The 65510-nt window shown below is 39.9% G+C and overlaps 2 protein-coding genes across 2 annotated transcripts in view; both read left to right on the top strand.

Moving 5' to 3' along the window:
• Nucleotides 1-5332: 5332 nt before the first annotated feature.
• IP6K3 (inositol hexakisphosphate kinase 3) lies at nucleotides 5333-40767 on the top strand. The gene is made up of 6 exons (XM_044674085.1): nucleotides 5333-5448; nucleotides 19280-19681; nucleotides 32321-32531; nucleotides 34878-35044; nucleotides 36996-37171; nucleotides 39929-40767. The coding sequence occupies exons 2-6, from the start codon at nucleotides 19483-19485 to the stop codon at nucleotides 40391-40393; spliced, it is 1218 nt and encodes a 405-aa protein (XP_044530020.1). The 5' UTR covers nucleotides 5333-5448; nucleotides 19280-19482; the 3' UTR covers nucleotides 40394-40767.
• An 18631-nt stretch (nucleotides 40768-59398) lies between these two features.
• The window catches only part of LOC123245265 (ubiquinol-cytochrome-c reductase complex assembly factor 2), a 39201-nt gene continuing 33089 nt past the window's right edge, over nucleotides 59399-65510 (top strand). Inside the window, exon 1 of the mRNA XM_044674083.1 lies at nucleotides 59399-59682. Coding sequence (XP_044530018.1) covers nucleotides 59545-59682 — 138 coding nt within the window. The 5' untranslated portion in view covers nucleotides 59399-59544. The remainder of the gene's footprint in view (nucleotides 59683-65510) is intronic.

The following is a 65510-nucleotide window of genomic DNA, read 5'->3' as shown; positions in this document are numbered from 1 at the left end:
GGAAGGAAGGAAGGAAGGAAGGAAGGAAGGAAGGAAAGAAGGAAGGAAAGAAGGAAGGAAGGAAGGAAGGAAGGAAGAGAGAAAGAGAGAGAGAGGGATGGAGGGAGAGAGGGATGGAGGGAGAGAGAGGGAGGGAAGAAGAGAAAGGAGGGGAGAGGGAGGAAGGGAGGAAGGAAGGAAGGAAGGAAGAATGAGCATAAGAACCTATCTCCTTATTCCTAACCCACTGTTCTGTCCATTATACTATCCTGCCTCCAATTAAAAAAATTCTCTACCTAAAAAAAAAAAAATCCCATCTCCCTAGGCTCCTGTTCTGCTCTAGGTTAAACTGACAGCCTAATCTATGTTATAGACACATACATACACACACACACATACACATACACACACACACACACACAATCTACATAGCACATGCACTTCAATAGGGATCTTGCCTTAATCCAAAGGTATGATGCTGATAATATTAATCTCTAGCCCCCAGAGAACTGGTGAGAGAAAGATAAGGTGTTATATGGTATGAGAGGGCCTTCCTAGAATGCTCTTGTTCACATCATGTAGGTGTCTGTCTGTATGTTAGGCTGGCCTACTTCAAAACACCAGAAACCCAAGGAACTCTTTCTAGCAAATGGAGCTTGGAAGAGGCAGAGAAGATGCAAGGATTAGGGCATAGCTCAAAGAAAAGTCACGGAATTTTAGGTATGTATTTGGGGGGAGGGTTATAAATAGCTGTCTAAAACTGATACTTTGTGCAATGGGTATCTTTACTAGAAGGAACCCTATTCATCCATTTTGAGGAGATAGTAAACATGAGCCATATCTAAGTTTTGCTTTAAGGGTTTTTCCAGAGTTCTAGTTGGGGAATGAGCCAGAATATGAAAAAAAGCCTGGTTCCCCTCTTTTAGGGAGTCAAGCTCCCCAAGGATTGAATCCAAATTCTGTGAGTCCTAATTGCACAGGAGACCCTTGAGATAAGAGGCACTCCTTGGGCTGTAAGTAGTGGTTATAATTAAGTATAATCATTCAATTATACATATATATATATATATAAAAAATTAAAACATATAGATATATAATCAACAATTATAAACACATTTTGTTTCCATGTTGCATGCCTTAGGAATGTAAAACAAGTTAGCCCAAAGCAGCCCCTAACAGGTATAAAAGGGCCTATGACCATAGAAAACATCATATGCGGGAATGTTCTTAGCGGTGATTAGGGTTTGTGAACAGAAAGGCTTTAACTGCTTAGAAAGTTCCAGGAACATGACAAATATGGAAATATGTTTTGCATGACAGCACATGTATAACCTATATCAAATTGCTTTCCATCTCAGGAAGGAGGGAGAGGAGGGAGTGAGGAAAAGAATTTGGAATTTAAAATGTTAGAAAATGAAAGTTAAAATTGCTTTTACATGTAATCAGGGAAAATAAAATATTACTGAACAAAAAAAAAGATCTAAAACAAAAAAAATTTTTAAGCCCTGGGAACTGTCATAAGTGACTAGCCCTTTCAGGGTGTATATGGAACCAAAAGAGAGACAGAAGGATAGTGGTAGAATTCTGATGATACCAAGGATTAGGTTATGGACTTACTGTGAACCCTAAATTAAAAGACCAGTCACCCTTTCAAACCTTTCTGTCAGAAATGAAATTTTCAGAGAGATATGTATCACTGACAGTGCTCTATTCTGTAGCAAGTGGGATGGGAATATTTAAATAGCAAATCAAATACAAAATAATCCACATGGGCTGGATGCTCTTCAGATAAACAATATGGTGGGCACTAAAATGAGTGGCACCAATGCCAGATTGAACCCATCTAGAACTATATAGACATACATGACTGACAAATGGAAAATTTGAGAGAAAATTCTAATAAGGCCAAGGAGACCTAAAAAGCAAGTTCATTTTGGGGACAATGAATCTTCTCCAAACATCAACAAGTAACACCTCTGCTCAAAAACTTTCAGTGATTTTCTCTTCTCTATAGAATAAAGTACAAACTTCTCAGTCTAACATTCAAGACCCTCCATAATCATGTTCGAGTTTTCCTTTTCTGCTTTATCTCACACTGCTTTTATACATATACTACTTTGGTTAATCTAGTTTCCTCCTTGTTTCCTGTGTACACACACACACACCTCATAATTATATTTTCCTTGTTACCTGCACACAACACACACACACACATCCCATAATTATATTTTCCCTGACCACCCCAGCTCTTGTTCTCATGGTATTCAGCCTATCTTGCCTCATTCTCTAATTGTTTCATGAGTTACCAGTAACTTCTCAGGGTCAGAAAACATTGTCCCTACTCCTGTATTCTCCACTATGTCTAGCACGGGACTGGATCTATGATAGATACTTAAACATTTGTTGATTGATTAATTAACAAGAGGAGAGGGGGAATGAGCCTCAGCTGGTGGGAAGGGGGAATGGGGCTATCTCAGCCCCCTCCCATCTTTGGGGATTCACCTTTCCCCAGACTTAGCCCCTCCTCCAAATGATTTCTGGAGAGACGAAATTGACTGCAGATGGATACTAGTTCTTTTTCCTTCAAGCCTGACGCAGTCACACACATATGCTAATACCCTGCCCTAGTTGACCCTGCTCTTTGGTTCCCTGGCTGGCCACCTCTGCAGCATGCCACCTCCCTAGCAAAGCATGCTTCTGCTTTCCTATACCCACTCCCCTCCTCTGGAAGGAGATAGGAACAGTGGAGATCTGCTGCTTGTTGCCACAGAATGGTGAAGTACACATACGGGCAAAGTGTTATTGAAACCAGTGATGTTGAAAGATAAATATTTACAGCCTTTCTGACTACCCTCTAAGTAACAGAGTTCTTGGACTCCTTAATCAGTACCAATTGCTTAATGGGACCTGATTCCTGAAATTATGTCACTTCTTAGAGATGACCATTTACAGGATCATCTTGAGGTCAAGATGTGGACTTGTTATTCACTCAGAGAGTAAGATTTGAAGGAAAATGAAACAGAATTAAGGTCTAGCAATCCCACAAAGGTCCTTTTTACCTTTTGAAGACACGATGATGTTATTGTTTTAAAGATTTGTTAATAACCATTTATGAGTCTTTGTATTAGGCATTTCTTTTCATGTGCATTTATGAGTCTTTATATTTGACATTTCTTTTCTGATGAAGGAAATCAATAAATATATTATACTTTATATTGCTTTGTATAGTGAATACCTTTTCTAAAGGTCCCTGTTGGAGAGTCTCTAAACATGAGTCATACCCAAGCTTTTTTTTAGAATTTTCACCTGGACCTCCAGGGTAAGGGCATAATGAGCCTGAGATTTCACAAGAAGTCTGATCTTCCTTTGTAGGGTTAGTCCACCTCCAGGATGAATCCAGGACTCCTTCAGACCAAAGCAAATGTCCCTTTTCTTGGAGGATACTACCTCGTGCCTATTTGATTGGCTAAGATGACAGAAAAGGAAAATGACAAATGCTGGAGGGGTGTGGAAAAAATTGTCCCACTAATGCAGTTGGTGGAGTTGTGAATAGATTCAACCATTCTCGAGAGCATTTTGAAACTATATCCAAAGCTTTACTGCAGTGCACATACTAGGTCTGTATCCTTGCACACACTAGGTCTGTATCCCAAAGAGATCAAAGAAAAAGGAATTATTTGTATGAAAATAATTATAGCAGCTCTTTTTGTTGCAGCAAAGAATTGAGGGGGTGTCCATCAACTGGGGAAATGTCTGAACAAGTTGTGGTATATTATTGTGATTGAATACTATTGTGCTATAAGAAATGATGAGCAGGGTGGTTTCAGAAAAAAACTGGGAAGATTTATATGAACTGATGTAAAGTGAAATGAGCAGAACCAGGACAACTGGACATGGTAACAGCAATATTGTTTATTTATTTTATTTTTATTATCATACAAAACATAATTCCATATTGGCCCTTGTTGTAAGAGCACACTCGTACAAAACCAAAACCCCCAAATAAAACTGTAAATACAATGATGTGAAAGATAGTATGTTTTAATTTGTATCCATCCAACTCTAATAGTTCTTTCTCTGGAAATGGAATAACATTCCCTTGCATAATTTTTTTAGGATTTTCCCAGATCATTTATATTGCTGAAAGTAGCAAAGTTTTCACAGTGGATCATTGTACAATATTGCTGTTACTGTGTACAATGCTCTCCTAGTTCTCCTTATTTCATTGTAGGAATTGTAGGAATAATTAAATATGAAAGACTTAACTACTCTGAACTAGACAATTCCAAAAGTTCCATGATGAAAAATGCTATCCACCTCCAGAGAGAGAATAGATGAAATAGAAATACAGATTGAAGTCTACTTTTTTATTTTTTATTTTTCTTGATTTATTTTTGGTCTGTGTTTTCTTTTGCAACATGGCTAATATGGAAATGTTTTGGATGACTTCACATGTTGAACTGATATCAAATTGCTTGCCTTCTCAAGGAGAGAGGAGGGGCTTGAGGCAGGAAGAGAATTTAAAACTAAAAATGTTTTAAATGATTTTCTTTAAGTTTTACATGTAATTGGGAAATGTTTAAAGAAATAAAAATATTTTAAAAAGAAAATAATTCCAACCTTATTTCTAAGGGAACATGTTCGACTCCATGGAGAAGGAGGCCAAGAAAGACTATGCCTTTTTTTTAACCTTTACCTTCTGTCTTAGAATCAATACTGTGTATTGGTTCTAAGGCAGAAGAGCAGTAAGGGTGAGGCAATGGGGGTTAAATGCCTTGCCCAGTGTCACACAGCTAGGAAGTGTCTGAGGCCACATTTGAAGCCAGGACCTCCCCTCTCTGGGCCTGGTTCTCAATCCACTGAACCACCTAGCTGCCCCCAATCCCATGCTTTCTGCTGGGCCCACTTTCTTTGATTTTCCATAACAAAATGGCATAGCTATAGCCCTTCCAATTAACCATGTATATGTGTCTTTCTTCTTTGACAACCTCCATTACATCTCTCCTCCCTCCTCTCTCTTCTTCCCCCTCCCATCTCATTTTTCTTTTCTTGATTTCTCACTCTTCCTCTCAGCTTCTTCTTCCTCATTTTCTTCCTTTTAATCTTCCTTCACCTCAACCTCTTCTTTCTTTTTGCCTTATTATTCCCTTCCCTTCCCCCTCTTCTATCCTTCGCCCTTACTCAGTCCTCTCCACCCATCCACCCCACCCTGTGGTAGCCCCATTGCTAACAGCTGAGCATACCCCTAGTCCTGCCAACTATTCCTCTGAAGGTCAGGTGACACCCCCTCCCTTCCCCCAACCCCATTGGCTGCTTGACCACCAGGATTTTCCACTCCAGCAACCCAGCAGAGTAGAAGCAAGACTTTGCAGAGCATAAAATTCAGATAAAGCAGGGCACCAAGAAAGAAAGCACCAGCTTCCACAAGGGGCCTGGAACCTTCTCCTTCCTTCCTCTGATCTGCACCTGGTAAGTGCTGCCCAGGGCAGATAGGGTGGGAGATGGTACAGGAGGCAAATAAGTCTGGTGGGACAGCCCAAGGCGTCAGGGAGGAGATATTCTGCTCCTAGGAGCTGGGCCCACCATACCTCCGACCCACTACTGTCACTTACAAGGCCTATGTCATTCCCAGCTACTTGATCATTCAGCACTGTGTGGCAGGGAGTTTGGCATTTGTCAGATATTAAGGAAGGTCAGTCAGAAAGAAAATTTGTGTTCTGATTCTCCCTATAACCTTCAACCAATCCCCCAACTCATTATCACAGCTGGGATAGTCTAGCTTTGATAGGTGGGGAGATGTGAGGAAGAAAAGAGGAAAAATGGATGAGGGGAGAGAAGTAATGAGAAATTGAGAAAAAAGAAAATGAAATGAAGAATCCTGTACTGGTACAGAACCATTTAGGATAGGAGAAAAGGAAGCTAGAGGGACAAAATGCTCAAACTAAGGCTAACTCCAAATGATTCGCTGTGGGTCTGTATTGGACGCTTAATAAAGAGATGCCACTAACATCCAGGCTCAGCCAGGAAGGATGGTAGTATTGAGCTAGACAGCTGCCCCCTGGACCAGCTCCATGCTTGGGGAATCAGGAGATACCCCAGAGAGTAGATCCAGAGAGGAGAAGCTAAGGGAACAGCATGTTCCCGTACCTAGCAGCCCTCCTGTGCAGATGACATCAATGGCTGGGTCTGGGTTAAAGCTTCAGAAGACTCCAGATTTTCTGAAAATCTGTCTATGGAGAGAGGGCAGATTTCTAAATGCCTCTTTAAAAAAAAAAAAAAGCCCTTACTCTCCTCTCCATCTTAGTATCCATTTTAAGACAAAAGAGTAGCAAGGGCTAGGCAATTGAGGTTTAGTGACTTGTTCAGGGTCACACAACTAGGAAGTGTCTGAGGCCAGATTTGAACCCAGGAGCTCTAAACTCTAGGCCCGGCATTCCACCCCTGGATTTCTAAATGCTTTGACAAGCTTGGGGTTACTATTCCAGGCCCTATGGATAATAGAGAATTATAGTTAGAGCTCACTAAGAACTCTCCACTACCAAAAAGCCCAAACCCCTAGCCACTGTGCTACCTGTGAGTGAGAGGTACCCCTCTGTTTCCTATGAAAGCAGGCCTCCCAAAACAATTGATTTTCATCTTTCTTGAAACCATGCATGGTCTGACATTGGCCACAAGCACACCAACCCTCTCTTCAACTTTATGGAATTCTCAGGTAGAGATATAACAAATGGCCGGCCTACTCATTCTGTTCAGAGATTTTATTCCAGAGTATTTATTTCATATAGAGCTTTGAGGACCTTAGAGATTATTTATCCCAACACTCTCATTTTACAGATGAGAAAACTGAGACCCAGAGATGGGAAGCAATTCCTCCAAGATCACAGACTTGGGAGGCAGCAGAATTAAATCAGCTCCCTGGCTAAAATGTCAATATCTCAAGCAACTCCGCAGGGAAAGATTAGTGTCCTCAACATGGGTCAATCTCTTTGTTGAATGTCATATTCTCGGTGAGCCTCAGTGGAAGTACAGGTCCTGCCTGCTCAATCCATCACACTTAATGGAATTCCCATTTTCTCTATTTTTTTGGTCTTCCTATGAAGCAGGGTAACGGAATAAATCCTTCACATGCAGAAATCTGTATCGCTGGCATCTTGTTCACTGGGGGCTGCAAGGAAACAACAATAAACTTTATGATCATATTCTTTCAGGGAAGAAAATCCAAGTAGAGGCCAGGAGAGGCTTGTCGGAGGGGGAGGTGTAGAGGAAGGATCGAAGCTCCCAGGATTGATGGGAGGCTGTGTGGAGTACACCGAGTGTTTCATTTTGCGGTGCTTTGCCACGCGGCACAATTATTCTTTCCCCATCAAGCCAGGAGCTGGGGGATACACAGAAAAGGCACACTTTAAAATTCATGGAGAAGTAATGTAGCAACAGCTGACAGAGCAGGAAGCCGAAAGAGGTGAAAAATTAGGTGAAAGGCAGGGGCCAGCTGCCTTTATTAAGCCAGTCTCAAAAAGAGAGGGCCTCAGTCAGTTCAGATGAGAAATTCAGGAAGGGCCAAGGAGCACTGCCTGGAGTAAGAGCTGCCACCACCTTATCGCATGATCTTGCAGAAGTCATTCTCCTCTGGATCTCAGTTTCCCCATCTATATAAATGAAGAGGTTGAGCTAAATGGTCTAAGTGGTGCCACAGGCTGCCTTCATAAATAACAGGTTTGGGGGCAGCCAATGGCTCAATGGATTGAGATCCAGGCCTGGAGATGGGGGTCCTGAGTTCAGAACTGGCCTCAGATACTTCCTAGCTGTGTGGGCCTGGGCAAGTCCCTTAACCTTCATTGCCTGGCCCTTTTCACTCTTCTGCCTTGGAACCAATATACAGTCATGATCCTAAGAGGGAAAGGTTAAAAAAAATGTAACAGGTTCCCCTTAACTGGAAGTCCTCCAGTGGTGACTGAATAACCACTAATGAAATGCTTTACAAACTTAAGTGTAAAAATGCCATGATGCTCCTACTACTGTTGTTGGGGGTGAGATGGGGGCACACTGAGATTCTGGGACCACCCTTCCCCAGCCCTTGACAGTGTGTTATTACTCCACTGAATGAATCAGACTTGTTCAGGTTGGAGAATTCCCATGGGGCCAACCCTCAAGAATAAGCTGGATTTTGCCCTGGGCATATGCAGATAGGAAACGGGGATAGGTAGAGGGAAAAGATTTCTTCTTCTGAGAGATCTCCACCAGGTTTAAGAGAGCTACTGTATACTCAGTTTGGGATGTGCCTTCTTTCAGATGTTCTGGCTGTGTCACCTTTTCTGTGCCCCATCTCTAGGTTTGTTAGGCTATCTCCTTCTCCTTTCTGGATCCACTAAGATGGCTCTTTCACTCCTAAGCAGGCAACATACCTGCCTTCATTACATGGGGTAGGGAGGTAAGGGCCAACTAAATACTTCTAAGAGACTTCTAGTAAGGACCATGTCTTAGCTGCCCTCTGCTGGACAAAATCTTCCCTCTGGCCTTCCCAGGAATAAGTCTGATTTTAGTTAATGGCTTTTGAAGTCGGGGACTGGTATTTGAACACACACACACACACACACACACACACACACACACACACACATATTTGCATTCACCATCTCACTGATGCTTTTATTTCAACATTAAAAAGTCATTTCTCCCTGCAGCTGGCACATTCATGAAATTACCATCCCAACCACCAGCAAAATTCAACAAAACAGGTTGCAAATCACATTACTTGGAGGTACTCAAGGGGAAAGTGGAGATTAGAACTCATGCCCTAGCATTTACAATATAAGACACTCTAAGATATTTCTTTTCTTTTTTTAAAATATATAACTCTTGCCTTCTGTCTTAGAATCAATACTGTGTATTGGTTGGAAGGCAGCAATGGGAGTGAAGTGATTTACCCAGGGTCATACAGCTAGGAAGTATCTGAGGCCATATTTGAACCCAGAACTCCCATCTCTAGCCCTGGCTCTCAATCCAGTGAGCAACCTACCTACCTACCCTAAGATATTTCTTCAGGGCAATAAAGCTTTGGAGTCAGAAAACCTTGTTCCAAAGTTGGGGTTTTGCTATCTACTCAATGAGTATAATTCCATTCTCATTTTCCTCCTCTATACAGTAATAAAGTGCAGTTAGATGGTCTATAAGATCCCAAGCAACTCTAAATCCTGTGAGAGAAGTCCAAGCCTACCCAAGAAGACATCCTTTAGAACCATCAATCAATAGGTCCTAGTGGTCCAGCCCCACATTTGTTTATGAGGGCTGGATGTGATGAGGGGGAGGAGAGAAAGGATAATAGAAGCTTCCTCCTCTACCCAAGCAGCTATTGTTCAAGTGGTGTTCAGACTCTCCAGTCATCTTTTTCCCCTGTTTCTTCCATCCTGACAGCCTGATCAGAACATTGCTAGAGTCGTTAAGTACATTTGTCAGTGGCTGAAGGGCCTCTAAACTAATAATGGCTGTATTAAAATCACATTTGGTCCTCAAGCCTAGGAAATGTTTGGAGACTTTAAATGTTAAGAGAAAAGAGGGAAAAGGAAACAAAAATTCTCCCTTTCAAAGGATGAAAACAAACCCCAGAATAAGTTTCTGACATTGGGAGATATTAAGTGCCACTTTGTGGAGATCAGACCTTTCCAGGGAAATGAATGCATTCAAAGGGTATGTATTTCAGAGCATGGCTGGAGGCCATGTGTCAACACTGCTGAAAAGAACACTGGACGTGTATTACAGCTATTTGTGTGAATGTCTCAATCCCTACTCAATTGTAAGCTCCCTGAGGATAGAGATCATATCATTTTTTCATTTTTGTAATCTGATTGCTTTTTTCATCTTTTATACCTCCTGTGTCTGCACAAAGTAGGCACTCATGAATGTTTGTTTGAGAAATCAAACTAAATTGCCAGGAGACCTGGATTCAAGTCCTTCCTCTATCTTTGTGTAACTTCTGGCAAATCATTTATTCTCTCTGGACCCCAAACTCCCTCCCCACTAAAAATTTAAGATGGTTTCTAAGGTCCCTTTCAGGTTTCTTATTCATTTTGTCAAGATCTTGTGATTTCATCCACCCTTGTGAAATGAAAGGGTGACAATGTCTTAGGACTTTTGAAGAATCTTCAGAGCATTCTTTAAAAATTCCCTTTTCAAAAAATTCTTTTTCCTAGAAAATTGTCTTGTCTTCCCAGTCCAGATGACCCAGCATGATACATGACCCTCTGCTTCGTAAGACACTCTTAAACTCTCCTGCCCATTACGACCTAAGCGACTTTAAATGGTTTTCAGGTCCTCTCATCTCTAATAGATTAAAAAATGCTCCCTTGGGCATCACAAAGACATTGAATGGTATTTGTACAAAACCTCTAAACCCAGAGAAGCCTGTGAAATGTACATTAGAGGCTCCGTGGTGAGAGGGCAGGCCATAAACCATCCAGCTTTTGAATTTTGCAGCCTGACACATTTTTATATTACACTCCTCTTTCTGCTACAAGCTGTTTCTCAATAATTTTCCTTCCTCACACTTCCCTCCCCCCACACACATACCTTCGCTCATTGTTCAAGATTTATCAGAACATAGTCACAGAGGGTTTAGAGCCTCATTGCACTTAGAAGTCTCCATTCCACAACTGTGTTGGTAATACTGCCCAGTACCTGGATTCATTTACCCTGGTTTCCATTTTCTTCATAGCCTCAGTTGCTTGCTCCCTTGCAAGTTAGTCTTGCAACAGGACCAGGCAACCAGTATTTGGGATTGGAAGCTACAACAGGGTCCTACCCTTCCTGTCCATTCTGTTTGCCCTCTTCTTTCTAATGAGAACCAACAGCCAACCCCATATCCTTTCACAGGGCCTTCCATGTGCTAATTCTTGCATCTGCTCCTATATTTACACTATGCCCCTCTGCCTGAGAAGCCCTGGCCTGTCTTCTGCATCTATACATATTCTTGCTTCTGCAAGCATTGGACTTAATAACCTCAGGTCTCTTGCAAATTCTAGGAGTCCGTTTCTAGAATCAGTTCAAGTATCGCCATCTTCATAAACTTTGCCAATCCATCCTGAATTAGTCTCTCCCTTCCTAACTCCCCAAAGTACCTGACACATATTTTGGCATTTGATTATATTTAGTAGAGTTTCTTACAGATAATCTCTTATTTACTTCTCTAAATTTTCCTTATGTGTGGCCATTATTCATAAGATCACAAAACTGGATTGGATCTTAGATGTCACCTATTTCAACTTATTCTTTTTTATTTAAAAAAAAACTCATATTTTCCATCTTAGTAACAACTCTAAAACAGAATGGCAAGGGCTAGGCAATGGAGGGGGAGTGGTGGTCAGTGACTTGTCCAGGATCACACAACTAGTGTCTGAGGAAATGTATGAGGCCAGATTTGAACCTAGGTCTTCCTGACTCTAGGCCTGGCTCTCTATCTACTGAGCCACCTAGCTGCCCCCAACTTACTCATTTTGTAAAGTAGTTAACTTCTCCCAATAGAGGTTGCCACTTTCCTAAGATCACCCGAAAAGTAAAACAAAAAGCTAGAATTCAAACACACATCCTTTGTCTCCAAATATTGCATTCAATCCCCCTTCCTCACTGTAGTCTCCTTCTTACCTAGACTTTGCATTCTTCATCAGTGTCTCAATGATGCTAGCCACAAGACAAAATTCCAACTATGCAAAATTATTGTTCAGAGCTCTTTGGACAGAACCTGTAAATGGAATTTAGTTTTATGGACTGATAAAGGAAGTCTATATCTCAACTTGAGGGTGCAGAATTGTGCCCATCTGTTGATTAGTTTGGGGGGGAGTAATCAATTTTGATAAAATTTGATACATTGCTTAAACATATAAAAGGGAAGCCACATTATGGTTTGGGCTGCCATCTTGAAACAAATGGTGATAAAAGTTTTCTAGTAGGTATACCTTTTGATATTTTTAATGGAGTTAAGTGGAATTTGATAACTAAATATGAATTGCAGTCATATGCAAAAAGATGGCTCAGTTTGCCACTTTTTAAATTGGTCATATTGTCCAGAATACATATTAATTTCATTAAAGTTTTTCAAATTCTGCTTTCTGACACTTAATTGATTTGACTTTGAACAAGTTAGTGAACCTCTATGTGCCTCAGTTTCCTCAACTATAAAATTAAGGGATTGGTTTAGTTGGCCTCTCAGTTCCCTTCTAGATCTATAGCTACAGGTCAGAATCATTAAGTATGATTATTGTCATTTCCTAATGGCTCTTCTACCCATTTGCCCACCCAAGAAGATCCTCCTTTGCAACAAATTCATAACATTTACTCATCCTCTTATCTTGTTTGGTTTGTGAAGGGGTTGAAAGAGAAGAGTTCAGCGGAGCTAATAAGGCCTCTTCTAGATCCAAACCCTATGTATGTGTGGCCATTCTTCCTCAGTGAGGTCTAAAACCCGGAGAGCCACAAGCAGGGATGGCATCTAAATTTGGTTCACTCTATGGGAGGGAGAATGGGAAGGGGAGAAGGAAAGCTGATAGGGTCAAACAATAACAGATTTAGGGTTGGAATGAATGAATGGAGATGGAGGAATGGATGAAATAAAAAGCATTTATTAAGTTCCTGTTGTGTGCTATATACTGGGTCAGAAGAGAGACATATCTTTCCCTCAGACACTTAAATTCCAATGTGATAAAACAACAAATATATGGGAGTGATGGCTAAGAAAGGGAATTTCAGTCTGGAGAGTGGAATTATGGACACTACTTTTCTGAAGAAATGGTAGTAATCATTTGATTACAATTTCCAGAATAAGGGGTGGAAATGGTTGTTGGAATGTGGGGAAGGAGGGGATACTCAGAAGCTAGGTCAGCAGATGGTCACATAGCCAGAGTGCAGATTAGATGAATTTGCACCACTCACCAATTAGGATATGTCAATCCCAGGATGAGTGCCAAAAATGAGTGGCTTAAATCCCCCAAGCACTGAAGAGATGTTAAGAGACCATCCTATTCTCACTCCCCCTCATTTTGCAGATGACAGATAGAGGCTCAGATATTTGATGTCTTGCCTAAGGTCACACAGGCAGTAAGCCAGGATTGGGACCCAGGACTTTTGACTCCAAATCCCAGGGTCTCTCCACTATGCTGCTATGGCTCCTTCTGAGCCATTATATTTCTGTCTTCCTCAGAAACATGGAGCAGAGCCCAGGAACAAGTCAAGTGGGTCAGGCTAGAGGAATCAGGAACAATTCTCAGTCAGTGTCACTGGAATTGAACATAATAGATTAATGTTTGGGTTGATTCATTTTAAGAATGATAATGAACAGCTCACTTTGGAATTATTTTCTTCTACTTTCCAAAGCACTTGACATATATGATCTCATTTTGATCGTCATTAAAAACCCTGTGGATAGAGAATAGAGTAATATCTTCCTTTTAAAGATGAAAAAAACCAAACCCGAAAGAAATGAGGTGTCATAGGAGGATAAGCTGCAGGAAATATTTCCATACTCCTCTATCCTCTCACCCCAAAGTTTCATCTTAACTCCATCCAGCCCTTCCACTGTGCCCTCTGGAATGCCTGTTCCATAGGCAACAAACTTCCCTTCATCTTAAATTTATTCTTTTCCCACTCCTTCCATTTACTAGTAACTAATGAAACTTGGTTTTCCCCTGATGACAAAGCCTCCCTGGCCACCCTTTCTAGTACTGACTGCACCATCACTCATTCTCATTGGCTTACTGGTTAAGGTAGGAATAATTCTTACTTCCCATTGCCACTTATAGATACTCCCCCTTCTTCTATTACTCATTAAGTTCTCTTCATACTATTCATATCTACCACCTAATCAAAATCCTGGTAAGTCTACAGAGCCCCAAGTCACTCCCTTTCTTTCTTCAATGGATTCTGGCTTACAATTTTGTTCTCCTCCCTAAGTCATTAGCTCATTCAACATACATACTGATTCTTCCTCAATACCCTAGTCATTCCATTCCTTAACCTACTCACCTCCCATGAGCTACTATTCTTCTCCATCTTAGCCACACACAAAAATGGTCATACCTTGGATCTTGCCATCACTCAAAAATGTATTCCCTTCATGTTTAAGAATTCCAGAATTATCTTATCTGATCATATCTCTTGATGTTTCACCTCTCCCTCTACCTTCCTTTATATAACCCTACTCCTTATCTACCCTGTGATCTCCAGTTCCTTGACATTTCAGTTCTCTCCTCTGCCATATCCCCAAACTAGCCACTCTCTCCTATTCTCCCTATCTTAACTCCTTAATGAACAAATTCAACTTTACACTTTCCTTCTCTCTTGAATGATTAGTCCCCTTATCAGGTCACTGATTATGCCAAGCCAAGCCTCAGTCTTGGCTCACTCCCACCATTTATTGTCTTTGATTCTATACATATGATGCTGGATAAAGATGGAGAAAATCACATAACCATTGTGCTGGATCCATTACAAACTCATGTTACATAGTCTCAACTGGGCTTTCACTGCTAGTGGGGAATCCTACTATCCCTCCCTTATCAAATCACTATCCCCGGCTTTTCTTTTCTCCTCAAACCTCCCATGTTCCCCTCCTCCTCCCTCTCAAATGATATCCTTGCTTCATGCTTTAGAGATAAAATTGAGGCCATTTTCTATAAGCTCCCTCTTCTTCACCTCATCACTCAGACACCTTCTGCTACTTTCTCCTCCTTCATCCCTATTTCACATGATGAAGTGGCCTTACTCCTTACCAGAGCTAACGCCTCTACTTGTTCAAGTGATTTCATTCCATCATGTCTCCTCCAACAGATTGTCCCCTCTGTCATCCCCACTCTTTCACTTATTTTCAATATTACCTTGTCTACTGAATCATTTCCTACTACCTACATTTTCATGACTCCTCTATCATAAAAAAACCTTGTTTGAGCCTTCCATTCCTGCTTCCTATCATCCCATATTAATTTTGTCCTTTGTAGTTAAAGTTCTCAAAAGAACCTTCAACAGTAGGTTCCTTTACTTTCTCCCCCTCACTCTCTTCTTAATCCCTTATAATCCAGCTTCCAACTTTACCATTCTACCAAAACTGCTCTCTCCAAAGTTACTAATGATTGCTAAATTGCAAAATCCAATGGTCTTTTCTTAATCCTCATTCTCCTCAATCTCTTTGCATCCTTTGACATTATTGATTTCTCTTTCCAGTGTGATACTTTCTTCTCTCTGGGTTTTTAGGACCCCACTCTCTCCTTGGTTTTCCCCAGATCTATCTCTCTTCCTTTTCTGTCTCCTTTGCTAGATCCTTCTCCAGATCATGGCTTCTAACCATAGGTGTCCCTCAGGTATCTGTCTTGAGCTTTTTTCTCTTCTCCCTTTATACTACTTCATTTGGTGATCACATCAGTTTCCATAGACCTAAATGATTCTCATATCTATTTTCCTGCCTCAGTCTCTCTGCTAACCTCCAATCTTGCATCTCTAACTGCCTTTCAGACATCTCAAACTCGATATCCAGTTGATATCCTAAATTCAATATGTCTAAGACAGGACTTATTCCCTATTCTTTTAAACTCTCCCTCTTTCCTACCTCACCTTTTATGGTAAAAGGCAACACCATAAGCTCAGCTCACAGAGACAACTCATGAGAGTAAGATGGCCAAGGGGTCCAGTTAATAACAATGACCAATCCTAGGCCTGTAAACATATGATGAAACCTTTCCTTCTCCAAATAGAGAGGTAAAGAGATGACAGGTACATAATGTTGCGTATGCTATCATTTTGTCAGCTGACTTCCTGCAACTTATGTTACAATGAAGAATTTAATGGAGAGAGGAAGGAATATCAGGGTATAACCGAGGTACAAATAGCAAAATGTATAATTTTTTATATATATACATGTACAATATGTAAAAGTTTGGGGAAGAAAAAAGTTAACCAAGCAATAAAAAGTTCCTGTTTCTCTATCTCTATGACAGAAGTTTGGGAGTGCCAAGTAGGTTATGAAGCAAATGCCCAACAGTCTTCTGAGTTATTCCAACTCTACGCCTCCCCAAACATAGAATACAACACTCACTGAAAGCTCTGAGAAGTAAAACAGGGGATAAAGATCTAAATTCAAGGTTCATGCTTCTCTTTGTTTTATTTATTCTGCATTTATTATTGATTCTGTAGGTACTTATATATGTCCTTATTGTCTCTTCTCTTAGAATTTAAGCTCCTTGGGAATAGGGATTGTTTTATTCTTAGCATTTGTATTCCCAGAGCTCTGTAAGAATGCTTGGCACATAATAGGGACTTAGTAAATGCTTATCCATTGATTGTTTGCTTCTGATCTTTCTTTTGAACAACATTTGACTTCTGGGGTGGCTGTTAGGTTTCTTATTTTTGTGTGTAAACTGAATCTCTAGGTCTTCTGAGGTCTTCTTGTCTCTCTCTCCCTCTCAAAGCTCTTGCCAATATGCTACTGGATATACTGCAACTGGATCCTGCCTCAGCGATTACAACACTGGGTAGAAAACATTGGGGCTTTGGCTTCAAATAAGCAACAGAAGCAGTTTAGGTTCTTAGAATAATTCCCTGTCAGGCTAACATCAACAAAAGAAAGAAAAAATGCCACTGCCACCACAATGGTATCCCCCAAAAAAGTTTTAAACAAAACATTCCCCCTTGAATGTTTCTGACCATTGGAGTTAGTGTGTTAGTAGAAAGACATTCCACTGATCTCCAGCTTGGCTTTTTTTCTGGAAAAACAAAAAGCCTAAGAAAGAGCCAGGAGTCATAAAACAAATAGATCCTCTCTACCTGTCAGGTTACTTAATGGCAATAATCAGAAATGGGAATTAGCACGATGAGCAGTAGGTTGTAAGAAGGGAAAGAGGCCTGGTCTGGGATTGAGAGAACCTGGGTCTCTGTGGCACTTTCATCAATGACTTGTGTGACTTTAGACAACTCACTTCATATCCATGGTCATCATTTTCTCTATCCATAGAATAAATTAAAAAAAATTTTTTAACTTCTCCATTCCTACCTCATGGTGATATGTTTAACTTGGAAAAAAACACAGAACTATTAAATAATCAGAAAAATCACTTTTTAATTAAGGAAAGGAGTTTAGCACTAAAATTAGGCCTCCTCACAGAGCTGTAAACTATAATCCCACACAGAGTCCCCAGACTCTGGCAGCTCTGGTCACTATACTCCTGGGAGTGCCACCTCACTAGATGACAGCTCCAAGGAACAAAAGAATTTGGGGGAGTTATCTACTATTTGGGGGATTCAGGGACAGGGAGAGAAGATTGATTGACATAGCTACAAGGAAATGGGAGTGTTCAAACTATACTGACAGGATACAATCAAGCTTGGGAAAGGAATCATAGCTAGAGACTAGAGTGTAAGGGAATGGGCTATTTACGATGGATACTAAAAAAGATGGTCCCTGTCCAGGCATGGGTCTTCTTGGGAAAGGGTCTCTGATACAATGGGAGAAGCTACTGGGATAAAGAATATTTTAGCATCTGATTAAAATTTCTTAACCACACTTAGCTAAGTCCATTAAATATTTTAAGGTCTATTGTTCAGTCTGAGACTCCCTTCAGGGTAGAACAAGGACAAATTTTGGGGTCTCCATCTTTCAAGTTGACTAAACTTGGGGTTAATCAGATCTTACTAGGCTACAAGTTTGGGGGTTTCTAGATTCCACATCGACAGATGTAATATGTGCTTTAAGTTCTTCAGAAGAAAAGAATTAAAAATAAATTAAATTTCCTGACCCAACAGGGTTACAATATTTTATCTGTTGTTCCATTTTTTTACAGCAATAACTCACATTTTGTACAGGCTGTGCTAGAAACACAGCTGTTAACAGGACCCAGCTGTGTCTTACATCAGGATAGCACCTGAAACACATTTGCCAAACTCAGTCTTGCGTCATGTATGTGTACTGGATTAATTTGTGTTCAGGAGCTGGTCCCCTGTGAAATGGATAGCTAACTTAGTCCTAAGAGAGGCCTGTGTTTCATCGAGGAGTGGTTATAAAGGAGTTTAATTGCTGAGCTCACCCTCCCTTTTCTCAGACAGTCTTGGAATATCTGTCTTCCAGACTTTTTCCAGGGAAAGGCCAGCTGGTAAGAGCTGAAAACTATAAGCAGAGTTGTATGAGAAAAGAAGATTTCAAGCTGTCCTTCTAGAAATACAAAAATTGGGGTAGTTTCATGTGTTTTGTCTGACACATAGTAGGTACTTAATAAACACTCATAGATTTATTATGTTTGGGTTTCAGTTTTTTAGCCAACTGGGATGTTTCTGACACATAAAGCCTTGAGACTTCAACTTAGTTCCTTGAAATTCCTTGTCTTTAAATGGAGCCTAAAGGTATACATTTATTTATTTATTTAACCCAAACCTTCTGTCTTAGAATCGGTTCTAAGGCAGAAGAATGGTGAGGGTTAGGCAATCAGGATTGAATGACTGCCCAGAGACACACAGCTAGGAAGTGTCTGAAGCCATATTTGACTCAGGACCTCCCATTTCTATTCCTGGCTCCCTATCCACTGAGCCATGTATTCCCCACCCCCTTTTTAAACCCTTAACCTTCTGTCTTAGCATCAATTCTAAGACAGAAGAGCAACAAGAGCTAGGCAATCAGGGTTAAGTGACTTGTCCAGGGTCACATAATTAGGAAATATTTAAGGCTAGATTTAAACCCAGGTCTTCCTGACTCCAGGCCTGGCATTCCATGCACTGAGCCAAGTAGCTGACCCTCACAATGCTTTTGTGAGGAAAGTTTGTTGTAAACTCCAAAGTGCTACAGAAATGTAAGTTATTATGATTTGAGATGGAAGAAAACCTTCAGTAAATGCTCCTGTCAGGTGTAAGTTTTCTCCACTGCTCCCCTTGGAGCAACTTGAGCCCTGGGCTTTCATATTTGCCTGACAAGATGACAGTGCCATACCTCATTTGGGATGATGGCCCTGCATCTTGCATTTCTGAGGACCCCACACTGCTACAGAAGGATGAAGAGGCTAAAACCGTACAGTAATTTAGGAGCTGAGAGCCTGCTGGTGTCCAGCACTATGGCAGATCCTGTGGCAGCTAATGGAGAATTATGAGAAGCAGCCTTTATTCTCAAGGAGATCCCAGTCTAGCTTAGCTCTGCTCCCTCTAGCTCTACCTTTACCTTTTCTCTAGTCATAAATCACTACCACCTACAAATTCTACTAAACACTAATCACATACCCTCCCATACCCCCAAAATAATGCATTCTCCCTTTAACCATTTCTATGTTTCATCTTTGTTTCTTGAAAGCCATTGGTAGGATTCTCCATGCCCGAAGAAGCCTCTGCTATGACTGTGCCTGAAGATTAATAGGAAAAATATTCAGATGACCACTTTGGAGCTTTGCTGATAATCTGCTGCCTGGCCTCCTCTCTTCCTCAGTGCTTCAAAGGGAAGAAGCCTCCCTCTTAGAGATTTACTTTCCACCCAAGAAAGAATTGGACCCCAACACCATGGTCGTTAAAGACAGCAGGGATACTGGGGACACTCGGTTTGGGGTGCTCCTGGAGCCCTTTGTCCACCAGGTTGGTGGGCATGTAAGCATGATGAAATATGATGAGAACACCATCTGCAAACCCCTCATCTCTCAGGAACAGAGGTTCTATGAGTCCCTGCCTTTGGCCATGAAACAGTTCACCCCGCAGTATAAAGGTAAGAGAAGGGAAGAGTTGGGGACCATGGATGGAGGTCCCTGCCAGACATTCCTGGCTCATTCTCACATGCCCACTGCTCCCACTGCTCTGAGATACTTCTTTTGATTGAAGTGGAAGTCAGAGTGACCTTCACTGTCCTCAGTTTTTCAGACTACTTAGATTCCCTTGGACCTCCAACCCAAGGACTGGAAGAATTGGTACAGTGGAATGAGTGCTGCACTTGGTGTCAGAAGGCCTGGGTTTGGACCTTGACTCTGCTATTTGTTAAATCTGTGATCTCAAATCACTTAAGCCCTCTGAACCAGTTTCCTCACCTATAAAATGTGCTTGTTTTTCCTAACCGTAAAAATGTCATTTTGTTCCTATCAGTTGTGACAAAATAACATTTTATATAAATAAGTCTCCTAGTTTACTTTGGACACAGAGACACTACAATGGAAGAAAGGTCTCAAGTAGAGAGAGCAGGGAAGAAAAGGAGAAGGATAAACCAGGTTGGAAGAGCTAGAAGAGGTGATCACTCGGGTTCCTTCTAGTTAGTTCCAAATCTTATAATCCTATCAATCAGGCCACATAAATTGAAAATCAATTATAATGGAAAATCTACCCTATAACACCAGCACTGAATACATCTTGGACTATTTATTGGTAGGTCAGCCATGACTATGGCCTGCTAAACATATTGACAGGTTTCTTCTTTGTTTTAACATCACTTTAATAGGCCTAATCTACAGGCAGAAACTCCTTGAACCAGACAGGAGCTCGAGAGTTGTAAAGAAGTTGAGAAACAGACCATTTAGAAAAAGGGAACATGAGAGAGCACTTGGCTTCCTGTCCTCCTTAGGGAACCCATAAAAGTGAGAGAAAGTCATGCAGTCAAGGCCTACATGGTACAGCCTGGAAATCTAAGCTTGAAGCAGAAAATATGTTAAGAATCTGAGCGTGTAAGAGAATTCTCAGCTTTGAAGTGATCTGGTCAAGAAAAACTGCCATCAGCTCCTCTCCAGGTTGGGTCCAGTGTCCTTTAGTTTAACTGTGGGCAATGTGTCAAGATCCCTCTTTAGGGTATGACTAAGTCTCAGCTGGGAATTCATCTGGCTTGTTCCCATTCTTGACCTTTGCTTAATTAGGCTCAAAGGGTTTCAGTGCAGACTTCTGCAAGTGTCCTTAGAGTTGAGATGAAGCGACAGGTGTAGTAAAACCCAACCAGGTTTGTAGAAAGAAGTATTTCACGTGTAGTGTGTGTGTGTGTGTGTGTGTGTGTGTGTGTGTGTGTGTGTGTGTGTAGGTACACGTGTTTTAAAGAATTTAAGAAAAAAATTATTGGGTCTCATTACCACACTGAATGGCAAAGCAAAGAAGGTGATGAAAACAATTATGATATCTGAATAATTTAGACAAAAACCTACCCTGGCTTCAATTATTCGAGGTAATTGGGAAACCAGCAAGTTTAGGTCTGAATCAACCACACATTCTGGCCTCATTATTTGTCCAGTCACATAGCCATTAAATGTTAAGCACTATATAAAACATACATAAGGGATAGTCTTATGTCAAGGCAGCTGGTTATATAGTAGATAGAGCTTGAAAGCTTGGAATCAGGAAGACCTGCTTTTAAATCCTGCCTGGACAGTTATGTACCCTTGGGCAAGTCACTCAGTCACTGTTGGCCTCAGTTTCCTCAACTATGAAATGAGGATAATAATAGCACCTACTTCTCAGGGTTCTTGTGAGATAATATTTGTAAAAGTGCTGATTTAGCATAGTGCCTGGCACATAAAAAATGCATAATAAACGTGTGAAGAAATGTTTATTCCCTTCCTTTAAATCCTTGTTGTAATGAGTGGCAAAGCAATAATTTCTTAACTTCCTTGAAAGAAGCTGAAGGTAGTTCAGTTAGGTAGGTCCCTAAGTTTTGGCCTCCTCTAATGTGTTTTTCGGGGTATGTTTCTGTATTTGTAAAACTAATTGTGGGTCACTAATCATTTGGCAAGAAAAGAGCCATAGAGGCTGTGCAGGAACAGCTTCAGGAGAGCAGCTAGGCCAGCATCATTTGGGGCTCTCTTCTGATCAACACTATCACTAACACAGCCTACCAGCAGGGCCAGCCCCAGGGACAATATAGCACCAAGGCCAAAGTTGTTATCCCATATTCCCTCTGCTCCCTTTTATCTTCCCTCCCCTTGGGCACACTGTTTCTCACTCTCCTTAGTTCCCATAGCTCCCTCTTGCCCCCCCACTCCCCATGTAAACCCACTCCCCCCATGCTCTTCTCTCCATCAAAATATACCTGTTCTTACATCTCAGTCCCTCAGGATACTGCTAAATAAGAACAAGTCAGAATCTAAGAACCTGATCTAAGCTAAGAGGTTGATAGCTCAATGCATCACTATCCTAGATAATATTCATGTTTTATGAGCTACTTAGAATTCCACAAGTGAAGGGAATGAATGATACAGGAATATTAGGTACTTGTATACAGGGCCAATGGAGATGAGATTTTAGGGAGAAGGAATGCCTTTTGGAACTCTACAGTCAGACCATATAAATGACCCTCTCTACTTAACTTGGGCAGCAAGATGGCACAATGGGTAGAGCGCCAGACCTGGAGTCAGGAAGACCTGAGTTCAAATCCAGCCTCAGACATCAGAAGTGTGATCTTTGACAAGTTATTTAACCCCTATTTGCCTCAGGAACTCATTTTGCAAAATGAGCTAAAGAAAAAAGTGGCAAACCACTCCAATGATCTTTTGCCAAGAAAATCCCAAATGGAGTTATAGAGAGTGAGACACAACTGAAACAATGGAACAATTTGATTTTCAGGTCATCCCTAAAAAAAAATGAACTGTTGTCGCAAATCCCAGTTTTAATAATGGCTTGCTGACCAAGAAGTAATCTGTTTAGTGCCACTGTACAAGCCAAATGACATGAATATGAAGCTAGGAAAATTAAATTCTGAGAGTTTTTAATCATCTAAACAGGAGGGAATACCATGACCTATAAGACCACAAAAGCTCTGGGATAGCAGAAGGGAGATGTGTGAATTGGGATTTTCTTATATGGAAAATTGGAATTTCTTATATGGAAAAGTGTCACCAAAAGTATAATTTTCTCAGTGCTGCTAGACCCTGCAGGCCACTTGTCGCATCCAAACCCCCATCCCCAAAAGGCAACTAAAGAGATAAAAAGATTAGAGCCAAAAAGGACCCTGGAAACCATTTAGTCCAAACTTCTCATTTTATGTAGGAAATTAAGGACAAGAGAGAAGTGGCTTGCCCAAAGTAACACAAATGCTAAGTAACAGATCTGGCCTTTATACCCAGGTCCTCTCATTTCTTTCTTTCTTTTTTTTAACTCTTAATTCTAAATATTAGTTCCAAGGCAAAAGTGGTAAGGCCTTGGCAATGGGGGTTAAGTGACTTGCTCAGGGTAACACAGCTAGGAAGTGTCTGGGGTCATATTTGAACCCAGGACCTCACGTCTCTGAACCTGGTTCTCAAACCAACTGAGCCACCTAGTTGCCCCAGGTCCTCTCATTTCTAATCCAATGCTCCCTCTACTATACTGCTATAGCATGTTGGAGACAGTGTCAATACTAGAACCCAAGGCTCCCAATTCCCAGTCCAAGGCACCATAAAGCCCTACACACATTTTCCCCACAGTGGTAAGAAGACCCTGGAAGAAAGTTGCCAATCACCATGCCAAAGCATACATGACTTCTATTTTCTTCACTCTGCAGGTTGCATCAGGACAGAAAGAATTTTAGGCAGGGAAGAAATTCCACTGGGCAGCCTTGACTTGTTAGGGCTTGTCAGTGAAGAGGGCATTGCAAAAACATTCCCAAAGATATGTAGTGAAGGGGAATGGAATGGGAGGTGAGGTGAGGAAGAGAGAAGAAAATAAGTTCTCTTATTTGACTAAAAGATTTAGCCACACTGTCAGGCAGGTCCAATATCCTTGAGGCACCAACAGTCTCCATATACTGTCTGATTCTGAATTGACCAGGATATTAAGGACATACTACCAGTCCCAGTTGGTTAACAGCTCAACCGGACTCATATTGCAAAAGGCAACAAGCAAATGCACTCATAAATTTAAAAATAAATACATGACAGAATACTCAGGGAGACACAGCCTGCTAGGCAGCCAAACAAAAATTGCTAGGATGCTCTGGGAATGTCAATCGTCTCTCTCAATATTTGCTGTCTGCCCAGTTGGGATTGTCTAGAGGGTCAAGATGTTTTTGGAAGGCTGGTGTTGGAACATACTTTGGAGTCTGTTGAAGTCTGCTCTTCCCCGGGCAGGTAGAAGTATAACTCTATCGTCTGCCCCTAGGCTCAGAAGTCCTAATTTGCATGGGCAGCCACACAAATAAATGTTGGCTGTCTCATGTGCTAGTTCACTGAGATGGGGAGAGGGGTGTCAATAGCAGTGGTTTGGGACTGAATGAATCCACTGAAGCAGTCTGAACCCAGTTGATGTGTTGTTGCTTTATAATATTGCAGGTTCTAAATCAACTATACCTATATGCTTTGTGGCCTATTCTTTCTTCCATTCCCCAACTGGCTATAAAGCCAGAAAGGTTGAGCTATCAGGCTCAATTCAAATTTTTTTTTTTCTTTTTAAACCTTTACCTTCCATCTTGGAATCAATACCATGTATTAGTTCTAAGGCAGAAGAGTGGGAAGGGCTAGACAATGGGTATTAAGTAACTTGTCCTGGGTCACACTTATTTCAAATCTAATCAATTCAATAACCATTTATTAAACACCTATGGGGGTGGGGGCAGCAAGGTGGGTCAGTAGATAGAGAGCTAAACCTAGAGATGGGAAGTTCTAGGTTCAACTCTGGCCTCAGATACTTCCTAGCTGTGTAATCCTGAGTAAGTCACTTAACCCCAATTATCTAGCCCTTAGTGCTCTTCTGCCTTGGAATCAGTACACAGTATTGATTCTTCTTTTAATTTAATTTTTTTAATAATTGGGGAATATTTGATGAAATTTTTTAAGTATTAAAAAACTCCACATCTTTTGGACAAACAATGGAAGCGGGATCCCTACAGTATTGATTCTAAAAGGGAAGGGAAGGGCTTAAAAAAACAAAAACAAACACCTATTGAAAAGATATAAAGCTTAGATATGGTACATTCCTTTCCTTCATGAAATTGAAGTCTAGTAGCTATAAGTGATAGATATATAAAATATATGCTATGTATAGACACACATAATAACACATGATGGTGCTTTAGAAGGATGCAAAACAAAAATGTTATGTGAAGGAAAAGTAGAAGGATCAATATCAAAAGGAGGAATCAAGGAAGACTTATAAGATTATAGATTCAGGAGCAGCTGGATGGTTCAGTGGATAGAGAATCAGGCCTGGATATAGGTGGTCCTGTAGTTTAAACCTGACCTCAGACACTGGGCAAGTCACTTAACCCCAATTGCCTAGCTCTTACTGCTCTTTTGCCTCAGAACCCATACTTAGCATCTGTTCTAAAATAGAAGGTTTTGGTTTGTTGTTGTTTTTTTTTAATTCTTAAATATTGTAGATTTAGAGTTAGGAAGCATATATATATTTTTAAACCCTTACCTTCCATCTTAGAATCAATATTGTGTAGTGACTCTAAGGCATGAGAAATAAGGGCTAGGCAATGGGGGTTAAGTGACTTGCCCAGGGTCAAACAGCTAGGAAGTATCTGGGGTCATATCTGAACCCAGGAACTCCTGTCTCTGGGTCTGAACCTCAATCCACTGAACCACACAACTACCCCCTAGGAAGCATCTTAAGACATCTCATTTTTAAAAAATGAAGAAACTGAGGCCCAGGAAGGTAAACTAATCTGGCCAAATTCCCATAGACAAGGTCAGAGGCAGGTCCTCTAATTCTAGAACCAGTACTCTTTCCATTAAACCACACTATCCCATGAAAGAAGTGGTCTTCTAGGTGGGCTTTGAAGCACAAAAGTTGCTGAGGGAGGTCCACCCATAAAGTATGAACAAGATGAGAGAAAGGGAAGTAAGTACTAGGTTTCAATAAGGGGCAGAGTAGCTCAATTTGACTGGCACATAAACAGGGAAGTAACATCAGAGAAGACTGGGAAAGGAGTTGGGTTGGAGTACAAAGAGGGATTGTATAGGTGTGAGACAGAGAGAGAACCTGAATGTATGAGAAAACAGCATTGATTGCACCCCCAAAGAAACAGATATGACTTCTGGATTATCTGATCCCCTTTTTAGTGCCAAAAATGGAAAATTGGCTATATTCGTTAATAAAGGAGGCTTGGAAAAGTCCAAGGTAGCATTTGAGTCATTCTTCAGGGCCTTCTGACTATACATTTCCTCCAGACCATGGCTCTTAGCGGGTCTGTTTGCTTTTGACAATCATTGCTGAGGTGAAACTGACAGGGACCTACTGTAATGTGGCTCATATCTTGGCCAGATTGGAACAGGCCCTGGCAAGTATTTCATGTTCTTCCAAGGCTCCTCTTGGGCCCAGCTTGACCTGGGAAGTCCCCTTGCTACCCTCAACCATCAGAATCACAATGACTTTTTTTGCTGATAAAAAAAAACAAAACACCACGGCCACTGAGTTTTTCCCTTCTCTTTTTTTCTCCTTTTCTTGTATTCCAGGGGATATTTTGGTTTCAAAGGATTAGATAATGTCCTTTGGGAGTACAGACAGTCAGACACTGACTTCCCTAAAGTCTCTCCAACTGTTAACATCTTTGCCTTTGTATCACATTAGAACTCCCAGGATCTAGCCCCTCCTTGTTTCCCCTTCAAGAGTCTCCACGAGTCTTAGTTTGACTGTTCTTTCCTGTGAGATAAATAAGCCCAGAACAAATGTGCCTGTGTACACAGTGGGAGTGTTCCTCCTTGCACTCACAGTACCTGGCTGCATTTGGGCTTTAGTAGCAGAACATGTGACTAAAGGTGACTTTCAAGTTTATTCTCCAAGTAGTAAACCCAAATTAGATGTTAGCTACCCAGGGACTAAAAGTGTTGGAGGAACCTCCAGTCAGTGACTTAGTTCATTTATTTATTTATGTTTGTTTGTTTGTTTTTAAAAAAACCTTACCTAGGCTGAGGGACTTATGAGAAAGAAAACTAGCCTCATTCAGAGGAAGAACTGTGCGAGGAGAAACACAGAAGAAAAACAACTGCTTGAACACATGGGATTGATGGGGATATTATTGGGGATGTAGACACTAAACGATAACTCTAGTCCAACTATCAATAATATGGAATTAGGTCTTAATCAATGATACATGTAAAACCCAGTGGAATTGTGTGTCAGCTAAGGAGGGTTAGGAGGGTTTGGGGGAGAGGGAAAGAACATGAAATATGTAACTAGGAGAAAATATTCAAAATAAAAATAAAAATATAATCATTTTATAATGATTTATAATTTATAATCATTTAAAAATACTTTAAAAAATAAAAATTAAAAAAATTAAAAACCCTTACCTTCTGGCTTAGAATCAATATTATGTATTGATTCCAAGGCAGAAGAGTGGTAAGGACTAGGAAATGGGGGTTAAGTGACTTGCCCAGGTCACACAGTTAAGAAGTGTCTGAATCCACATTTGAACCCAGGACCTCCCATCTCTAGGCCTGGCTTCAATCCACTGAGCCACCCAGTTGCACCTCCCCACCCCAGTGACTTAGTTTAAACAACTTTAAACAAACTTTCCTCCTCTGTTGGGCCTGTGGGACTTGGGTTCCACCCACTAATAAAGGTTACATTTTGGTCAGATCAGATTCTTGCCCATTCACAATGGCTGGTTGGCACCTTAAACCATCCACACCTGAAAGGCCATGCGAATAAGGGAAAAATCACTGGAATTAAAAATACATAGATTCTAGTCCCAAGTCTGTGACTCATTAGCTGTGTGACCTTGGGCAAGTTCCTTTCCCTGTAGGAGACTCAGTTTCCTCCTCTGTAAAACAGGAAAAATAATATGTTACTTCAGGGTTTTTTGTCAGAACCAACTGATAATGACATATAAGATAACTCCAAAGTACTATATAAATGTTAGCTGTTAAGAAATGTTAGCAGCATGACTGCAGTGGAAATAGAATGGGACTGAATTCTATGGCACCAAACTTTTAGAATATTTCCTAGGGCTTGAAAGATTAAAGGAAAAATAGAGTTTCTTTTGAGGAGCCAGAAGTCACCCAGTGCTATCTGGGAGCTATATAATTAGGACGTAAGGATTCTTAGATGAGAAGAATAAGCTAAACCCAAGAGATGCCTACTGCATTAAGGAACAACCTTGAAAATTAGTACCTGCAAATTGACCAGCCACTACCTATGTTTTCCTAGGCCAACCTTTAAGCCAGGAAGGACACAGGTAGTAAAGAGAATGGGATCAGACTTTTTCACTGCTTACTTGAGAAAAATTGCTACTTGTCCTGAGCAAGTGGTTGTTTTTGGAGATTTCATTTTAAAATGTGGCAGTAGCTACACTCCGGCTTTCAGCTCTTTGGGGAGGACAACAAGACACCACAGTGACAACGTGATAAAGGCAGCCACACCAAGTGAGGATAGCAGTGGTGTCCTAAACCATGACAACACTCAGAAAAAGAAAAATGCAACAGGAATCCGCTACTTAGTTAACTGAATTCTCACACCCTCAGTTTGGCAGTCAGTCTATGCCCACTGCTTTTATATAAACAGAAAGAAATACGAGTCTCATGGAAAGAGCAACAAAATAGATGATGTGAGTTTGAATTCAGCATCTGATAGCTATCATCGATGAGACCATGTTTGAGTCATTTTCTCTTTCTGAGTCTCAAGTTCCTTTAAAATGAGCTAACAATATCTTTATCCATTGTATACATCCTGTGAGAGAAGAAGAGTGGCATATTGGATGCTACATTGTTCACATAAGATGTGAACTCAAATCTTACTTCTGTTACTTATAGGCGATGTGACCACCAGCAAGTCAGTTAACTAACTATAAAGTTCATCTAAAAAGTTACAGATTATTCTGGTAGAGGGGATTCCCAAATAAAGGTAAGCATACATCCTTGACATACTGGAACTGGTATGAGGTTACTGCATTACAGAACTTTAAAAGCGTTAGAAAAGTGAGTTGTAGGGGGTAGTGGAATCATTCAGTAGCTTGAGAGTCAGGCCTAGAGACATGAGGTCCTAGGTTCAAATCTGACCTCAGACACTTACTAGTTGTATGACTCTGAGCAAGTCACTTCACCCCATTGCCTAGCCTTTATTGCTCTTCTGCCTTAGAACCAATACACAGTAGTGATTCTAAGATTGAAGGTAAAGGTAAAGGAAAGAAAGAAAGAAAAGTGAGTTGTTATTAGCATTACTAATTGTTTTAGGGGAAGCAGTGGTAGGGCAATGGATAGAGAGCTGGGCCTGAAATTAGGCAGACCTAAGTTCAAATCTAGCCTATTAATTGTGTAATCTTTGGCATGTCACTTAACTCTATCTGCCTCAGTTTCCTCAACTGTAAAATGGGGATAATATTAGCATCCACTTCTCAGGATTGTTGTAAGGATCAAATGAGATGATTATTTTTTAGCACAATGCTTGGCACATAGTAAAAATGCTATATGCTAGCTAGTATTATTATTAAAGGTTTTTCTTTTTTATGAATCATTTAAAAACACCAAGCATAAAGAAAGCTAGGCAGTACAATGGACAGTCAAAAGGACTAGGGTTCAGATCTGGATTCAAACACTTCCTAGCTGTGTGGCCCTGGACAAGTCATTTAACCCCATTTGCCCAACCCTTGCCTTTCTGTCTTAGAGTTGTTAATAGGGCAGAAAATAAGGATTTTAAGGAAAAACAAAACAAAACATTCTACCACTAGCTACTTGCTGTTTGAGGGCTGCTATGGCAAAAAAAGCCATCACCCTGCCCTGAGCTGAAAACGAATCTCTCTAAACCCAATGAAGCCTGTTCTCAGAAAACCGACCCAGAGCCCATCTAGGCCTGTAACTCAAAGCCTTTCCATCTTGGTGAGAGCTGCTGGAGTTGGTGAGGCCTGGTATAGCCCTCAACAGCTCAGGGTCATCTCAGGGCACTGGAGGAAGATCACAGAATCATAGATTAGGACCTTCATGAAGGATCCTCCTAGTCATTCATTATCGAAACCTCAGAGTCATCTCTGTTTTTCCCTTTCCACTGTCCCCCATCTAAAATGACCAGGTTTTGTTCATTCTTCCTCTGTAATATTTCTCAGATCTTCAGATATGAAGCCACAGCATTAAATCAAGTTCTTGTTGCCTCTAGGATGGACCCCTCCAAGAGTCTCCTAACTGATCTCCCCCTACATGTCCAACTCTCTCATGCTCTTAACATTCATCTCTTCTCTTCCAAAGTAATCTCACTAGTGATTGTAGCATTTCCCTCTTCAAAAACCTTCAGAAAACTGTCAGCCCCAGCCCCAAACCAATTTCCTATTGAGAAAATTCAACTGGGAGGAAAAGGGGGAAAGGGAAGTACAGATGGATACAAAACTAAAATATGTCAATGCATTGTTTTTTAATTTTTAAAAAGGAGAATGGGGAGGAGCAGCTAGATCATTCATTGGATAGAGAGCCAGGCCTAGAGACATGAGGTCTTGGGTTCAAATTTGACCATAGACAAGTCACTTAAACCCCACTGCCTAGTTCTTACCCTGCTTCTGCCTTGAAACTGATTGATACACAGTATTTCTGACTCTAAGACAAAAGGTAAGGGTTTAAAAAAAATTTTTTTAAGGACAATGGGACACATGCCAATCTTTCTTCCTGTTTTTCTCAGCTAAACAAAGTTTCATTCTTCCTTCAAAATTCTGATTCACTTTTTAGGGTAGGGATCTCCAGAAGAGCTCCATGTTCAATAAATCATCATTCATCTTTTCCTAGCATTTATATATGGCCTTATATTCTGATTAGAAGTAAATATGAAAATATTAGTTGAATCTGGTTCCTCTTCATAAAATAAAGTATCCTAATGCTTAATACTGACTGTAATAAAAGCATTTTAAGGAAATTTTAAGTAACTTAAGGAAAAACCAAGTTCCTTAGTCACAACCCTCTACAATCAAGAATGATTTCATATTATTCTCCTTTAGGCATATTCCAAGCAAAGTGGATTTTCACAGTCCTCTACCCTCACCCTTCTCTGTCCTCACTCATCTCCTTGATTTTGCTCTAAACTGGATTCTTCTGGTCTTCCCACCTCACTCTCCAGTTATCCTTCCCTTCTTTCAAGGTGTTGCTCTGTTGTCACCTCCATGAAAATTTCTCTGATTCTCTCCTTACCTTTCTACCCTCAAATCCCTACCAGCTAAAAGTGATGTCTCCCTCCTGGAACATCTTGTGGCATATTGGGCCTCCTCTTTGCACATTAATTCTAATCAATATTATAGTTATTTGAGTATATGTTTCACCTCCCCTACTAGACTGTAAAGCTTTTTGTTTATCTTTGTATCCCCAGCACAAAATGTACACGGATGCTCTTTTTCTTCTAGTAAAATCTAACACAAACTTTCCTTATCTCCCCTGGTCAGTAGAGGTTTAATAAATGTTCTTAAATTGAATTTGCTGAACCCAGCTAGTATACTACCAGGGAAGACCATTTAGCAAATTAATTAACTGGTTTCTGTATATTCTCCTATTTCTAAAGCAAATTGGTAAGTCAATTCTGCTTTCATTACAGTCAGCAGTAGGCATTAGGAAATTTTATGAAAAGGAACCCGGTCCATCTAATATTTTCAAGTCTCTAATCAAAATACAAAGTCATATATAAATGCTAAATAGTTTTGGGAGGGAAAGAATGAATGATGGGCTGAACATGGTGCTATTCTAGAGTCCTACCTCAAAAAGTGAATCAGAGTTTTAAAGAAAGGAGGGAATATTTGTCTAGATGAGAAAACCAGGAGGAAAGACTGGCATGTGCCCCATTCTCCTTTATTCCTACACAGTAGAAATACATTGGCCTTGCTTCCCCCTGAGACTAAAAACATGGGCTGATCTAAACCCACATCTCACAAAGTGAGCTGCCCTGACATTTTGAAGTATGTCCCTGTTGGTCTGGCAGTTGTGTGACTAGGAAAATATAACTATGCAAAGAAGTTATGGAATGCAAGAACATAATGTACAGAGCAGGTTTCATTTGAAGCATGAAGGAGGGACAGAGAAAGAAGGTAGAGAAGGAAAAAAGGAAGAGGGCAAATCAAAAACAGCCTAGGGCTATTTTTTGTAGACTCAGAGATAGCTCTGGTCTCATTCTGGGATAGGATCTATTTCAAACTAAATTAGGCCAATCTCCAAAGCTCTTCCTTAAGATGATGACACTTTAAGACATGCTGTTTATGGGACAAGTAGCTCTTGCCATTGAAACGGCTGTCATCTATTCCAAAATCAGCTTCCTTATCTAGCTGGGTTTTTTTTTCCTCCTCCATCCCACATCCAGTATAGAAGAAGAAAGAGCTCAAGGATTCTATATGACTTGGGGCAAAACATTTTATTTCTCTGCCCATCAGTATTTTCCTCTATAAAATAAAGGGGTTGGACTAAATAACTCCTCAGGTCACCGCCAATTCTAAATCTCCTTTTCTTTTCTCTTTTTCCTTCTTTTCTTCCTTCCTTCCTTCCTCCCTCCTTTCTTTTTTTCTTAGGCACTGTTACTGTGCATCTCCGGAAAGACAGCCGGGGTCATCTCAGTCTGGTTGCCAGTCCACTAACAGATAACCGTGGGCCCTATGATGTATCACCTGAGTCATCGGTGATGTTATGGCAGAAGCTGCAGAAGAACAGCAGTGGCCCTGGCAATGACCACCCCCTTGTTCAGTGGAAGCATACACAGCTGACACAGTCTCTGAAGGAAAGGTGAGCATCACCTATAAGCAAAAATTCAAGGAATAGAGGAGTTTCAGGACGGCCACCAACTCACCTTCTGCCTAAATAGACTGTGGATGACAGAGAGAGAGTGTATGGTGTCAATGGAAAGATCTTGGGTTTAAGTTCTGGCTCTGATACTTACTGGTTATGTTGCCATGGAAAGTCACTAATGGGACAAGTAGCTCTTGCCATTGAAACGGCTGTCATCTATTCCAAAATCAGCTTCCTTATCTAGCTAGTCACTAAGCCTCAGTTTCCTGATCTATAAAGCAAGGGAAAAATATCTGAACTAATATTTACTTCCCAGGTTCATTGTGAGGAAAGCATTCTACACACCTTAAAATACTATATAACTGGAGTTAGATCTCTAGAATAATCAGTGGGGCAAACCAACAAAAGAAATAACAATGCCTCTTCCTTTAATTTTCTAAAATCCACTAGTAAATGAAAGTATTTTACAAAACATTTTTAGAGAAGAAGATAAAAAATAATTTCTGGGGGCAGCTAGGTAGCACAGTGGATAAAGCACTAGGTCTAGAGATGGGAAAACTCAGGTTCAAATCTAGGCTCACACACTTCATAGCTGTGCGACTTTAGGCAAGCCACTTAAACCCAATGCCTAGCTCTTGCCACTCTTCTGTTTTAGAATTGATGCTAAAACAGAAGGGAAGGGTTTAAAAAAAAACTAAATTCTTCCAGCACTTAATAAATGCTGTAATGTGGTATTTGATATTTCTGAAAAGACTGCCCTCAAAGAGCCAACAAAAACAATAACAATAATAACTGCAGGAGTACTTCTAAAATTACTTTCCTTATCCACCCCTATGAGGTAGGAAATACAAGTATAATTTTTTCATGTAATGAATAGAAAGGGGAAAATGAAGTGAAATTATACCTGTAGGGTTATATCTTCTGATAGTTGTGATAGGAAGAAGAGAAAGGTGAATGGGTTAATTTGCTGCTTTTATTCAAGTCTATGAGAGGTTTCAAAGGTCTAATGTCCTTAGAGAGATTGTCAGACACTTGGAAAATGCCAACTGACCTTTCTCAGATGAAGAGGATCCCTGGGGTTTTTTAAAACTTATTTGGAACAAAACTGACCTAATTCAATGTAAATACTACTCTTCCTGAAGTAGTCCTAGTATCTAATTAAGTAAGCCTATTGCCTACATGAGCCTAGAACAATCTCCATTTTACAGACAGGCACAAGAGCACAGGCAGAAGTTATAGAACTGGAAAGAAGTCCCATGACTATGGAGCTCTCATTCATCAAACCTAGATATAAAGCCTCCTTCCATCCAAATCTATACTAACTATACTCCTGTTACTCTAGATCACTTGGAAATGAATTTAAATAATTCCAAAATTCTGAATTGAGTTAACTTTCTTTTGAATTATTCTAATATTCATAACTTCATTCCATGAGTTGCCATGGCCAAAGAATTCATTATCTAATGACCAGCTTATTGGTGATGAGCCTCTCAGTATTTAACTAGCCTAGCCCTTATAAAAAAGAATGTCTGTGGATCAGCCTTTGGGCTCCACTGGTATCCTCACGATGTCAGGAGAAATCATGGAAGATTCCTAGCACAAAGAATAGTGACCCTGTGGCAAACATAAGGAAAGACATGAATAAAAAGTAGCATAGGGATGAGTAGTCAGGCATGGGTTGGTTTGTTTTTTTAAATGCTTACATTCCATTTTAGAATCAGTATGGGTTCCAAAGCAGAAAAGTGGTAAGGGCTAGGCAATGGGAATTAAGGGACTTGTCCTGGGTCAAATAAGCAGGGAATGTTTAAGGCCAGATTTGACCTCAGGACCTCCTATCTCTGGGCCTAGCTGTCTATCCACTGAGTCACCTAGCTATCTCTCAAGGCATGGATTTTAATCTATATCATAGTGATGAGATCATAGGTTCATTGGAATATTTCAATACAATAAAGTAACATTTAGTTATGAACTTTATTTTTTAATAAGGATTTTATGAAATTAACTTTAAACAACAAAACCAATTAAATTCAGATTTACAACTTGACTCAAAAAAACAAAACAAAGCTTTACTGTATGCTTGAAGAAACTGAGGCCCAAGGAGATGAATGACTTCCTAAGGTGTTGGGGGGTAGTAAGTACAGTAGTAGAAGTGGGAACCAGGGCCTGTTCTATTGTACTGTGAGGCCTCAGAGACTTTGTTTTGGGCAATACAAGGATCATAGACCTGGAAAAGAGCCTCCTTCAAATGTTGTCTGAGTGCTTTTCAAATAAACACAAGCAATTTGTCTTTTTATGAAGCTAGCAGCCCATCACATTTCTTTCCATGTGCTTCATTCACCCAAGCTGTCCAGGCAAAACGCTCCTGAGGACCGAATTCCATGTGTCCTCTTTTATGGAAGACACAAATGGCAACCAGGCAGAGAAGAGGGGCTGCAACCCTTGGAGACTGCACTGCCATAAAGAACACCTAACCCGGATGTACTCTGAGTACCAAGAGAATAAAATGCATCGTATCCTTGCTTGGGTTTCCTCACGATACTATACATCCAAAGTTGGTAGAGAAAAGCTAGCATAGAATAAAACTACCAAAGAACTATTGGTTTGAAGCAGGGACAAAATCTCCAATGAGAGAGACATATCCAGATGTGTGATGGATAATACCTTTGTACTGAAAAAGACATAAAATGCTTGGTGGATTTTTGGTAGCTAAACAATATTGACTGGTTAAACCCATTGGAAATATTTTTTTTCCCCTAATTGGGTTTCTGTAGGCAGGGGTAAATAGCAGGTTGGCAGCTGTAGAGATTAAACTTTTCGGGCTGCCAGAGAAAACCAGCAGTGTGGCATTTTGGAGTATTAGCTTTGAAGTTAGGAATTCGTTGGTTTGAACAGACCCTGACCACTTCCCAACTGTGGAATCATTGACGAGTCACCTTGGTTTTTCTCCTTTATAAGGTAGATAGAATAGTTCTTCTAATATCTACCTCAAAGGGCTGTTGAGAAGCTCAAATGGGTAATGTAGGTAAAGTGCTTTGTGAAGCTTAAAGCACTATGGAAATGTCAGCTATTATTATAAGGCAGATTATAAATAGCTGTGGCAGTACAGACTTCTACCCAAAGATGGGCAGCTTCTACTTTCAACTGCAGGGTCCCTTTGCAAAGAGAATCACCACTCCACACTCGATACGGATATCATAGATAGTGGTGGCCAAGAATGGAGGGAGGGGGAAGGAAAAAGGAAACATAGGAACATAGTCCCAGAACCTCCAAGCCCCAGTTATTTGGTGATTCATGTTTACAGAGCTTCTGAAATACAGTCCTCCACCTGGGGCCTACATGCAAATTATCTCCCAGAAATACAGCCATACACATTAACAGAAATTCACAGAACTGAGGCCTAAAAGAAATTAGGCCAAACAAAAGAGAAATTAGGGTGCATGGAGGTAAGAATTAGAACAAACACTAAAATCATCACTCCCAGAATAATCAATGTCTGCATCCCTGCTGGCAACATTTGCAAGGATGGTCTGGGCTGGTGGAAATTTTTGCTGGCTGGTATTTGCAAAAACTGCAGAAATTCAGACAGTATTCTCAGAGATAGTCATTTTTCATCTTGGGAAAGGTTTGCCTCCCTCCCTTGTTGCTGGCGTCACTAGGGATCATGTCAGTCTGAGTCATGCCACATGGGGTGGGGCGTTGGGATCTAGCAAAATCTCACCATAGTTTCCCTTCCATCCCTCTTAAGTTCTCCACAAAGACCTTATTCAATTGTTGTAAATGTAAGGTTGAGCTAGCATATTTCTCAGGGGCCGCAATTGGGAAGGCTGAATTCATGCAACAGTGCTTACAGCTACACTGTAAGTCCAGGATCCTCTAGCGGGGGGAATCTGGGTTTTTAAAGCCCCCTTAATACTTAACACTGCTATATTCTTGCAGTCTGGTGGCTTGTTACATAATATTTACTCAGCAATATTTGCGCCTCTACTCCCTAAAAAACTTTTTCAGGAAAATTACTCTAGTGAAATTAATATTCCTTAAACCTATCTTTGAAGTTAACATCAAAGATACTAACTAAAAAGATATTAGTCCATTTTTTTACTTATGATTTTTATCCCTATGATTTTGGGCTATAAAATGTAAATTGTGCACAGCCTGCCAGGCTTCTCCATGCCTGCATTTAAATTTAAATCTGAGAGAAAAGGAACTACCCTTAAAACTTTCCCTAAATAAATGAGCTTGTTAAGAAGTCACTGTCTTGAATTGTTAATAACACTGGTATGTTAATAATACTGCTAATGTCTTGAATTGTTAATGGCACTGGTATGCTTGTCAGTAATGAAGAATCGGAGTAAAAGAAACATAATAAAGCAGGAAATTTAATTTTTAGAATTGTCCTACCTAACTCCCATGAGGGCAATATCTCTTCAATCCACCATGCTTTCCTTAACTTAGTATGACTAGGGTTTTTGCTGCTTGAAAACGTGGTGTCAAAGTACAAGTATCCTTGCATTCTGGATCTGAAGATGGGCACGAGGCAACATGGAGATGATGCCTCCGAGGAGAAGAAAGCCCGCCACATAAAGAAATGTGAACAAAGTACCTCCGCTTCGCTTGGGGTTCGCATCTGTGGCATGCAGGTAGGAAATATAGTCTAACAGACTTCTTAACCATTTTTGTGCCATGGGCACCTTTGATGGCCCAGTGAAACCTTTCTCAGAATATTGCTTTTGAATATATAAAATTAGGGACAGCAGAGGTGGCTCAATGGACAGAGAGCCAGGCTTGGAGAAAGGAAGTCCTGGTTCAAATCTGGCCTCAGATATTTCCTATCTGTGTGGTCCTAATCAAGTCACTTAACCCCAATTGCCTAGCCCTTACCTCTTTTGCCTTGGAACCAATACTTAGTATTGATTCTAAGACAGAAGATAAGAGTTTTTTTAAAAATAAAAAAAAAAAAAAAGAAAAATCTAACAGGAGGGGTGCCTCATCTTCCCATTCAATAATATTTGAGCTACCCACCTAGAAAATCCCCTAGACTCCTGGCCTGCCCATCATTTAAAGGGAAACACTGAGTAGCACTGATAGGGAGCAATGAAATGTACATCGTAGGTGGGGCAGCAGGGTAGCCCAGTGGATTGAGACAGTATTGACTCCAAGACGGAAGGTACGGGTTTAAAAAAAAAATGTATATCCTATTATCAGCTAGATATATGTTTGTTTTTTTTAGCTCACCTGTTACTATTATTATTGAAAGTTTTTGGAGCCTGATTTTACAATGTTGGGGAAGTTAAAACTTTCATCAATGTCTTTGTGGCCTTTTTTTTTTTTTTAATCTTTGCCTTCTGTTTTAGAATCAATGCTGTGTATTGGCTCTAAAACAGAAGAGAAGTGGGGGTTAAGTGGCTTGCCCAGAGTCCCATAGCTAGGAAGTATCTGAGGCCAAATTTGAATCCAAGACCTCCTGTCTCTAGGCCTGACTCTCTATCCATTGAGCCACCTAACTGCCATCTATGTGACTTTTGCTTACACTGTGATCAGACTTTTAACATGTGCCTGTGCCAAGATTTTGGAGAAGGACTGAAAGAAAACAATTTCACTGTGTAATTCTGTGATTTCCTGATTTCTAATCCTTTGAAATAACAGAATTGAATCCTTCACTTCTCTGATGTTGAAAAGATTGTAATATCTGTGTTCCCATTAGTAATTTACCCTTCTTAATCTACCTTTTTTTTCTTACTGCTGCCATTGGTTTTGATTAAGAATGTGTAAAGACTAAGTTAAGGCAAAAGGAGGTTTAATTTCATTTTCCTGATACAACAGTTCATTTTTATTGCTCTGCTACAGCTTACACAAGAAGCTGCAGAAAAAAAATAGGACAAAATTAAGTTTCTCGTGCTCATTCATTCTTATGGTCTGTCTAGTCAGAGCAAAACTAGACGACGATTTGGTGGTAAACATTATAGCTTTCCTTAATTGAAACTGCCACCCTGTAAAGTGAGGCATTAAATCTATAAATTTGCTTCACATATGTCCCTTAGAAAATGTAGAATATCATCCTCATGTGAGTGAAGCATGATGATTCATAGTATCAACTGCATCTTTCTCTGGACCCCAACTTTCTTAAACTGATTTGATTTATTTAGTAAATGTCACCAGCTACATATTGTACACAAGCTAATTAGGCACATTGACTACTGAAAAGAAAGTAGGGAGGTCACCAGCTCTTTCTTGAAGAATCACAGACTTTTAGGAGTGTTGAGACTTCAGAGGCCATTTAGTCCAATTGTATCATTTTATAGAGGAGAAATCTTATTAACTTGTGAATTCTCCATGTTAACCCAGATGGGGGCTGAGCTGGGGCTGGAACCCAGGGTCCCTGAACCTCAGCCCAGACCTCTTTCCACTGTACCACACTAACAAAATATTAAGAATTATACTACAAATTTGGGACAACTGGGTGGCTCAATGGATAGAACACCAGGCCTGGAATCAGGAGGACCTGGGTTGAAGTTTAGCCTCAGATACTTCCTAGTTGTGTGACTCTAAGTAAGTCACTTAACTCCAATTGCCTAGCCATTACCACTCTTCTGTCTTAGAATCAATACTTAGTACTTAGTATATACTTAGATACTTAGTATCAGTTCTAAAACAGAAGGTAATGGTTTAAAAAAAAGAAAAGAAAAGAAAAGAAAAATATGGGTATGAGGAAATGGAGGGTGAGGAAGAAGGCATAGAACAAAGAGGAATGTTCTTGGTCTCTGAGGCCTCCCAAAGAGCCCTTACCATCTGACTCCAACTTAAAGGCCCTTCTCTCAAGGGCCCCTCTTCCCTCCATGCTAGTGGAGACCACTGGCTTCAAATCTCCACCCACTGAAGTTCTTTTCTTCTTTCTTTCCTTCCTTCCCTCCCTTCTTCCTTCCTTTAAATCAAATGCATCTTCCTCTAAGAAGTTTTTCCTGACCCTCCAAATGAAAATTTCTCCCTCCTTAAGTCTCTTTTAATTTTGTCTGAACCCCTCCTTTGCACTTAATACATTCTCTCTTGCAACCCAGTAATCTGTGAACAGGCCTTTCTTCCCCTATTGCATTGTAAACTGCTCAAGAACAGTGTCTGGATTACATCTATCTTTGTATCCCCAGTGCTTAGCACACAGTAGACACTTAATAGATTTGTTCCTAATGAAATGAAATTAAAGTCCCAAACAGAGTGTATTTTAAGCCTACAGGCCACATTTGCACTTAATGGTGGTTATTAGAAATGTCAACCATTTCTAAGCTGTGTTTTCTGAAAACTTGACCATGCTTTATATAAGTTCATAATGCTAAAAGATAAGAAACAATTTTTGGGAAAGGTTTCACTCGTATTTTATTCTTTTTCTCCTTTTTTAACCCAAGGTTTATCAAGCTGATTCAAATTACTTTCTCTGCAAAGACAAATATTATGGAAGAAAACTTTCAATTGATGGGTTCAGGCAGACTCTCTATCAGTTCCTGCACAACGGCATTCACCTTCGAACAGACCTTCTGGAACCCATCCTCTTCCAACTCAAGGCTCTCCTTTCAGTCATTAAGAACCAGAGTTCCTATCGGTTCTACTCCAGTTCTCTCCTCATTATCTATGATGGACAAATGCCCCCAGAAAGAACCACAGGCAGCCATCTTCAGGGGTGTTTGCAGAAGACAAACTGCTCCTCTCCAGAAGAGCTCTCCAAAGTTGATATCCGCATGATAGACTTTGCACATACAACTTACAAGGGCTCCCGGTACAATCACCCCATCTATGATGGACCAGATCACGGGTATATTTTTGGTCTAGAAAATCTCATCCAGATCCTTCAGGCTATCTCAGAAGTTGAATGACATATGATGAGACTGCAAGGACTTTGCTGGGGTACAGTTCTCAAAAGGGACCTACTTGTAGCAAGGGTAGGCTATGCCCCTCCCCCCACAGCTTTTTAACCACCCTGTTTGCTTATAAAGGTTGTTTGGAAGAAGAGCCCAAGAAGCTTCCTATATAAGGCAAGAGACTTTTATGGGAAATGCCACTAAAGAAACTAGGTGCACAGAAAACCCATGTTGAAATAATTCCACATACTCTTGAATCACATCATAAGGCTATTAGCATGAAAGTAGGCACCCAAGTGACACAATGGATATAGTGCTGGGCATGAAGTCAGAAAGACTCATTTTCCTGAATTCAAATTTGGTCTCAGACACTTAGTAGCCATGTGACTCCGGGCAAGTCACTTAACCCTGTTTGCCTCAGTTTCCTCATCTGTAAAATGAGCAGGAGAAGGAAATGGCCAACCACCCCAGTATCTTTGCCAAGAAAACCCAAACGGGGTCAAAGAAAGTGGAACATGACTGAAAACAACTAAACAACAAAAACAAAAAAAAAATCTCAATATAAAGTGAGTCCATTTTGGATGTCATTCAAGGGTGTTTAGTTATTGAAGTAACAAAATAACCTCAACAGGTCATTTTACCTATCAATTGGTTCTATAGCATGGGCCTCAAGAATAATGTTATAGCAAAGTACTAGAGTATTTACATTTAAGAATCTCTTCCATTTGTTTTGCTACAGTCCTCCAGAAGAACACTACTTGAAAAAGTCTTAAAGATAAAATATAAATAATCTCAATGACTTTTTGCTTTCACGGGCCACTCACTCTAGGAAACACATGAAGAACTCATTAAGGGGTTTTATCCTTTTCAAGAGACATTTTCCAAGGAACAGAATCTAAAAGGACAAGTTTACAGATCTTAGCTTTTTTTCTTTTTCACTTGGGCTCATAGTAGTGGGCCAACAAGAAAACCATGCATGAATAATGGCAAAACCAACTGAATGGTTCCCCATTTCCAAGGATCAACACTTCTGTGCCTCACTGAGGCTAACTGTACAGAATCCGGAATGATTATTAGAATGATTCTATTATGCATTGACCATATTGAGACTCACATAATGACATGCAGCTTCAAACAGAGTAAGACTTAGTCAAGGATGAACTGCTTATACGCAACTATTATTTAAAGGTTTTATTTATTTTGGGTGGAAGTCTAGGGTGGGGTGGGGAGGAGGAAAAGGAGACCTGAAAGGGTCCTAAGAACCCAGGTAAAATGTTTACAAGATTAGTGGGTAAATGTAAATAAGGAACAAACTGCAAAAAGTTCTATTTAATTCCTTTCTATGTAGGGGTGAAAACCTATAACAACACCCTTTTACACAGATATAGGTCTCAATTAAGAAAATAAATTTGTTAATAAAAATTTGGTGGTCACTAGTGCTTATTTGGTATATCTTATTACGTTTTTCTGTTTGTTTATTCTAATAATCATGCAAAAGAGGTGATTCCATTCCACAAGTGACTTGAGAATTAGTGGAAGGCAGAGAGTTCTAGAATTGGACTTTAGAAGCCAAGATTTAAGACCCAGTTCTTCCAATTACAAGCTGTATGATCATTGGAAAGTAGTTTACCTTCTGTGAGACTCAGTCTCCTCCTCTGTAATTGCATTGTATACTTACAATATCCATCTCATAAGGGTGAGAGAAAAGTGCTTTGTTTAAGCTGGAAAACACTATGTAAGCTGGAAAATTGTAATTCATCTGTTTCCCATATTCTTATTTGTATTCCTTCCAAGGGAAGCTAAGGTGGTTAAAAGTTTTTGTTGGCTATAGAATGCTTCGGCTGATTTGCAAGGCTGGCTATCAGACCTGACTAGTAAGCCTTTAACTTGAATCTTATTCGAGAAAAATTAAATTAAAAACCTCTACCTCTACACTGTCATGGGTAACTAATTTCAGGGAACTTTCAGTTATCCAGGCTGTGGTTCAGCAAAAGGAACACTGAAGAAAAAGTTCCAGATACCTGTTTAAGTCCTTGTTCTGCCAAAGACCAGCATGGAACTCCCCCTCTTACAAGCCTCCCTCAGTTTCTTTATCTGAAGGATGAAGAGTTAATCTAGATATCGCTAAACTCCCTTTAAGCTCTACATCTCTAAGACCGCTTTCAGATTTCCCATTCTGTCACTCTATGGAATTAGGTTAAAGTTGGTAATCTAAAAAATAATTTTGATTTTGTAGTCAAATGTATTTTCCCTTAGGCAAATTACATTTGTCTCCCTAATTACAGGTTCATAGGATCTGAGGCTGAAGGAACATTAGATGTCATTTATTCAAATACCCTCATTTTATGCAGGAAGAAACTGGCCTAAAGAGATCACCCAAGTAGTAAGGAGAAAGCTGAGGCCTGGAAAACAGGCCTCTTTTCCACTATACCATGAACATATTAATATTACAACTTGTCTGCATTCCCTGAGCAATAGTTCACACTGGAAGCCAGTCTATGATTAAAATTTCCCTAGTGAGGCAACACAGGTATCACTAGATAGAGAGTCAGGCCTGAAGTTGGGATGCCCTGGGTTCAAATCTAACATCGGACACTTCCTAGCTGTGTGTTCCTGGGCAATTCACTTAACCCCTATTGCCAAGCTCTTGCCATTCCTCTGTCTTAGAACTGATACTAAGACAGAAAATAAGGGTTTAAAATTTTTTTTTTTAATTTTCCTAGAGAAGTTGGATGACAGAGGAGTGACTGGTGACTGACCTAGCTTTGATATTTCCTAATCATAACTTACCCAAGGCAACCACCTGACATCTCTGTGTTTCCACTCTATCTATAAAATGAGGGCAGTACTATCTGTAATAGCTTTCTCATAGGATTGTTGTAAGGATCAAATGAGATAATGCAGGTTAAAAGCCTGATGCAAACCTCAAAGTACTATCTATACTTGTCAGCTATTACTATTATGGATCAACTACTAAGCAAATTGCTAAAACATGATTTTCATAATGAAACTCTCACTTGCCATATTAAATACAAACTCCTCCGACTGACTTTCAATCTGCTCTACAATTTGGCTCCAAATTTCATATTCAACCTATTTCCTTCTACTTTCCATATATAAACTATCCATTCTAATGAGGTTGGCCTCCTCCCTGTCCCTCTTACACACAATGCACATTCCTGCTTCCATTCCTTGTCTTCCAGGCCTGGAATCAGGAAGACCTGAATTCAAATCCAGCCTCAGATGCTTAATAAGCTATGTGAACACTGGCAAATCATTTCATCTTGTTTGCCTCAGTTTCCTCATCTATAAAATGAGCTGGAGAAAGAAATGGCAAACGGCTTCAGTTTTTTTTGTTGTTTTCTTGTTTTTGTTTTTGCCAAGAAAGCCCCAAATAGGATCACAGAGAGACAAAGATGAAAATGACTTAAAAACATTAACTTTTTTTTAAACTGCTTTGTAAACCATCAAGCTAATTTATTAATTTACATTTGGGGGAGATGTCTTTCTAATGGTCATTATATTTGTGCTTAATACGTTGAAAACTCCACTAGTATTACAGGCTTTTAGAATTAGAAGAAATATTAGACATGTTTTAATACTGCCTCTTTGTTTTGTAACTGAAGAAATTTAAGGGTCAGAAAAATTATATAACTTTCCCAAGGTCACATGAGGAAAGGGGATTAAATCTAGATTTTGTAATGATAAAACCTGAATTCATTCCACTATACCATGCTATCTCCATGGCATCTTAGAAAAATAAACTAGTTACGTTCATGTTATGTGTTGAGCCCAGAGTAAGAGCAAAAAGAACTGAATCATCTTGTGGGATATTTCATATTTCATCTAGGCCAGAGATCCCCCAACCTTTCTAGAAGAGGAATTATATTTTTCATGTTCCCTCTTTGTAAGGGAATGCTACTCATCATTTAAGCTTTGAAATCTCCAGGGGTTGAGAGTACAGTGGTGCTGACAGTGAAGTCCCTGGGGGAAGCACCACAGGGATGAGCACCACAGTTGGCTGAACTCCCTTCCCTGCTGGGAATTATAGCAAACTGTAGAGCAGGGGCATGGCAGAGAGAAAATTGTAGAGGCTGCAACTGTTTGGAAATCTTCTGATAGAATCTGATGGATAAATCAGAGATCCTTGATTCAGAATGTGACAGGACATGAGCACCATTCCACTGTATACTTTCCTACAGACCAGAATACTTCTGTCCATTCTTCAGATGATGCTGAACAAACAAGGACAAAATGTTCTATAGCGCTTTGTTATATATTGCAGGAGAATCACCTCTCAGTTGTTTACGTCAATAAGCCATCACCATCATCCTTCTTTTAGACATTCTTTCTTTGTCAATCGTCATCAGTCACCATCACCACAACCATCATTGGCATCATCATCATCCCTTGAAATGCCCCAAATTACAGCTTATTTGTTATGGATTACTTTTTTTTTAATTTTATTTAATTGATTTAATTGATTAAGAAAAATTTTCCATGATTACATGTTCTTTCCCTCCTCTCCTTCCTCCCTCCCAGAGCCAACATGCAATTCTACTGGGTTTTACGTGTATCTTTGATCAAGACCTAGTTCCATATTATTAATAATTGCACTAGGGTGATCGTTTAGAGTCTATATCCCCAATCATATCCCCATTGACCCATGTGATCAATCAGTCATTTTTCTTCTGCATTTCTACTCCCACAGTTCTTTATCTGGATGTGGATAGCATTCTTTCTCAAAAGTCCCTCAGAATTGTCCTGGATCATTGCATTGCTGCTAGTACAGAAGTCCATTACATTCGATTTTACCACAGTGTATCAGTCTCTGTGTACAATGTTCTCCTGGTTTTGCTCCTTTCACTCTGCATCAATTCCTGGAGGTTGTTTCAATTCACATGGAATTCCTCCAGTTCATTATCTTTGAGCACAATAGTATTCCATCACCAACAGATACCAAAATTTGTTTAGCCATTCCCCAAATGAAGGGCATCCCCTCATTTTCCAATATTTTGCTACCACAAAGAGCTCAGCTATAAGTATTTTTGTACAAGTCTTTTTCCTTATTATCTCTTTGGGGTATAAATCCAGCAGTGGTATGGCTGGATCAAAGGGCAGTCTTTTAACGCCCTTTGGGCATAGTTCCAAACTGCCATCATGAATTACTTTTTAGGTTGCTTTGGAATGAGTCCAATGGTGGCTTTCACATTTTCTAGTCTGTTATCACCAAATCAGTCTAAGATAGGTAATTCCTTTTTTTTTTTTTTTAATTTTTAAACTTGTTACAAGATTCGTGTTTTCTCCCTTTCTTCATCCTTCCCCACTCCCACAGCTGACAAGCAACTCTACTGGGTTATTCATATATATATATATATATTATCACTCAAACCCATCCCCATATTATTCATTTTTGTAAAAGAGCAATAGGGTGGGTAATTCCTAAACAGGATCCCTATGGACAACTAATCCTTGCCATGCAATCTGGGTTGTTTAAGCATCTGTCACAGAATCAGATCCTTCACCTCATCTCCAGAATTTAAAATTCATCTACTGGGCTTTATAACCCTGCCAAGGGTTCTTTTTTTGGGGTCAGTCTAGTGAAATCTAAAGATCCCATCACAGAATAATGTTTTTAAATTAATAAAATAAGATATGTAGAACTACAAAGGAAATTAATTATATTGAAAGTGGCACAGTTCAAGTGCCAGACCTGGCGTCAGGAAGACTCATCTTCCTGAGTTCAAATATGACCTAAGACACTTACTAGCTGTGTGGCCCTGGGCAAGTCACTTCATCACTCTAATTGCTTCAATTTCCTCAAGTGTAAAATGAGCTGGAAAAGGAAAAGAGCAAACTACTCCAGTATCTTTGCCAAGAAAACGCCAAATGGGGTCACAAAGAGTCCAATATGACTGAAACAAATGAACAAAAACAACAATTATATTGAAATATGGTAATCAAAATAATTTGTAAAAAAAGCAAGTTCCCAGACTCCATGTTAAGAACTCCTGCTCTGTGCATTGACTATACAGCTCATACCAATCTTTGACCTTTCTGAAGTTCTGGTGCATATGTGGTCAGCTTAATGTTGCCTAATCGTTTCCTAATTATATCTAATTGATTCTAGTTCTCTCAGTTTCTTAGGACAAGGGAGATAGTTTACTGCTGTTTTTGTATATAAATAGGATGGATGGCTATTTCAGCCCGGACTGCATGAAATTTGCTAACCCTTGGTGAAATCGTCATAGTGCCAGGTTCAGTTCTCAGATTTGCAGTTTTAGAAATTTAATTTTATCAATTCATTCAGGGAAAATCAAGCTCTGGGGAATAGCCTCATGCTAACCAAACACTCACACACACACACACACACACACACACACACACACACACACACACACATACACACACAGATAAACTACAATGCCTAGCACAGGGAAGGGTATTTGATAAATATTTATTGATTGATGTTTGGATAATCTACACAGTGGATGATTGAAAATGAGAATTCTGTCCTATTCAGTCACCTTATATTTCATGCCTAGTGAGTATAACACAACTGGGCACAGGGACAGCTCTTTGCCAGAAGTCATTCACAGTCCTACATATTTTCCTTGGCCCTAGGAATGTCAAGATGCCATCTACCATCTGCTCAAATGTTTGCCTTTTCTGAATGAATGCATTCTTCCTTCTAAGCACTGTTGACTGAACGCAGATCCAATAAAATATTTTCTAACTTTTTTCAAACATAGCACTTCCCTACCATGAAATCACATCTTTCAGTCCAAGAGTTTCCAATGGTGTATGGAGTTTCCATGATGGGAAGAAGACATGCAGAAATAATAATGATTTTGAAGCAATGTAGACAAAGGCGGCAACTGATAAGAGTTATAATCAGGGGAGAAAAACGTCAGTGAGTAAGAAGTCAAACAAATCATTTGTTCTGTCATCTGTACCTTCCTTCTAACCTGTCTGCTGGAAAAGCTGAAGAGCAACATGCTATTTATAAAAGGACTAGGGAGGGCAGCTGGGTGGCTCAATGGATTCAGAGCCAGGCCTGGAGAGAGAAGGTCCTAGGTTCAAATGTGGTCTCAGATATTTCCTAGCTGTGTGACCCTGGGCAAGACACTTAACCACTATTGCCTAGTCCTTAGTGTTCTTCTGCCTTAGAACCTATACTTAGAACCAATACTAAGAGGATTAGATCGAAGTCAGGAGATATCTCTATGCAGTCTCAATTTGGCTTCATCATAAACACCTGTGTGAATTTAATAGTCACTTAACCCACCCCTCGCAATGGCTGGCAACCTTTTTGGCCGTGAGAGCCATAAACGCCTGTGGAAGGAGGAGGATGGAGGCAGAAGGCACTGGAATAAGGGGCGGGGGCTGAAGGGCCCCTGGGACACATCCTGGGGCTCTGCCCGGACTGGAGGGTTGGGAGGTGGAGCCAGATATGGCTTGAGGGCCATACTTTGTCGACCCCTGCCTCAGGGCCTCAGATTTCCCAGATTTAAAATCAGAACATCAAAATTAAAAAAAAAAAAAAACAACAACAACAAAAAAAAGGACATCGAAAAATCCATTCTTCATCCACTCTCCATTTTCTACCTCAAAAAATGTTCAAGGAACATTTCAAAATCTTTTATATGATAAGTAAGTTGTTCCTGTTTGCCTCTACAGGAACGACTGTAAAAGGGAGACAACAGAATACTGATGATACCAGCAAGGCAGTTTCCTCTTCTAAATCCTATATATATTCCATCTCTACTGCATTTTGTTAGCCTACAGGCCTATAAAAATGTACACCAGGGCCCAATATGGCAACTAGAAATCATTAGCTTCTTTCTAATTATCTGACTCTAGGTTGACCTGGGTGACACACAGGCAGCTGTGATCATTAGAAGAAAGCGAAGACGGAGAAAGAGAGTGGTGGACCCAATGAGGAGTACAGAATACAGAAGGAAGCCACCCAGGCTAAAAGGCCATACTGTGATAGGAAAAAGAAAAAATGTGAAAATGGGCATCATGCCACAAATGAGAAAAGAGGAAAAGTCATGGACACAAGATATTTACTTAATTCTTCACAGGGAGATAAGAAAAAATGGAAAAATAAGCACAATGAGCCATGATTTTCTTTTACAATCTCTAAATTTTCAGGTGGGTCTGTGTAGCATTAGACAATAGGAATTATTTGGGAGAGAGAATTTCTATTGTCCAAAGCAGAGAATAATCTTTCCTTAGAGAAGGGTGATGGCTATGTCCACCAACCTAAGATTATTAAAGGGCTTAGTTTAAGAGGCTACACAGAGACCTATCCCTGCTGATACATGGAATGGCACATTCAGGAACTATATGCCTTCCTCTCCATCTTTCCCAACCACCAGTGCATCCCACCAATATGATGAGTGGTAAATGAGGACCATAAAACTATGTCCTTAAAGGACTCAAGATAAAAAATGCCATCTATTTCCAGAGAAAAATAATTGACTCTGGATCCAGACCAAAGCAAACTTTTTTCACTTTAATTTGTTTTCTATTTGAGTTTCCTTCCACAAAAGGATGAATATGGAAAAATGTTTAAATGATTAAAATAAAAAATAAAATAGGTAAAATCTATATGACCTTGCTTACCATTTCCAGGGGGGTGAGGGCCTTGGGAAGAGGGAGAAAATTTGAGACTCAATATTCTTTGAAAAATGTTGGAAACTGTTTTTACACATAATTGGAGGGGAAATTAAACTTAAAAAAAATGGAAAAAATGGAAAAAAAATTTTAAGTAAATAAAACTATGTCCCTAAATCATGGTGGCTATCCTCTCCCTCCCTAACTCTAGGAGAGTTTAGTCTTTGTGCCATAATCTAGGAGGCTTTTCACAATATATAGAAACATTTTTCATATTATTCAATCTGTGATGAATTTGTGAATTTGTGGGGAAAAAACTAGGTGCCCTGTACTATTCCTACTCAATTTAATTCAAAAAGCATTTATTAAACATTTACAATGCACAGAACACTGTGCAGGTAATACAAAAGCAAAACAAAAATAAAGTTCCTGCCTTCAAGGAGTTTATATTCTACTAGAGTTGGGAAAATATATGTAACTGGGCTTCCAACAATGCTTGGGCCACTTTGATCCAGCCATACCATTGCTGGGTTTGTACCCCAAAGAGATCATGATAAAAAAAACTTGTACAAAAATATTTATAGCCATGCTTTTTGTGGTGGCAAAAAACTGGAAAACGAGGGTATGCCCTTCAATTGCGGAATGGCTGAACAAATTGTGGTATATGCTGGTGATGGAATACTATTGTGCTCAAAGGAATAATAAACTGGAGGAATTCCATGTGAACTGGAACGACCTCCAGAAATTGATGCAGAGTGAAAGGAGCAGAGCCAGAAGAACATTGTACACAAAGACTGATACACTGTGCTAAAATAGAATGTAATGGACTTCTGTACTAGCAGCAATGCAATGACCCAGGACAACTCTGAGGGACTTATGAGAAAGAATGCTACCCACATTCAGAGGAAGAACTACATGATTGGGATGATTGGGGATGTAGACTCTAAACGACCACACCAATGCAACTATCAATAATATGGAAATAAGTTTTGATTGATGACACATGTTAAAACCAGTGGAAATGCCATGTTGGCTATGGTGGGGGGTGAAGGGGAAAGTAAGAACATGAATCATGGAATCATGGAAAATTCTTCTAAAAAATTAAATTAAAAAAAAACAGTTTTGGGGCCTTTTTACATGCACCCCAGATTGACTACGAACAACACTTCCTATCCACATGAAGACCAAAGTTTGTTCCAGAGCTCCGAAAGGGAAGAGACAGTAGAAAAAGGGCATGTCATGGAAGAAAGACTTTGGAATGTGTAGGCATGTAGAGGAAAGTGACTTTTTCAACCTGTATTTGATTTTTAGCCTGGCTCAATGGGGACTTCAGAGAAAGAATTTCCCTTGGATGAAAGATTGAAGCCTCTCTCTTGGTTTGAGCTGAGATCTTGTCTTATTCCCAGCAGTTCTTTCACTCTCCTGAATATACTTTCTAGAATAGTTTAACCTGCTAAAACTCCAATTTCTGTTTGATATTTTGATTGGATAATGAGTTTACTCACTATTCACTATTTGTGATGGTCTGTTGAATAACCAATGTTTGGTGGGAAGGAGGATATGCTGGCAATTGTTATTTCATTTCAGTTTGCCCTCTCCCTTAAGAAAGCTGGCAGGACTGATTTAATAAGTACCAGACATAGGAGCAGCTAAGTGTGGATAGAGAGCCAGTTCTGGAAATGGAAGGTCCTGGATTCAAATCTAGCCTCAACACTTTCTAGCTGTGTGGCCTTGGACAAATAATTTAACCCCAAATGCCAACCCCTAACCAAACTTCTGCCTTGAAAACAATATTCAGTATTGATTCTAAGACAGAAAAAATGTTTTTGTTTTTCTTAAAGAAAACAAATCTTCCTTTTGATAGAGATGTTAGGCACTATGAATGTGGAATGCAGCATATACCCTCAGACATGTTCCTGAGTTGACTGGTTCTCTTTAAATATTTTTCTTTGTTGTAACAGAGTTTATTGGGGAGGGGAGATGTTAAAAGGGAACGACTAAACTGTAAACATAAAAGGAAAAGAAATGAAACATCTTAAGAAAAAGAAAATACACAGATAAGGAAGAAGAGATCACTTCCATCTGTGGTAAAGTAGTAAATGTTTCACAGAGAAGATTATATTTCAGCTGGGCCATAAAAGCTTAGCTAGGATTTTGATATGTGGAGAGAGAGCATATCAAGCAGCATGAGCAAAAAGCAAAGAAGAGGGAAATCACAAAGCATGGTTGGAGAACAAACAAGTAGTTCTGGAACATAGGACTACATAGGCCAGACTAAAAATTTAGGGAAGCAATGTGGAGCCAATGAAGGCTTTTGAGGTAGAAGAGAATCAAATTAGTGCTTTTTTTAGTAGATTAATCAATCAACATTAATATGTGTCATGTACTTTGTCAGGCACTGTGAATACAGATAAGAATGAAATCATCCCTATCCTCAAGTATTTAAGAAGTACCAGACATCAGGGCAGCTAGGTTACCTTCTATCTATAATACCTTCTATCAGTTATTATATTCATTCTGCTATTCTATTAATCTGTTAAGATCTTATGTGGTAGGAAATAGGGAATCACTGAAAGTTTTCAAGCAAGGAAGAGTCAAGGTTAAAGTAGTGGTTTAAGGAAAATTAGGCTAACTTTGGCACATAGGATATAGTCACTAAAATGTCTGAATGTACCAATGGTTAAAAAGTGATATATAATCTATAGTTAGTGTCTCAGTGGAGGATGGAGAATAGAATTGAATCAGATTATGTTAAAACTAGAAAATCTTAAAGATCATCTGGTTCATGCCTTCATTTAGTTTGAGAAAAGTGAAGTGATTATCAAGGTCACACAGTAAATGAGCAATGGAATGAGGACTTGGACCCAGGTTTCTCTCTGTAACTCCCTAGACAATTTTGTATTTCAGTCATTTCAATCATGTCTGACTCTTCATGATCCCATTTGGAATTTTCTTGACAAAGATACCAAAGCGATTGGCCATTTCCTTCTCCAACTCATTTTACAAATGAGGAAACTGAAGCAAAGTTAAGTAACCTGCTCAGTCACCCAGCTAATAAATGTCGGAGGTCTGATTTGAACTCGGAAAGATGAGTTTTCCTGACTCTAGGCCCAGTGTGCCACCTAGCTGCTCTCCTAAGACAATCAATACTCTGGCTTCTACATCACACCATTCTAATATCATCAAACACCTTCATATAGATCTATAAGAAACTGCTTAAAGTATCAGTCCTTCTTCAGTTGTATTTTTACATAAGTTTGAAAGATCATACATCTATTGTCAAGAACAGAGTAAAAGTATTTTTTTTAATTTTCTTTTATTGTGAATAATCATCAAATATAAACATTCAAGATATAAATAAAAGGGTAGAGGTTTGCATAAAAAAACTGTGAACTTCTGCTATGTGTAGTTTCTTAATATGTATGTTTTACAAAATAGTAACAAAATTGCTCTATTTGTGATCTTTTTTATACTTCTTTTCTTCTGTATATTTAATACAGATATTCACTTTTTCATTTCTCTTACAATGCATTATCCCACTTAATACTACCCATTGTAGAAGTTTTTCCCTTTAACAAAATATATGTAATCAAGCAAAACAAAAAAGACTGGACATGTTTGAGAACATATACTCAATTCTCTAATTCTTTCTGGTTCTATCTCTCTGCCAAGAGGTGGTAAGTAGTCTTTGGAATAGATTGGTTATTGCATTCATCAAAGCTGTAGGTATTTTCTTTTTCATTATTATTGTGATTCTCATGTAGATTGTTCTCTTGGTTCTGTTCAATTCACTTTGTATCAGCTACTAAAAGTCTTTCCAAATTTCTCTGAATCCAACATATTTGAAAAGGAAATTTCTAATAAGCCATAAATTCCAAGTAATCCCACAGCACACAAAAATATATCAAACAAGGGGCAGCTAGGTGGCTCAGTAGATAGAGAACTAGGCCTGGAGACAGGAGGTCCTGGGTTCAAGTATAGCCTTGGACACTTTATCTATGTGACCTTGGGCAAGCCACTTATCCCCAATGAACTAACACTTAATATAGTCTCAGTCTCTAAGACAGAAGGCAAGGTTTTAAAAAAATACATAAAGTTGTATCTTAGTACATATAACAAGACTGAACATTCTCCCCTCACAAAATTGAACCTAGGAAATGAGAGACTGAATAAATAGTGTTCTAAGCCCAAACCATCTTAGAGTCTGACTTTCTTAGCACCAAATGATGCCATGATGCTCTTTCCTTAACTATCCAAACTCAACTCTAAATATCATATCTCTGCTTCTCTACATACAGACTTACCATGAGACAGAGAAGAACGCGCACATTGTGGATTGATTCATCATGGACTAAGTCAGCTGTACTATAACTATCTGAATGGGGCAGGAGGGAGGGAAAGAAAGAAGGATAGAAAGCCATACAAGATTAGGGAAGCAATATATACTTAAAATTACATAGTCCCTCTCTCTTACTCTTTGGCAGAAATTCTTTTTTTTTTTTTTATTAAGACCTAGTTCCATATTATTGATATTTGCACTAGGGTGATCGTTTAGAGTCTATATCTCCAATCATATCCCCATCAACCCATGTGATCAAGCAGTTGTTTTTCTTTTGTGTTTCTACTCCCACAGTTTTTCCTCTGAATTTGGGTAGCATTCGTTCTCATAAGTCCCTCAGAATTGTCCTGAATTATTGCATTGCTGCTAGTATAGAAGTCCATTACATTCGATTTTACCAGTGTATCCATCTCTGTGTACAATGTTCTCCTGGTTCTGCTCCTTTCACTCTGCATCAATTCCTGGAGGTCTTTCTAGTTCGCATGGAATTCCTCCAGTTCATTATTCCTTTGAGCACAATAGTATTCCATCACCAACAGATACCATAATTTGTCCAGCCATTCTCCAACTGAAGGACATTCCCTCATTTTCCAATTTTTTGCCACCACAAAGAGCACGGCTATAAGTATTTTTGTACAAGTCTTTTTCCCTATGATCTCTTTGGGGTATAAATCCAACAGTGGTATGGTTGGCAGACAGTCTTTTATAGCCCTTTGGGCATAGTTCCAAATTGCCATCCAGAATGGTTGGATCAATTCACAACTCCACCAGCAATGCATTAATGTACCAATTTTCCCACATCCCCTCCAACGTTCACCACTTTCCTTTGCTGTCATGTTAGCTAATCTGCTAGGTGTGAGGTGGTACCTCAGAATTGTTTTGATTTGCATTTCACTAATTATAAGAGATTTAGAACACTTTTTCATGTGTTTATGGATAGTTTTGATTTCTTTATCTGAAAATTGTTTGGCAGAAATTCTTAAAAAATATTCCAATCAAATGAAGTTATAATGTGTTCTTACACACTTTCAGTGAAAAAAAAATCTGCTTTGGTAGTCCTTCCAAAAGTCTTATTTTTAACCCTGAATGAATAAACACTAATTTTCACAGTGGAAGGCTATGGTGCTTTCTTTTAAAGGTGGGAGAAATCGAAACAATTATGAAAAACATTTAAGTTCGTATAGGTTAAGCAAGAAAATGGCAATGGAGGGTTGATCAACTCAGATACTAACTTTAGCTTCATCTTTAGATATTATAAGTTTGTTACGTTTGCAAGTCTTAAAGTTCTATATAAATGTGAATTATGATTCTTAGGCTTTCACTATGACTCAGTTTCTTTATCTGTAAAATGGCAGAGATGGCAGTTATTAGTGATGGTAGTATGTACGAAATAAAGAGTGAGGCCAAAACAGATTTTCCAGATAAGAAGTGATTTTCCCCACAGTTACCAAACCAGAGAGAAGACCTATGAGCTCAGGCATCCAACCTGTTCCACTGGTGTCCCCTGGGTGATTAAGAGAAGGCTAAACACTAGCATGTTATTTCAGCTCTTTCCTAACACCACGTCATCAGGAAGCTTGGGGCCTTTGGGCAGCATCATTGGCAGCTCCATCACTCTTAGCAGCTGCGAGAACCTTTTCAGACTGTGCTGGAAAGGGCAGAAAGCAGCCTAATAAAACAAATGGCAAAGCAAGACCACTCATCAGCAGCTCTTCAAAATGATCTAAACTTCTGACTTTTGATTTAAATCAGCATCCTCTGTGGCCAAAACATAAAACAGAAGATGAGGCAAGGAACTAAAATGAAAGCATGGGTGCCAAGAACCAAAAGGAAGGGAGGGAAGGAAGAAAAAAGAGCCACTGGGACAAATTCTGAACTGAACAAAAGCCAAGCTTGCTGACTTGCAGCCAGATTTTGGGTCCATTTCATTAGAAATCTCTTAAAATTTCTCCATGCTGTCACTGAGCTGCCCTGATATTAGACAAAAAGTGTGAGATCTAGTCTAAGAACAAAATACCGTATCTTTAAATCTCTTACTGCCATAGATCTGTTTTTGACCTCTCTTTTTCAGACTTTTCCAGACTATTCTCAGGAATATGTGCATGCTTTATTCTATAGCAGATGTTCCCTTCTGATGTCTGAGACATAGTGCAATAGGAAATTGTTAGGCTTCACTGCATTATATTACTTCAACCTTTTTCAGAGCACCCCAAACACCAGTGTGTTCAAAACAAAGAACCTCCTTTATATGGAAGTATCCACATGTTAGTTTCTAGGGAGAAGGATTCAAGGGTCAAGCTACCATCATACAAAAGCAATTAAATAGATCTATTGAAAGAAGTGGGGATGTTTAGTGTGGATTTATTTAATGTGGATTTTTTAAAGAGGGATAATATGGGGCAGCTAGGTAGCACAATAGATAGATTGCCAGGCCTGAAGTCAAGAGGACCGGGGTTAAAATATTGCCTTAGACACTTTCTAGCTGTGTGACCCTGGGCAAGTCACTTAACTCCAATTGCCTAGCTCTTACTACTCTTCTGCTTTAGAATTAATGCTTAGTCTCCATTCCAAGATACAAGGGAGGTAGCCAGGTCAAGTGAAGGAGACTAGAGATTGGAAGATCTGGGTTTGAATTCTGGCTCTGTCACTTATTATTACCTGCATAGCTTTGGGCAAGTCACTAAAGCTCTCTGAGTCTTGGTTTCCTCCTCTCGTAAAATGAGGGAAACTAAACTGGATGACCTCTCAGATCCCTTCCAGCTTTAAATCTATGACTCTAGCACATGGATTAGTATTCAGATTTACCAACCCACTATTTTAAATATGGTAGAACATGGTGTACCATATGCAATTTTTTCTATTAATGAGCAGGCTAAAGGAAGTAAAAGTAGGCACTTGTACATCACAATTTGGCTAAGTATCTAATTCCTTTCTAATGTTTACATTATTAACATCAAAGCATTACAAAAACCGTATCTTTACTTTCAAGCATTTTAAATGTACAATTCTGAGTCTCAATTACTGTAATCATTATAACATGAAAAATGGGTGCGGTATCCCCTCCCTCTCCTTCCCTCCTTGTTACAGTGCCTCATTTCTATAAAGAGAGCTTGGGGCTCTATAAAGCCCAAATAGAGATTCTAAATTGCTCAGGAGGTGTTGCTGTACTGGGATTTTTTTTTTCAATAAACTAGGGGAAGAGCACATTCAATGAGGGCTGAGTGACTGTCAGCAGGTGGGTGTTAAAATGGTCATGAACTCCTCTGGGGGCTGGCACCAACAAGTCAAATTCCAGGGAGGGCTTTTTAATGTGTCTCCGAGGGGGCTGGATAATTGACAAGGCCTGCCTATTGACAGTCAGGAACAGGCTATGAGCAGGCATAAACTGAGAAAAACAATACCTACCTCAAACAAAGCAAGAGGGTTCTCCCTACCCCATTGTCCCCTGGCAACTGCAGGAGGTTCCTGGGTTCCCACAGAGAAGCCTTTAGAGAAGGGTGAAAAGGCGGATCTGAATTCGGCCTCGAAAACAAAACCTAACTAGAGGAAAAGGGGGGAAGGAATTGCGGAGGGAGGTCATTACTCAGGGCTTCATTTGGCATCCAACTTCTTTTCCTGGCCCACCCACATACTTCTACCTTGGGAGCCAAAACCATTTACTGACTCAACAACCTTCCTGACTGCTTGGGGTGCTGAGTAAGGGCATACCAGTGGACGCCAAGGTCAGTATGCAGAGACTTCAGGAACATTTTTCCACCACCCTAGAAGCAGTGGTCAGGCCCAAGCCAAGAACTTTCCACAATTGCAGCTGATGTCAGTCAACAAGCAGCTTGCAGGACCCACAGGATAAAGTGCTCTGCACTCTTCACTAGACATGAAACATGTTATCCTTGACCTCAAGGGAAATAATCATGTAATCACCAGGAAGGTGGAGCTATAAATATAATAATTAAGCAGAAAAGGCCAGGTAGTTTTGGTATGGAAAACAGGTGGCTTTAATCGGTGAAAGGTTTCCAGGATGATGAAAGCTAATGTTAAAGAGGATGAAGATTTGGTGACATGGGCAGAAAACTGGGTTGTTTTAGACATGTGGAAATGCCTAGGTCATGTTCTGAAGGCTGAATACTCATGGGAAATTATAGTTTGCATTTACAAAGTGTTTTAAGGTTTACAATGCCATTGCCTCATCAAAATTCTGTGAGGCAAATAGCACAAGAATTATTTTTATTGGGGCAGGTAGGTAGCATAGTGTATAGAGCACCAAACTTGGAGCTGAGAAGACCTGGGGTTCAAATCTGGCCTCAGACACTTCCTAATTGTGTGACCCTGGGTAAGCCACTTACCCCTGTTTATCTAGCTCTTGTCCTTCTTAGAATTGCTGGTAGGAAGATAAGGGTTAAAAAAAAAAAGAAAACAATTATTCTCATTTTACAGCAGTGTGGCAATAGTAGAAAGGGCAATGAACTTGGAATAACAGAATCTAGCAGTACCTAGCTCTGCCCCTTATTTCCAGTGTGACCCTGGCCAAGTCACTTAACTAACCTTTCTTGGCTTCCTCATCTGTAAAATAAGCAGTTTGGCCTAGATAACTTCTGAGGTCCCTGAAGAAAGGTTTAATGAGGTAGGAAGACCTGAGTTTGAATGATGCCTTCCACATTTGCTAGCTGTGCAACCCTGGGCAAATCATGCAACCTCTATCTGACTCAGCTTCCTCATCAGTAAAGTAACAGGATTAGACTTGATGATTTCCATTTCCTTCTAGTTCTAAATCAGTGATCTTATAATCCTAAATGATTGACCCAGGTCTTAAAAATCATAAAGCTAGGAATCAAATCCAAAACTTTGTTTTAATCTCAGTGTTCTTCCTACTACCATGAAGTAACCATGAAGATATTCAAAGGCTTCAGAGAGCAAGAAGTCCTGCATGGGACTAAATAAGAGGTCCTGTACACTTATTAGAACTAGCAAGAAAAAAGAATCTCAGATTTGGTCCTATTTGACACGGAAGGAACGAGAAATGACAAGAAGAAAGAAGTTAGGTTGGGGGGGAAGAGGAGACAGCATTTGGAAGTTAAGAAAGAAACACTGGGGAAAAAAATAGAAAAGAGTCAGGACACCAGGAAGGGCCAGGAAAAGAGACTGAGAAACAAACATCTGAGAGAGAGGCTGAGAACACAGAGAAATAAGCAGGAAGAACTTTCTGCTGTCTTGTCATTCAGATGAAACATCTTAACTATAACAACACATTCTTTAGAACTTTAAGGTCTAAAAAGGCCTTTCTTTGTAAGATAGAAAGTATGAGTTATTTATTTTTAACACTTTCAATGTAATGGCAATGGAGGCTGCTGGGGAAGAATAGAAGAGAGGAGGAAGCTAAGGCCGTACAAGGTTAAGTTACTTGTTCAAGGTCACATGGCTTGTAAACACCTGATTGGAATTCAAATTCAAGGCTTTTGTTTCAGATGTCCATCATGGATGTTTGCAACTATGCAACCTCTATACTTTTATATTCTTTTCTGCAAATGCGTGGGTGGTAGTGGTGGTGTTCCTATTCCTATTCCATTTTAAAGATGGGAACTAGAGAGGCAGAAATGCTCCCCTAAATGTCACAAGCAGAGATGGATGATTCGAACTCAAGGCTTCTGACTTCAAGCCCTGATTCTCTTTCAATTTTTGGCTTATCTTTAGAAATGAGAAGGCAAAAAATCAGCAGCTAGGTGGCGCTGTGGATAGACTGCAGAAACTGTAGTTGAGAAGTTTCATCTTCCGGAGTTCAAATATAACCCTATTGTTTGACCCTGGGCAAGTCACTTCACCTGTTGGCCTCAGTTTCCTCGTCTGTATCACAAGCCTCAGAAAGAAATGGAAAACCACTCTAGTATCTTCGCCAAGAAAATCCCAAATGAGATCACGAAAAGTCGGACACAAGGGAAACGATTGTACAATAAACGTGGAAGGCAAAACATGAATTAGACCGGATTTGACTCGACTTAACACTTCTTTATTGAACGTAATGTGAGTAAGGAAGAGACTTAATTAAGATAGGTGTGTAGCGCCCCTAGTTGGGGGGTAGTAACCTGGAAAGACATCAACTGCGCGTGCGCGCTCCCCTCCCTCCTCCTTGCTACGAGGCCTTAGCGCGCATGCGTCCCTTTGCTTCTATCCGGCTCTTCCCCCGAAGGGGCGGCGAGCGCAGGGGCCCAAGATGTCGGCCAGCCGTTACCGGCGTTTCCTCAAGCTCTGTGAGGAATGGCCTTTGGACGAGACCAAACGGGGCCGAGACTTGGGCGCTTACCTGCGGCAGCGGGTGGCGCAGGTCTTTCGGGAGGGAGAGAACACCCAGGTGACCGAACTGTGGGGTCCCGCCTAAGCGGAAGAGCGGTTGGGGGGAGACCGAAGGGGTGGAAGGAGAGGGCAGAGTGGGAGGGACCGGGCAATGCAGGTGGCGAACCGAGCGCATGCGTACTCTTTTCCTCACTCGTGGGGGGCGGGGCGAGGTGGTGAGTATAATGCGTGAGTATTGGGCTCGAGTCTGCACGGACCTTGTAGTGCCCGGGGCTCTTCCTGTATGATCCTGACCGGTTCTCGCTCCAGGCCCTATCTGCAGGATTCCCGAGAGTTGAAAGGGATCTTAGAGGTCGTGTAGCCCAACCTCCGAGAAAGAATCTCGAATGTAATCCCTCTGACAAGTAACCATCCAGCCTGCCCCTTGGAAACCTCCAATGATGGGGAATGCCCTACTTACCAAAACAGCCTGTTCCACTTGGCGGCGTCTCTCAGTTGTTAGTTTTCCTTTACAATCAACCTCTGCGATTTCCACCCGATGAGCCCAAGCCAAACAAGTGATAAGAACCCTTACGTTAGTTAACTAATGCCTTAGGGACAATAGCAGAGTGGCAAGCGCTCTGGACAGGAACATAGGACTGAGTTCTAGTTATGGCTCACCATTTGGGCAAGGCATTTTATCTCTAGATCCTAGGGTCTTCAATTGCAAAAGGAAGGAGTTGAGAATACACTTTTACACTGCTTACAGCCCAAATCTTCCCATTGTGTTGCACTTTTGGGCACAGTTTCTGTACTCGAGTCTGTGGTGATATCTGGCCTAGATCCAATTGTTGGGTTATCTCAGCTCCTTAGTGGGGAGGGGAGTAAGGAGTGGACCTCAAGCCCAATCAACTCTTTAGGGTATGGAAGAACTTATACGAGTTAATGTATATAAAGCATTTTTTGAACCTTAAAACTTAAGCATACACAGTCAGGCATTGGGTGTAATGGTTAAGAGCATCCAGCTGCAGATACCTACCATTAACTTCCAACTACCCCAGTTTCCTCATCTCTAAAATAGCGGTAAAAGCACCTAACTCATATAGTTATTAAGAATCAAATGGTTGCGTTGACCTGTAATTTCCCTGCTATCTAAACTGAGGAGGCAGTGCCCAGTTGTTGGTGTCCATCTCCCCACTCCTAATATCACTTTGTATAGTTTTTATATTTGCTTCTCTGCTAATCTGTTTTACTCCAGATAGAATATAACTCACTTAACAGCAAGGATTGTTCTGTTTTTGTCTTTGTGTGTTCAGCCCCTAGTATACTGTCTAGCATATTATAGATATTTAATAAATACTTGTTGAATGAAGAGTGAATGAGAGTATGTGTGCCTTCTGTGGCTATATGACTTGATCAAGAAATATTAAGTATGGAAAAGGGGTCAGTGCTGCTCTATATTCAACACAAACCTCAGGGTAGCTCTTCCTGGAGCAGGGGCAAGGACGGCAGCAGCCCTTCGGCTTTGGAATTGTTTATCCTAACTGCTGATCCTAGACCACCTTGCCATTATCACATTTTGTTATATGTTCTCTTGTGCATTGCTGTTAGACCATATACCTGTTTGCTTTTTAAGCTGGCCTCTGCATTTCTTTGGTGTTATTTTAACCAGTCTAACTTAATAGAGGCATTGTGGCTTAGTAAAGAGCTGGACCTGGAATCAGGAAGGTTCAAATTCCAAAACTAATTAATACTTATTAGCTATATGAACATGGGCAAGTCATTTGTGTATTTAAGACATAGGCAATTCAAAGATTTATCTACCAAATATCAAAGACTTATCTCTGAAACTATTTAAGACAGGGCTAGGTAGGGGTAGTTCTCATACTGATGGGGCAGCGCTTGGCTCAATGGATAGAATGAATACTGGGCCTATAGTCAAGAAGACTTGACTCCAAAGATGGCCTCACACACTTCCTGTGTGACCCTGGGCAAATCACTTAACATCTGTTTGTCCTAGTGTCTTCATCTGTAAAATGAGAATAATAGCGCTTACCTCCCAGGGTTGTGAGGATCAAATGAAAAAATAATCATTGTAAAGTATTTAGCACAGAACCATGCACATGGTTAGCACTAGGTAAATGATAGATATTATTATTAATTATGATGATGATGAAATCAGAATTTCACTTAAAAAAGATCTAGTATAATCTGTATTTAAAAAAAAAAGACTCTAATTCTATATGACCAGAAAGTGGTCATTCAGGCATCTACTTAAAAATCACCAGTAATGGGAAAACTGCCCCCTCCTGAGGTAGCCTCCTTTACTTTGGGGCAGCTTAGACTATGAAGTTCTTCCTGACATCAAGCCAAAATTGACTTTTGGAACTTCTGCCTATTGCTTCTAATTCTGAAACTTGGCTCTAAACAGAGGCTGAATGGCCAACTCTATAGTGTGTGGATTTCTTTTGGATATGGTTGTCCTAGATGTCCCTTACAGCGCTAAAATTATATGATTCTGTGCATATCTCTTCCATATAACAGCTCCCAAATACTTAAAGATAATTATGGTCTCTCCTCCCCACTCTTCTTTTCAGGCTTAATATCAGCAGTTCCTTATTCCAGTTTTCATGTGGACTTAAGTCCCCTCACCACTTTGTTTGCCCTCCTCTGGACACTATTCAGCTTAATAATGTCCTTCATAAACTATGATGACCAAAATTAAACATAACTTTTTCATCCAGAATAATACCTCACTTTTGGCATATAGAAGGCACTTAAATGCTTGTTGATTGGTTAACTCAGTGATTCCCAAAGTGGGCGCCACCGCCCCCTGGTGGGTGCTGCAGCAATCCAGGGAGGCAGTGATGGCCACAAGTGCATTTATCTTTCTTATTAATTGCTATTAAAATTTTTAAAAAATTAATTTCCAGGGGCACTAAGTAATTTTTTTCTAGAAAGGGGGCGGTAGGCCAAAAAAGTTTGGGAACCGTTGGGTTAACTGATTGAATAGCCTCTTTTGCAGAGCTGGAAACAATCATAAGCTCTGCCAGATTTTAAACTTCAACTTCAGTTTTACAATGAAAGATGCATAATTGAAAATAATATTCCAAATATGTGGCAATAAGTTCAGTTCGGACCATGTCAGAGTACAGAGGGACTTATTTTTTGCCTATTCCTGAAAGCTCTTGTCTCCTTTAATGCAATCCAAGCGAGATCACATAGTTTTTTTTGTTTACTATACATGTGTTTACTCCTTACTTGTATAGTTAATATCTTTCTCAGACAAACTGCTAGGCCTATCTCCCCATCTGGTACATGGCAAGTCAAGTTTTGGGATCTAAGCATGAGAGTTTATCCTATTCTTAATCAATTTCATCATGGTAGAGCCAGCCCAATGCCCTGGCCTATGCCAAGATCCATTTGGAATCTGGTTCCTCTGTTACCTGGGGTAGTGCTTCTCCCTCCCAGCTTTGTGTCATCAGCAGATTGGATTAAAATGTTAATCTATCCATTTTTTCCCAAGTCACTGATAAAAATGTTGAAAGCCTGGAATCAAGCCCTAATCTCTGTGATATACTCCTACTGACCATTTGACATTGAACTACACTGTAACCATCCTTTGTAAACTATACTGCAACTACTCAGCCAATTCCAAATGTATCAAATTATACCATATTCTTGCTCTTACTTTTCCATATTTTTATAAGAATAGCATGAGATACTTTATCATATGTTTTGCTGAAATTTAGATAAAGTATAAAACTGTATACATTATTCTCCTGATCTAATAGTTAGGCAGTTTTATTCTTAAAAAGTAGTAAGTTCAAAAAACAAATAAATACTAGCATTCTGTGATCAGTGCTTCCTTTTCTAAATATTCTCTAACTAGCTCTTTAAATATCAGTTCTAGAATTTGGGTAGGAACCAAGGCCATGCTCACTGTCCTATAACTTTCAGAGTCTGTTCTCTTCTTCTCTTTAGAAATTAGAATATTTGCCCTTCCCCAGTCCTACAGTTCTTCACAGTCAATTATTTTTTTACAATGAATTAGTCATCAGTTTTATCTATTAGTTCTCTTAGTACCAAAGAATAAAGGTTATCTAGACCAAGTAATTTGAATTCATGAGGGCACTTACATGCTTCCCTACCATTTTTTTTAATATTGAGTATCACCTCTTCATTAGCCTTTTTTTTTTGCTCTTTTGAGTTCAGAGATCATTCTCCTTTTTAGAAAAAATCAGAAACAAAATAAGATTTGAGCCTCCTCTTAGAAGTTAATTAGCCTTGTTCCATTTATCTCAAGCAGAAATACCTCTTTGATCCTTCTCTTTTCCCCTAAATGCCTTTAAAACAGACAAAAAAAAAACCCAAAAACTTTTGTGTTGTCCTAAGCTTTTTTCATCAACTTCAACTCTTGAGTTTTAGCACTCCTGACTTACCTTATTGTACCTTGCCATGCTTTTGTATTTATCCTGTTATCCAGCCTTGCTTCCATATTTTATACCCATCTTTTTAAAAAACTAAGTTCAGTAGTGAGTTTCTCAGTGTGATTACATCAGTCCCTTTAGACACTTCCAGTTTTCCTCTATCTCAGAATTGTTTCCTTTTGTGTCTAGGATTTCCTTCTTGAGAGCTCCCTATCTTTGCTAGTATGATTTCCCCTGTAGAATTTTTAATGAATCTTTTGAAATGCTTCCCAAAATCTAGAGTGTATGTCCACCTTAACGATGCCCTTTATAAACTGTGGTACTGAGAAATGAATGTAATACTCCATATCTGGAGTAATACTGCAGTGTGTGACATGTAATAAACGTTTAATAACTTGCTGCTTCTTAATTGCTTGCATGTGAAAAGGTCAGACCACCTTTGCTTTCCTTTCCTTTGCTACCACAGACACCAAGAGAAAGTGGTCACATCACCTCACACTTGGACTATAGCCTTTTTGGTTGGCCTCTCCTGCCTCAAGTCTTTCCCCACTCAGCTATCATGACCTACCTAAAAGCACCCTCCCTATTCAATAAACGCCAGAACTTCCCTATTACCTTCTGAGTCAGATATAAAATCCCATTTGATTTTTTTTTTAACTTTACCTTCTATCCTAGAATCAGTTATAAGTCTATTCCAAAGCAGAAGAGCAATAAGGACTAAGCAGCTGGGTTTGAATGACTTGCCCAGAGTCACACCACTCTTCTATTTGATTTTTAAAGGTCTTCCTAACTTCGTCTTGTCCTGCCTTTCCAGTTTTCTTACACTTTACCTCCCCTCCATGTACTCTATGATTCAATGGCATTGGCCTCCCTGCTATTCTGCATGCCTGGAATGTTCTCCTTCTTCCACCCCCTGGCTTTCTTCTAGTGTCGCCTTTCCAACCATCTTTGGAAGCTCTTCCCAAACCCCCTTAAGGCATGCACCTTCCCTCTGAGATTATCTTGTATATAACTTATGTGTTCAAAGTTGGTTTTTGTTTATCATCAGAGGGCAAGAACTATAACCCAGTGATTAGCACAATGCCTAGCATAAAGCTGTTGTTTTATCTTTCAGTTATGCCTAACTCTTTCTGATTCATGGACCATGCTATCCCATGGGTTTTCTTGGTAAACTACTCTAAGAGTGATTTACCATTTCCTTTTCCAGAGGATAAAGGCAAACAGGATTAAGTGACTTGCTGAGGGTCACATAACTAGTAAATGTCTGAGGCCAGATTTGAACTTATGTGTTCCTCATTCCAGGCCCATTCTTCTCTCCACTGAACCATCTAGACACCTCTATGGCATAGCAAGCACTTAAAAAATATTTGTTCACTGACTTGTTAATGGACAGACTAGTGAGCACTTCCCTCCAAAGTACCCATTACTTCTATTCCAACTTCTATTCCTTCCTTTTAGTAAGTACCATATCCAGAAT

Source organism: Gracilinanus agilis, chromosome 4 (genome assembly GCF_016433145.1).
Source record: "Gracilinanus agilis isolate LMUSP501 chromosome 4, AgileGrace, whole genome shotgun sequence".
Taxonomy (NCBI): domain Eukaryota; kingdom Metazoa; phylum Chordata; class Mammalia; order Didelphimorphia; family Didelphidae; genus Gracilinanus; species Gracilinanus agilis.
This window is presented reverse-complemented; position numbering and strand designations above follow the sequence as displayed.

Excerpts from the sequence above, each read along its gene's own strand:
- IP6K3 (XM_044674085.1), top strand. The coding sequence starts at position 19,483 with ATGGTCGTTAAAGACAGCAGGGATACTGGGGACACTCGGTTTGGGGTG. Across the intron at positions 32,532-34,877 it reads ACACAGTCTCTGAAGGAAAG|CTGTCCAGGCAAAACGCTCC; the intron begins GTGAGCATCACC and ends CATTCACCCAAG. Across the intron at positions 37,172-39,928 it reads TTCGCATCTGTGGCATGCAG|GTTTATCAAGCTGATTCAAA; the intron begins GTAGGAAATATA and ends TTTTAACCCAAG.